The 72089-nt window shown below is 35.8% G+C and overlaps 3 protein-coding genes, 2 long non-coding RNA genes and 1 pseudogene across 8 annotated transcripts in view; 3 read left to right on the forward strand and 3 right to left on the reverse strand.

Moving 5' to 3' along the window:
• Positions 1-3988, forward strand: part of LOC143587874 (receptor-like cytosolic serine/threonine-protein kinase RBK2) — a 5623-nt gene extending 1635 nt beyond the window's left edge. For 2 of the 3 annotated variants that reach the window (XM_077069039.1, XM_077069040.1), the window contains exons 3-7: positions 594-845; positions 981-1135; positions 2834-2913; positions 3009-3144; positions 3401-3820. In XM_077069039.1, the coding sequence (XP_076925154.1) occupies positions 594-845; positions 981-1135; positions 2834-2913; positions 3009-3144; positions 3401-3577 (800 nt within the window). In that variant the 3' untranslated portion in view covers positions 3578-3820. Of the gene's footprint in view, positions 1-593; positions 846-980; positions 1136-2833; positions 2914-3008; positions 3145-3400 lie in introns of all 3 variants that reach the window. The other variant, XM_077069041.1, reaches the window with a different exon arrangement.
• Positions 3989-5263: 1275 nt separating this feature from the next.
• On the reverse strand, positions 5264-6570 carry LOC143587872 (uncharacterized). The gene is made up of 3 exons (XR_013144984.1): positions 6106-6570; positions 5642-5728; positions 5264-5528 (listed from the first exon to the last, which is right to left on the reverse strand). It is a non-coding gene; the product is annotated as an uncharacterized LOC143587872 (long non-coding RNA).
• Positions 6571-7105: 535 nt separating this feature from the next.
• LOC143587873 (uncharacterized) lies at positions 7106-7844 on the reverse strand. The gene is made up of 3 exons (XR_013144985.1): positions 7570-7844; positions 7274-7339; positions 7106-7146 (listed from the first exon to the last, which is right to left on the reverse strand). It is a non-coding gene; the product is annotated as an uncharacterized LOC143587873 (long non-coding RNA).
• Positions 7845-20949: 13105 nt separating this feature from the next.
• Positions 20950-29430, forward strand: LOC143587870 (disease resistance protein RUN1-like). The gene is made up of 8 exons (XM_077069037.1): positions 20950-22005; positions 22133-23219; positions 23297-23620; positions 24274-24626; positions 27752-28277; positions 28364-28928; positions 29015-29073; positions 29156-29430. The coding sequence occupies exons 1-8, from the start codon at positions 21446-21448 to the stop codon at positions 29207-29209; spliced, it is 3528 nt and encodes a 1175-aa protein (XP_076925152.1). The 5' UTR covers positions 20950-21445; the 3' UTR covers positions 29210-29430.
• A 6205-nt stretch (positions 29431-35635) lies between these two features.
• On the forward strand, positions 35636-41532 carry LOC143587876 (mitochondrial Rho GTPase 1-like; annotated as a pseudogene). Its single transcript, XR_013144986.1, has 14 exons — positions 35636-36002; positions 36785-36917; positions 37013-37162; positions 37577-37753; positions 37843-38094; positions 38196-38264; positions 38581-38636; positions 38844-38920; positions 39891-40102; positions 40191-40260; positions 40339-40451; positions 40550-40700; positions 40787-40973; positions 41123-41532. The product of XR_013144986.1 is annotated as a mitochondrial Rho GTPase 1-like (transcript).
• A 28805-nt stretch (positions 41533-70337) lies between these two features.
• Positions 70338-71438, reverse strand: LOC143587877 (protein FANTASTIC FOUR 2-like). Its single transcript, XM_077069042.1, has one exon. It carries the CDS (start codon positions 71168-71170, stop codon positions 70424-70426), a length of 747 nt encoding a protein of 248 aa, XP_076925157.1. The 5' UTR covers positions 71171-71438; the 3' UTR covers positions 70338-70423.
• Positions 71439-72089: the final 651 nt, after the last annotated feature.

Genomic DNA, 72089 nt, shown 5'->3' on the forward strand with positions numbered 1-72089 from the left:
TTTATGGATCAGGTTATTTAATTACACGGGTTAAATTCGTGAGCTCAGACATGGTCCGGTTACGTTTCATTTAATTAAAACCCGAATGCTCCATTTATTTACGGATAAGCGGATTAAAAGGTCAACTTAACAAGACCCATTTAATTAAACATGTTAAAAAGTCAACCTAAGTGCGACCTGTTTAATTAAACGTGTTACAAAATCAACCTGAACGCCACCTGTTTAACTAAACAAATTAAACAGGTCAACCCGGAGACAAACCGTTTAATTAAACGAGTTAAACCAATTAACCCGAACACGGCCCTTTTTGTTAAAGGAGTTTAACATGTCAACCCGAAGACTGCGCGTTTAATAAACTAGTTAAACAAACAAACCCTTACACGACCTATTGTGTATGTGTTTTAGGTTGTATAAGGAATTGCCACACCTAAGTTTATTTAATAGTTCTTGACATAACAAGAATTTGCCAAATACCATGTTTTATTATTACAACTTAAGGGTTGCACGGCAGGTTCGAAGGTTTATTATTACAACTGATTATCTGATTCTAACTACTAAATATCAATAATCACAAGACCAATTTATTTAAATAGAAAATATGATTGGAAAAGGAGGTTATGCTGAGGTGTACAAAGGAGTTTTAAAAAATGGCCAACTTGTTGCTGTGAAACAACTCACACAAGGCTCGATCGATGAACGAACCGCGAGCTTTCTATCCGAGCTAGGCATTATGGCTCATGTGAACCATCCGAACACAGCCAAATTAATCGGTTATGGTGTTGATGGGGGGTTACATCTTGTTCTTGAGTTGTCTCCCAATGGTAGTTTAGCTTCATGGCTTCATGGTTAGTAATAATTATAACTTCTAAATTATTATAATTGTGGGCCCAGACCGGGCCGTTAATTATTGTTTCTTGAAATTAAAGTGTAAGGGAGTAAAGGGTTAAAGCTTAAATTTGAATTATACAATTTTGTGACAGCTTTGAAGGAGAAGTTAGATTGGGACATTAGGTATAAAGTTGCTTTAGGGACAGGTGAAGGTTTGCTTTATTTACATGATGGATGCCAAAGGAGAATCATTCATAGAGATATTAAGGCTGCAAATATATTGCTTACAAAGGATTTTGAACCTCAAGTAAGCAAAGCCCTATGTTAATTTATTTTCTTTTATTGGTGTGTTTTTGACTTAGAACAGAAACACAAAAAATAAAAAATAAAAAAAAATTAAAACTATTAAAAGGACATAATCAGTAAATGACAGTTTTTGGAAAATTGTCTAAGGTCAAAATTGAGACTTTCGGTGAGGGAAGTTGGATCGAAAAGTCAGCATCCGACCCATTACAGTTGGACCCTTTTCTAGCCCATTTTTTTGCCCCTTAGTTCAAATACCAGTGTGGATTTGTATTTTGGTAACCAATCATTACAACTTAAATAATCAAATTATAAAAAATAAGAGAAATCTGCAATTTGTCTCCCTGGAAAATAACGTCGCGAGATGGAATAACCACTGAAAAAATATTTGCGAACTTTGACTCCCTGTGTTTTCCAGCGGGTTCTTCTGACTCCCACCGTCAGTTGACCTTCCTGTGACCTATTAAAAATTGCGAAATGACACTCATTTACCCTTATATCTTCATCTTCGTCATCTAACCTAGTGTGTGTTCTTGGTGTAAACAACCGACCAAATCCTTCACCATTCATGATCTATCAAATTAATCCCACCAATCTTCAATTCAACCCTCACAATGACAAAACCCCAAGCGACGAAGACAAAGACCCAAAAAAAACCGAAGACATGGTTTTCTCTCCGGCGACTCGTCGGCCGGCCAAAAACCCAACCCAACAAAACCGACATATGTCAACAAACCATAACAATAACAATAACCCACCACAAACAACCCATAAAGACTCCACAATGTTATGTAAAGACGCGAAACGAGATGGCTGAATGATTTTGGCGTTGCGGTGGTGCGGTCACCGGAAAAACGAGAATTCAGTGGCCGAAACAACCCATAACCCACCACAAAACCCAAAGAATTTCGGCGTCGCGGTGGTCGGAAAAACGAGATGGGCGGAATCCATGGCGACGGTGGCTGCCGTGGCGGTGGCGTGGTGCCGGAGGTTAGGGTTTTTGATCGAAATGATTTATAGGTGCGGTGGTTGAATTATTGAAGTGATTGGTAGTGGGATTTGAGAGATTTGAGGGTTTGAGTCTTGAAATCTAGGGTTTGAGGATTTGATTAATTGTTATGAAACTGATGATAAAGATGATGAGATTAAGAGTTGGTGGTGGGTTTGAGGATTTGAGGTTGATGATGATGAAGATGAAAGTTGATGATGATGAAGATGAGATCTGGTGATGATGATGAAGCTTATGATGTTGCTGCTATTATTATTATTATTATTATTTATTAAAAGAAGATTACTAAAATACCCTTAATATGTTGGTATTATTACTAAAATACCAACAGTCAACTGACGGTGGGAGTCAGAAGAACTCGCCGGAGAAACACAGGGAGTCAAAGTTCGCAAATTCTTTTTCAGTGGTTATTCCATCTCGCGACGTTATTTTCCAGGGAGACAAATTGCAGATTTCTCATAATAAATTGAGAAAATTTGTAAAAACAAAATAAACTATTATTTTAACTAATGGACGAGTTCAAGTCTCGGAAAGTATTAAATTTGCTGTTAGTTATTTTTATATGACAGACCGGCTATTGTTACATTCCTAAAATGAAATAAAAAAAACTTTATGTCTAAAGTAGAAAAATATAGAGTTTAAATGTGTTCTTTTTTAAGCATTGGACACAAATAGTAACTGTTTTCATTTCAGATTTGCGATTTCGGGCTAGCAAAATGGCTGCCAGAGCATTGGACACATCATACAGTTTCAAGATTCGAAGGCACATTCGGGTTAGTAGGTTTCATTGCCGGCTTTAAAGTTTGCCTGGTGGTATATTATAAGTATTGTGATTATTAGATACCATAATTTTACCATTTTTTTATAGATATCTAGCTCCAGAGTACTTGATGCACGGGATCGTTGATGAAAAGACCGATGTTTTTGCTTTTGGTGTACTTTTGTTGGAGCTTAGTAGCGGTCGTAGAGCTCTGGATTATTCCCAACAAAGTCTTGTTTTATGGGTATTGCTTGTTTATTCTTTTAAGACCGCATAAACCTGCAATATGAGGTAGGCCGGGTGGGTTGAATAATGGGTCAAAATATGTAAACGTTGGGGGACTTGAAACATTTGACCCATTTGGCATGACCGAAACCTAAAGTAGTTCAATTAGGCCCGTTTGGCATGTTCAAACAGTTTGACCCGTTTTCTGTTCAACTAAACTTTTGACATGGTTCAAAATATTTATTTTAAACGAACATTTGGTTTACTTAAAACAGGCAAAACCATTGCTGAGAAAGAATAATGTTAGAGAGCTCGTTAATCCTGCGATCGTTGACCATTGTAACACGCGACAATTGCATTTAACGGTTTTGGCTGCTTCTTTATGCATACAACAATCGTCCATTAGACGCCCAGATATGAACCAGGCATGTTTACATTCTTTAATATTTTGATAATCAATGAAGCTTGACTAATATACTTTTTAACGAACAATTTAAACATGGTTAACCGCGTCCTATATATATAGGCTTTACAGATCCTAAAAGGTGAATACGGTGGATGGGAATTTGCAATGCAAAATTGTAGACGTCGGTCGTCATTGAAGAAACATTATGAAGAGCTTTTTAGCATGGAAAATTACGGTGCAGTCACTTCACAAAAGCCAAATCATAATGGTTGACTAGGCTTGTGTTATATTAAAGTTGTAACTAGCTAGACAATTTATGAGTCATGTTTGTGAAATTTTGAAGTACAAATGTTGTATTATGTTCATATGTATAATTACTTTTAGTTCAATTGTAAAATATATGTATGTATTGTTGTTTTAAGAATGAAAACAAAGGTTGTTGGTGGATCCAACAGCATTTATATGATGAAGAGTATGCGTATTGCCATGTGACTTTTAATATCTTATGAAGAACCTAAACAAGATCATTTTTGAGAAAATTGGGATTATAGGAAAAAGAAAATCAGTGAATTAGAAATACCTTCCTTGAATGTTGAATAGTATATATTTATCAGGCTAACTATTCCAGGGGTAAAAAGATAATGTAAACTTAACTTAAAGTATACTCTAAAAATGTTATTAAGAATTAACTCGCAAGCTTACTTGCAAAGATAGAATGAGTACTTTTTATTTACAATGTTTTCTCAAGTTTAAGTTAAAAAACCACAAAAAAATAATAATAATCCAAACGCGTGAGTGTATTGCAAACATATCTTCACCATTGGCCTCTCGTCAGTTCAGACGTTTTAAACGCGTTTGCGGTGTGCGTATTAGTAAAATATATTTTGTAACATATTCTTGTACATTTATTATCGGGTCAACTGTTGTTATGCACTTCCCTCAATTAGTAGCTAGTTTTGCTCCTGTAATTATTTTATTACAGTAAAGTCTATAGGCCATCTGATCTAATTGTATCCGGTACAACGGATTCTTCCTGGACACCATAATGATCAATCACAACAAGTAAAATAAAGAACAAGATAAAACTATGAATGTGATAGTAACTTGATAAACAAACTTCTTGTTCCACAATAATCAGTATGTACAATCGTAATGTCACAAGCCCTAAACAGATAATGAAGTGTTGCGTTGGATGGGAGGTGACGGTTTTGTGATAACCGTCCCAAACGGTTATTTGTGACCAACTAACATCTCCTATAATCACGGAGATTATCTCAATCTACAAGTTGTTTGTTGGCCAAAGGCCCAAACAATCCCGCAATCCCAATTCGACCAAATCAAACCCAAAACGGGCCTAACATGTTTAATGTACTAGACAAACGAAATATACGAAACGCCATAAATAAATGTACGTCTTAACTAAAAATTCATATGTTAAACAGAACAAAAGAATTCGTTTACCAGTAGAAACCTCAATAGAAACTTCATCAGAAAGTTACCACTACTCTGTGTTGGTACTTAGTACTAATCATTTTTACCACTTAAACTAATTAGTTACTACTGCTTAATAGTAAATTGCCACTTTATCATATTCCTTTTTTTCAGAAATTGTTTTAAAAACCTACTAACTTGTTAGGCTTTCCCCTTGAATTGAAAGCATTAGATGGATCCCAACGTTCGAATACACATGCAATAGAATATTAACAAGAATAAGATGATAACATTTATTCGATACCAAATTTATGAGAAAATATTCAACTAACAGTGGGACTGATCTTTATTTGATTCAGATACATGATTAATGAATGATGATCACTTAATCGAGAATATTAATTAAATACAATCTTGTTTTATTTAGTAAGTCCACTCTTTCGGGAGAAATATTTCAGGTGAAGAACTTCGGTTTTGAGAGATGACACATGTTTGGCTCGACACATCCCTGTTCTTCTTAGGTCTAATCTGATCGCATTCTAATCCCTTCACATTATTGTTATGCTCTGAAATAACCAGAAAAAACATGCGACGTTAATGGTATGGTAATGAATGGAGATTATTTACAAAAGGTTAACATTAGATATATAAGATTCAAATAAAACCAATATATGTGTACCTTGAGGCTTGATTTGCAAGCCTAATTCGTGTACGTTGAGGTTTAAAGCTTTTACAACACGAGACGGAAGGAGAATGGGAGCAATTGCTGAAAATAACCATCAAAGATATGTTCAGTTTAAAACGCGTCATTTAATACATACAATACTGACTCTGGTTGGGGCAAAAAAAAATTGTTGTATATTATTGTTTTAACAGCCTGTTTAAATTATTTAAGTAATTAATTTGGATATAATGATTAAAAAATATAAATATACTAAAAGTTTATACTTAATGTATAAAAGGTATAGGATGTGTTCATTACAAAAGTCTTTAAATAAAACATAATCGAAATTGAGCTCCTTACAAGTAAACGAGACTACTTTGTGACATAAAAGTTATTAGTTTATAATTTCTAGCAAACTAAAAGCTTAGTTTGATATGGTGCTAAAGTAATAATTATGACATATCGAGACAAGAATTTACCTGGTTTTCTAGGTTTTTCAGCTTTGGTTCCTGCTGTACGAGGAAGAAAAACTCCTGTACCGCAAGATCTTTGGCCAGAAACTAGAAACATAGCTTGCATACCAGGTCCTCCAGCTGCCCAATTTGTAGAATATTTGGTCTTTTGATCCGGTTTTGAATAATTCTTCCAATGCTAGCAACAGAAAATAAAACAATTCAACATTTACATCAAAATTCGAGTTCATATGTAAACGGTCTAAATCAACTTTCTTTACACAACAAACAAACTGATACGCGATTCTTTTAAAATAACTAAGACCACCCCTAGTCCATTGCCAAAAACACCAGTCGGCTATTTGTGACAAGGACTACGCTTTGGCATGGGCGCTCACAAACGGAGATGTGGGCCCATTAACTCACAATTATAAATAAAATGTATGTATAATAGTATAGACATTGTACACACATATGACTACAAGTATACATTCAAAATTTGATGCCAACTTCTATGTAGTAACTGGTCAAGAAGATTCCGGAATCTGGAATCTTTCACATTGTATATGGTGCCATAACATAATTGGAGGGATTCAGAATCTTTCAACTTATATAAATAATTTTTTTATAGTGCTGATTATTATTTATATCAGATTCCTTACTTACTAAAACAATTTGCATAAACTAGAGTTAAAAATCATATGAATACGTTTTTTTTGTTATTAATTTCCTAACAAATTTGTAGGTTGGATGTATAAATCTCGTCAGTTAACAAGTTGACTATTTTATACAAGAGTTGACATCATGACTGCTATATTTGATCGAATTCTCACAATAAATGCTAGATTATTATCATCACTTATTCTAATCACCCAATTAGAATTTATATGAATCTCTAAATCAGCAGGATTCTAATTTTCTCTCTCCATGCTTTGTGCATGTGTGTTACAAATTAATATCGTGTACAAAAATAATTACCGGTGGTGGTGACGCCAGAAGAGGAGGTTGTGCCCGCGACTTCAGGCCCGGCGGAGGTTGATGTCTGTGCTTATAGTTATAATTCCTCTCCTGTTAATATTAATAGCATATAAGCGCCAATCGTACAAATATCCCACTACCAGTAAGGCGTCAGGCGTCTGGTTTGATGTCTGGTCTGGTTTTGAAAACATTAAAAAAAAACTGAAAGTGTGCTTACCGTATAATTAAAACGAAGATCGTCTTCTCCACATGCTTCCAATTCGCCATTGATAACGCTTCGTCGCTGTTATTGTTACAGTTATCATACATTAGCGCGATTTATTTAAATCGTACTAATATTCGATCGCCTAAAATCTATCTATACGAACTCAAATAATTCAATGTAATAACTGCTTTTCAGTTTTATATTTTTAACTAAGTATTATTATGCATATATGACAATAATTCAAATAATCATTCAGTTACATTAAAATCAAACATAATTCAAATCCGAAAGCGTGTGTAAACTAATACCTTTGAAAATAAGCGATACTCGTCTTGTCCGGAATCTCGACATGCTTCGATATCATTATTGAGAATGCAAGTAGGAAGCCATGGCAATCCCGAGTCACGAAACTCGACGAATTGATGCGCTTGTTCAGCCATGATCGATGTGTTTATGCGATCGGAGATGGCGAATTTGGGAGAAGAGAAGTTAGAGGGAATGTGGATTTCCAACTCTAGACCTGCAATGTAACTACTTATAGTTGCCACCCTTTATATATGAGTGTGAGAATTTGAGGAGAGAAGGTTGTTGTTTATACACAGACACACACTGTTCCTTTATTTTCTCCGGAAATTATTATTTTTTGTATTCAAGTTTTAAACAACTTTCCATAGTTGTCCTCATGTATTTTTTTTTCTTTTTGTTATCTACCACTTTAAACCAAAAGTTGGTAATCTAATGGTCCTTCACCAAGTAGAAGGGTCAATTAAATTTGACAGGGTTGAACTCCGATATGTCAAACCGAAAAATGTCTATTATGCCGGTTCGATTATAAGTTGATGGACAGACATAAATGAACTAGATGTGCGCCTTCTTTAGCACACAAAATCTTTGAACTATGCGGTTGGTTGAAGCTAAATAGCACCGTCAATCTCGGGCAAAGATTGTTTGATCAGTTAGATCAAAAAAGCATTTATTATGTCAGTTTGGTCACAATCTCATGAGTTGCACTTAAAAGAATCGGCCGATTTTTAAGGGATTACATAAAATAATCGTCATTGATTGAGTTATTTTCTTGTTAGCAAACAAGTTTTTTAGACCAGGTGAAACGAAATGTGTTTAAATGTTTATAACTTACTACGTTCTAACTTAATATTGTCCGAAAAACATTTTTTAATATTTACAATTTACTAAATTATTTATTTACTTAATGACAACTTATTAACAATACATTTCTTTTAGCATTTTATTTTACACATTAATCTTTACAATTTGTAGAAAGTTGATACAACTGAGACAATCATTTTCTCAATAGTTTCGACTGTTTATAAACATAAACAACTTGCTGCATCCTAAATTTATTCTCAATCAACTTATTCAACTATTCAATTTCTATAATAACAAGTTTGAGTATGGTTGTTTCTACCTTCATACTCATTATGTCTAATTTAATTTTGGAAGGTATAATATGCTAAACTGGTAAGGGTAGAATTGTAATTTTAGAGATAATGAAGTAAATAGAAAGGAGTGTGGGGGATATGGATAGGCTGGTTTTGGGTTGGGTGAACCTCTTCACGTTTTTTAAATAAAAACGTGAATTTCACAGTTAATTTCCTCACGTATGGTTGTTTCTATCCTTTCCATTATTATAGCTAACACATTAATTATGTTCCATCTGTTTTTTTTATTATTAAACCACCCTTTTAGTTGTAAAGCCAAAAGGTTTATGTCTTTTTTTATACAAATAGTTTAATACAAAAAAGTTAATTTGTTTAAAATGTTTTATCTAGTGAACGAACTCATAAGCAGTTTTAAATTATAGTTTCTGTCATTGAATCTGGAAATAAAAATGTAGGTTCGCTCGATACCTAACGGGTAATTACCCAATAGAAACCCGACGGGTATGTATTATAGTGTTATTATCATACCTTTAATTACAAAATAAATTTACACCAACAATGTATGTATAAGATTTTTAATTATAATTAATGGTAGGTGCGTAATAAAACTTTTAACAATACTAATTTGTTTCTAACAAAGAAAAATTTTCATATAATAAGATATTATTTTTTATAACCAACTTCAATTCGATTTCTCATTTCGTCACCAAAATTTGAAAGTCATTAAGTTGGTTATATGATCATTGTAAAACATTTCCTTTTAAGGGTAACCAACCAAGTATGTAATGTTTATTTAGGTAAACAAATTCAAGGAACATAGAACTTATGTATGCACTTGATAGTTGATACATGGTTGAGATCAAACTAACAGCCTACAAGTGTTCCTTCTCCTTCACAACCACCCACAAGTCCACAACTACACCCACCCAACAACACCTTCAAAAGGTTTGGTTTAGGAAAGTGGAGCCCACAAGATATATTTATATAACATGGATATAATAGGGTAGGCTTCCTATATTTTCAACTTCCCATTCATATGACCATTACTAAATATAAAGCTAACCCACCCACTAAAATATGCCATAAAATTTGTTGTTATTTTGTGCGGTTAGCCTCAACAATCACATATACAATAGTAGATGTGGTAGTTACTTTCATTTACTTAATTAAAGAAAAAACGAATCAAACAAGCTCCACATACTTGAGATAGTAATTCTCGTCAAGCTCGTTTTCACGTTGATAGGTAGGCAATATCTAACTCGAACATGACTTCTTTAGATTGTATAGCTCAACCATAACTACGTATATGCACACTTAACCCATGTAACTCAACCTCTATGAATCACATAACAATAATTGAGGGAAAAATCTATCGATTATCCCACGGTGAAGGTATGATTCCACGGGCAATCAAGTAGGGATGCAATGAAACCTGAGCATGATGGGAAAATCCGAAACACTTGGAACGGGTAATAACCGTCCCATTAGGTTATGGGACGGGTTTGAGATAACATTTAAAATTTTTCATGGGTTTGGGACAAATATGAGATTTATAGGTTTGTCCGATACCCAACAGAAGCTATACGGGTATGGGTTTAGGATTACGTAAACTTACTTGTTGCCATCCCTGGGGCCAAGAGGTTGTGTGTGGTGTGTGTGTGTGTGGGGGGGGGGGGGGTTAATAAATATATATTTGAGGGTTCAGTGGGGAATTTAAAAAAAGTGAGAGACTAGGAAACTATGCATTTTACAGGTAAAAAAATAATATAAAGCTCATTTTCACAAGTAAAAAATAGTTTTAGTATAAACTTTTTTGATTTTTTTTCTTATAAATACATGTAAAATACATTTTAATAAAAAAATTAATTTTGTAAAAAATATAATTTTTTAACCTTTTTTAGCTATTTTTTTAAAGAAAAATATATTTTTATGAAAACAACTCATATATGTGTTTATATGCAAAAACTCTCAAAAAAATTACATAAAAATGTGTTTTTTAGATGTAAAAAAGAGTTTTTTTTATTTTTTTTTACATGTAAAAAAAATGGTTCCCTAGTTTCTCACATTTTGATGGTTTTTTTAATATTTTATCTATTTAAAATACTAATTTTTAGATTTTAAGTTATATTTACTATTTTTACAACTATCATCCTCTTCTTGGCTCATTTAAAATTAAACCTATAGCTTTAGTCCAACTATCGAAGTACCTAATCTAATTATACTATTAAAGCAATAGGCTTTAAGTCCATATACCCCTTTCCTATTGGTTGATTCTCATAGTTTCCATTTATATCAAGGTCTTCTCTAATTTTTAAGTGAATAAAATAAATCAATAATAATATAAATTAAGATTCATTAATGCTCTTAAATTATTATCTTTCTTCTTTCCTTTTAATTTTAATTGATATTACATTTAGCTAAAAGTGTAAATTTATATTGATTAAATAAGAAGACAAAATATTCTATTTAATTGAATATTTTAAAATCGTATCTATGGTTTGAATTCGAAATATTAAAAAAAAAATTTGAAAATTTTATTATTTTTGTTTTATTTCATTCACCACCTTTGTTATATTTTTGGTTGATTTCATACACCACCCGTGTTATTTTTATATATAATATATAATAAATAATTTAATTAATTATTTACGTATTTAAATAGAGATTACGGAGAATATATATAATATATAGATATAACGATATAAAATATGTTAATTCTGTTAAAATATTATATTATTGGTGATTAAATTAGTCAAATTCAATAGGAAATTAAGGATATTAGGAAAGGATGACCAGTGTATTAAGGAAAGATTTAATTATGGATTTGTAAAATTTTAAATTTATGGATTTTAAATTTTAAAAAATCTAGACCATTTAAATTTGTGTATTATGGATTCTCATATAGGTTAATTAACCACATAAAGCAATTATTAATAATACGTTTCTGTATTACCTTATACTCTGATATCTTTCAACCAATTAGTTACATCATACACCATCTATAACTAATTTTTATATTACGGAATCATTTAATTAGGAATTATTTAATTACAGAATTTTTATATTTTAATTAAAGGTGGTATGTCATTTGATTAAGCATCCTTAATGTTTACTATAAATACCGATTTTGACCCAATGAATGATTCTAAATTCAGCAAATATTGATTTAAATATACGGTGTTGATTTTACTTTTAAATATTCTAATTGATAATATTCTAATTGATAATTACTGTTCAATTATATTTAAATTTTGTTAATGTTAATTAATAAAAACCAAATTAGTAACTTATTTGTCCACACATTATATTAAGTATTTAATTATGAAAATGCTTATTACAATTATATTATTTAAAGTAATTTTCTAACTTTCAATCATATGATTCATTATATAAAGACAGAATTACAAATTTTGTCCTTTAAAATAAGACGAATTACGGTTCGTGTCATTTTCTTAGTTTCCTTGCAGGCGGTGTACTTTAAACTTTTTTTTCCTACAAGTTTTGTCCTTTACGCTAACTGGGTTAGAAAAAGTCAGTTAAATCCCATCACGTGAGGCGCATGTGAGGGTAGTTTTGTCCTTTCATATATCTCTGCAACTAACCACATCTTCTTCAATCACCATCATCAATCTCACCAACCAATTACCCATCACAGAATCCACCCTAAACACCCCCGCCGGACTCACCACCACCACCACCGGAATCACAACCTCGCCATCATCAATCTCACCAACCAATCTACCGCCCACAGCCTCGCCGGAGCCGCCGTAGCTGCTGCCGTAATGGTGGTCGAAAAACCGACTGTGACGGCGATGGTGATTCTAGGGAAGTAGAAGCTGCCGTAATGGTGGCCGGAAACCCTCATATCGGCGACTGTGACGGCGATGGTGAGTCTAGGGATCGATGGTGATTCCGTCGATGGCGATGGTGGCCGGAAAACCGACTGCCGTAATGGTGGCCGTAGCTGCTGCCGTAATGGTGGCCGGAAACCCGTCCAGTCTGCGATTTCGATTTTTCAGATCTGCGAAGTGGTGGTGGAGAGATTGCAGTTAGAGTTTTGGGTTTGTGAGAGGTGAGTGGTGACGTGGGTGGCGATGGAACCGGTGGCGGAGAGGCAGGCAGTACGGACGACGGTCTCTGGGTCGTGGGTTAGATGGCGATTGTTTGTCGGTGGGCGATTTTTGTGTGTTGTTGCTGGGTTCCATTTATGAACCCTAGGCGGCATCGCAAGACAGTGGACAACTAATCACACATTCACTGCACAATTGATTTGGGGATAATAATCCAAAACATATGTTTGTGTGTGTATGATCTCCAATTGCATATCAGAAATTAAGTTGAAAAATGTTGGGATTGCAGCTGTGTAGAGTTGTTGTGGCCTATGGTTGTTAACAAGTGGCTCAATATTCCAGCTAATAGTTTGATTATAATGTTGATTTTGCTGATAGCTTCCATGATCCCAGTTGAGATTCACCGGTTAATTCAAGTGGGTGTTTGGTTGGTGGTGACATTGTGGTGGTTTATTGTGGTGGTGGTTTGTTTGTGGATTCCTGTAGCATTGCCGGCGGGGTAAGATGGAGTAAGAAGAAGACTGATAAAGGGTTAGTTGCAGAGATATATGAAAGGACAAAACTACCTTCACATGCGCCTCACGTGATGGGATTTAACTGACTTTTTCTAACCCAGTTAGCGTAAAGGACAAAACTTGTAGGAAAAAAAAGTTTAAAGTACACCGCCTGCAAGGAAACTAAGAAAAGGACACGAACCGTAATTTGTCTTATTTTAAAGGACAAAATTTGTAATTCTGTCTTATATAAATATATCATACTTTATTATAATTTTATAATTTAGATATACCATAAATTTATATTTTAGATATACCCTATTATATTTGATGATTAATTATATTTTTGTAAATACATAAAATAGTAATTTATATTTCTACATTATTAGTTTAATCAGTATTTAAATATAGTGTAGATTTAATTGATATGAATGTAATTGATATGAATATCATTATTTATACTTATAATCTAATTTAGGAACATTACATTTTAGTAATTCAAAATTTAAAAAGTAATTAATACTAATTCCCTATTTTTCGTCCTTATTTTAACTTGATTGAGATTCCCTAATTTTTGGTTTCTAATTAACTCCCTATATACATTCCTTTTATAATCCACTCATCCAAAATTCAATCTCTATAAATACTTGACATTCATATGGTAATTCTTACACTATCAAACCTTCTTTAACAAAAACGATTATCTTTGTTTGTAAGGTTTTTAATTTTTGTTGTGTTTATATACTCCCGTTTTGTTACGTATTTTTTGTCTTACTGATGGAATTATTTAATTACGGAATTTGTATATTTTAATTAAAGATGTGTTTCACAGCGTAAACACATCTCTCAAATTCCTACGAATTGAAGGTCACTTGCATGGACTCAAATTTGTTAGTTTTGATGAGATGTAGAATCCTCTGTTTGCAAGACGAAATGGTATTCTTACACATTCATTATTTTTCTATATCATTTATACAATTTTTTACTAATGTTAATATTAATGTTTCAGGGTAATAGAATTCAAGCATATCTACGGAAGTCTTGCACTCCCAAGCATGATGTTTTATATCAATTACAATTATTTTTGTCTTATATTTTTGTTTGTATTTATATTAATAATTATATGATTTTTTTCTTATAATCTCTTTAGGTTATATATCAAAATCAAAGATTCAATTGAGAGCTTCACCATTTCGTTTTTCCGGTAACGCGATTTAAATTTTCCGATTGTAAATTCTAACATCAATTTTACATTTTTTTCACATGATTCAAATCTTCCATAATTTGTAATTTATTAATTATGTGATATTAATATTTAATTTTATCATTTCAGGTTATTGTCTCCAACTTGATATAGCTAATTAATTTCATGGATTGAGGATTGTTTGATAAGATGGCTTTTATTTTTGTTTATATTAATGTATATTTTTGTTAGTTTTCATGTACTTATTTATTTTTCACAATTTATGTAATTCAATTGATTATTATATAATCCGGAAATGAAATTTAGTTGATTATTCTATAAGACATTAAATTATCTACAGTAAGATAATGAATTAAATTGTTGTTGGTCAAAGTCCAATTAATTTACCAATGTCAACGCAATTTAAAACGTTATTATACTTTCCAATATTATCTTACGTTACATTTTTAGATTTATACACATTTAATATGACATTTTAGAAACCGATTTTCCCCATTTAATATGACATTTTATAATATATATATATATATATATATATATATATATATATATCAAAATTCAATTCTCATCATTTATATGAAATTTACAAAAATATGTTATAGAATTTGAATTTCACCATTTAATATATTTTCATGATTCTTATTATTGGTCAAATTTTATTTAATATATTTTCATGATTTTATTTACATAAATACAATAATAAAGTTTCCTTGATTTTCATTTATTTCCACATTTCCATGATTTTTATTATTGGTCAAATTCTACATAAAAGTTTCTTGTATTAAGTGAAGTTCCTATGGTGTTTTAAAATTTTATATTATCTATATACTATTTATTATTAATATTAAATGTATTTTATTAATATAACCGTCTATTAAGCATAACAAATTTATACCATATTAAATACGCAATTTAAAAAATTTAAAAGATGTATATAGTTTTCAATCTTATCAAACTTTACCTTTATCTTTTATTTATTTTAACTATATATTAATTAGTTAGTCAACTTCAAAAAAATGAAAAGTTTTTTTCTTATTTTTGAATTCTAACAAAATATTTAATACAGTTAATTATGGAAATTAATTCAGATTCCTTAATAAGTTACAAAATTTGACCATCAATTTAGTCTTAAGTATAACAAATTTAGATCTTATTAAATACGAATATTGACAAATTTAAAATATTTTTTATAGTTTATAATCCCAACTATCAATATTAATGTCTTCAATCTCAACAAACTTTTAATCTTATATATTTGACAAATTATTAATTAGACTTAAATGTCAAAACTAATGTATAAAAGTGAAAAAAATAAATATATAATGAAATTGATTGTTAAAGAAGGTACTAATCATCATTATTTATTTTTAATATAAGCAAACATTATTTCACCAATCTCAACGAAAGTTAAAAGATAAATACTTTATAAATCAGTTGTTGTCATTTTTTATATTATTTGTTCGATATATTTTCAAAAACCGTTTATTATTAACACAATTAACATTATATTATGATCAGATCATCAAAAATTGAATTATTTAAATATTATTGATTTCCAAAATATTTATAAATCTAATGGTTTTGATTATTAACGCTCTCCAAAACATTCGGGTAATTATGGAAGTCAAATTAAATAATTTAAACTCTAATTTATTTTAATTCACACGTATAATATTGTTACAAAGATTTTTGTATTTAAAGAATGATATCAAATACTATAATAACTAACTACCATTTGACCAAAATGATATAATCATAATTAATGATACTATATTTTGCCAACTTCAAAACCATTTAACTTTCTATATATGTAAATCGTTTGATTTTAAGCTTTTACAATATATGTTGACCAATAATTAAGTATTAGTTATGAGTTATGCGGTTTCTTTAAAATCAATTTTGGAGGGCATTTATGACACAATTAGACATTTTACCTTTTCAATAATTTTTAAAACAGAGTTTTTTTTCCAGATTTTTCAAACGTTTACGTACCGCATATAATAATTTTTAACTTTTATTATATTTTTGCTCATTCGTAAAGAAAGTTTATGTCTCAAATTCCTATGGATCCGCTGTCAGTCGTGTGTTTATCTATGATTATTTGTTTGAAATTGAAGATTACAAAAACCGGTATCATAAAAAACTATGATACTCATTAATTATACACACACACACATGTTGTTTATATTTGTTGTCAAATTAGTTATGCAAAATGTGTATAAGACAATACATTTTTATGTTGATTTCATTAGAGTATTGTGTTTTAATTAGCATGTGTTATTTGTACTCATGGTATAACTTATAAACATGTTTTGAATTTTCATTTATCTCTGATTGTCTTTTTATGTTTTTGTATTTGAATTAAAATAACAATCCTGTGTCTTGTAATTAATGTAAAATGATGTTTTTTTTAATTTAACATCTACATTTGTTTAAAATTATAATATATACATATATATGATTTTATAGTTTCCAATATCATCAAACTTTACATTTTATTTATGTGTAAATGTAAATAATGTCTAAATTTCAAGATTTATGCCTTAAATAAAACCCACATAATTCCGATAACCAATTCTAAATATATATGTTTGAATTCACATTGCAAATTATTATCATTATTATTTTTAGTTTGAATTAGCAAGTAACTAATGTAACCACAAAACATATTTGTTTCTATTCGTTTGCTTTCTATGGTAATAATGAAGTTATTTGACGTCCGGTAACTATTTTCTGTTTAATATTACATTATGACCGGGTAATATTATCATTTATTTATAAATGCAACATTTTCATGGTAACTATTTGTTAGTCTTTGTATTTTTTTTTGTATTTGATTCAAATAAATTATGATTTCTTATAATTCATGTAAACTTATCATTTATTTATAAATACAACATTTGCATTTCATTAAATTTATATGATGTTATTTATATATTATATTTTTAAATATGTTCCATCCATGTATAACACATGTATTATCCTATTATTAAATATGTTATGATTTTAAATATATGGTGTATATTTAATTAGGATGCTATTTTTTTTATTTTCAGGTGGTGAAACAAAATTAGTTTCTTTTGATAGAATGTTGAAGAACTTGATGGTGGGTTAATATGAAAGAACAATGTTAGTCTTTGTGAATGTTTTTTTTGGTTCGGTGTACATTAAGTTATTTTAACTTTGAACTTTTAATATCTAAACAATCTAAATGTTTAACTTTTTAATAAAAAACTTGTGTATCATATTTGTGTTGCTTGAATATGTTATGTATATTTATTAGATTTGTTGATAGTTTTTCCACCCGTGTATATTAAACATCGAAGAAGTTGATGGTGGGCTAATATGATGATAACATGTTCATGTCTTCGTTTGTTTTTTAGTTTAGGTGTATAGTAAGTTTGTGTAAGTATTAAGTTTTTATGTACACAATCTAAATGTTTAATATTTTGTTTACAAACTTATGTTAAATATTTGTGTTGGTTTAATATGTTAGTTATGAAATTTTATGGTTGTCTATATTTATATGGTTGTTTCTATGTTTTCAACCCATGTGTAACATGGGCTACTATTATAGAAATATATTGGTGGATTAGATAGTTTTACATAAATGAATTTCTTATCATCTATGTCTATTCAAGTTAGCCGATAATCTTCATATCCAGTTGAGTAAGTTGTGTTATTGTTGTTTCCTATGTAATATCTCTAATTTTCATGTCTTTAATATCTCTGTAAACACCAAATATAAATAACCTACAATTGTCACTAAAGTTAATAATACTTGGTTTTCCGGTTTTCTAATTTTTCTGTTTTGTGTATTAAAATCCTTTATTAAGTCAGCAAAATTGAAACATCATGCTTTATAAAATTCTGTTTTTATATTTATGTTGTTCATCTTTTTCATATATTAACCATATTATATTCTATTATAGATGTCTTCAAATTAAAGAAAACGTAATTTTTGGTCAATTAGCGTCTTCCAATAATAGGGGCAATTCAAATAGTTAGTCATTTTAATAGTTTTTAGTTAACCTTTAAAATGTTTTTAAGAATGCCTTTTTTTTGTAAACGTGCAGCTTCAACGCTAAGAGAACTATTTACTAGCATTTTGAACGGTAACATTTTATTTTAAACGCTTTAATACACTATATTTTAATAAAATATAATTTGTTTATTAATTAAAATATAGTGAATAAAAATTAATATGTTATTAATTAAAGAATTAGGCACTTGTAACAGAAAATTATAAACGAATTTTAATCTATTTACCTTTTTAATAAACAAATTTTTAATAACATTGAATGTATGTTTGCACATTTCTTTTTTTCTATTTTCTTTTTTATAAATGATACAAAACATAATTTTCAGTTATCCAATACTATTTTATTTTCTTAAAACCAATTAAAATATATGTTTTAATTAAGAAGTGTATCCGAATCAATTTATGTTAATTAGAGGCACATATATGTTTCTCCATTATTTTTTACTTATATTTGGTTAACTCAATTTATAATGTTTCCAAACTTTGCATCAAAATTCACAAATTTAGTTTGGTCCATATAAAAAAATCAGTTTTATGGTTTTTTAAGTAAGATCATACCAATTATCTTTTTATATTTTAATTTGAACTTAAATTTTAATAAACACATTATGCTAAATAAAATCAAAAAGACCAAAATTATTTTGACTCATAGATTGGTTCTAAAAGTCAGTGTGCCAACAATGTTACTAAGGAATATGGATCAGAAGAACGGTTTGTGTGATGGAACTAGATTGCGAGTAATTAATTTGGGTAGGCGTTTTGTTGTAGTAAAAGTTATTTCAGGTACTAATACTGGTTATCTCACTTATATAATTCGTTGTGGTTTAACACCTTCATATAAGAAATTTTCGTTTAAATTGAAGAGAAGGTAGTTCTTTCCGGTTGTACTCTATTTAGCAATGGCCATTAACAAAAGTGAAGGTCAATCTCTAGTAAGAGTTGACATATATCTCAGAGAAAAGGTGTTTACACATAGACAACTCTATGTAGCTTTATCAAGAGCGAATAGTGGTGTTAAAATTCTTATATTAAAAAATGAAGACAAAGTTACAAATAAATAATAAATATGGCTTATAAGGAAGTCTTTTTAGTAGCTTATGAATTTTACATTTTTAATTTTTGATTATGTTTCAAATATTGTAATTTGAATGTTGTTTGGGTTTATCATTATATTTCACAATAATTGGTGTTCGTACCAATATTATTTACAACTTAAAGTATGCTGTCGTCCCGAATAATATATAACAACTTATGTTGTCCTTTCAAATGACATGTATTTGTTTGAAAAATTAAATATTTCCACCCGTGTCATACACGGGTTAATAACCTAGTGGCTAATACTTGATTAAACGCATCAGGCTTATCCATTGCTGAATACTCATTAAACAATTCAAACCATTAATAAAAGCCCAATGGCTCAAAATCATGTTTAAACCAGTTAACCCAATTAAAAATTATTTGTCCAAATACATAAAATAAAATTTAGGTACTCATGGGATGCTTTCACTATCCACAAAAGATTGAACACCGAAATCTTGTTTGGTATATAGGGGATTTTTATTTTTTATTTTTAAGAATGTTAAAAAATATATTAAGTGACGTGGTATAATCATGAGGGAATAATTCGTCAATTGTACTAGTTATCCCAACTTATTTATCTATGATCAGTCACCATTTTTAATCATATTAGAGTCAAATGTTGCATATACCATTGTTATGGTCCAGTATGGTTTTACATGGTCGTTTTTTGTATAAGCCGTAAACCAAAACGTTCGCTGCAACATGAAAATTTTGAAACCGATCAACCGAAAGTAAAAGAATTAAATCAATCGTGAAATCAAACCAATAACTAGTTTGGACGATTTAACGGTTTCGAACCGCACCATGAACACTCCTAGCAGCAAGCGTGGAGGCTGGCGCATACGGAAGTAGGGCGCATTTGAAATTGAAACAGGCTATGACTTCTTATCTTTTTTTTTTGTTTACAATTAAACCTTTAGGCTTTAGCCCTCAAATCAGGTTCTAATTAATTGATTACTTGAAACTGAAACAAATGCAGTTCTAATTATTTGAAACTGAAGCAAACTAGGTTCTGAAATTTTAAACAAACCAGGTTCTGATTTCGTGAAGGGCATATTACTAAGGTTTGTCAAATTGATTTAGAATAAAGTTTTCTACTTTATAATACTTTTAGCTTATTCTTTTCAGAAATTTTGTCTTCTAAAGACTAGAAATATTAATTTTTTGGGTGGGGTTGGGGGGGGGGGGGCATTTTTGTCAAGGGAAATATATATCATTATTAATCAATAGGCATCAAATATTGTTTCATCATTAGTTTCAATTTGAAAGACGCGTATAAACTTTAAACTCTTATAAACAAATTATAATTATAATTATAAAATTGTATTTTGTGGAAATCAAAACCTGAAACTGACAATTTCCACAATAATAAAAGTATTTGGCCGTCCAAAAATAAAAAAAATTGAAAGTAGCTCTCATGCTAAAAGTTGATGTTAACTTTAGACATTTTTCTTTGCTGGTCCCCACTCTTCTTAATACATCTATACTCGATTAAGCCCAGCCAAATGACTGAAAGCTGCGTGTAATTCGCGTTCGACCAATCGCTTCTTCATTCTTGATCTATATAATCTGGGCTTCAAAGTTCGAGTGATCGGCTTCTCACCTTTCCGTTGCATCAAATTTGTTCTTGAAATTATGCATAACAAAAGGTACATCTCTTAATTAATATACCTTTCCTATATGATTTTTAAGTTATAATAACAGTTTGATGATTCAACATAACTTTAGGCTTGACCATAAGCACCAATCAAATTGTTCAAAACGAAAATAACGAATTACCTAGGGCCCCTATTGTCACTTCGTTCAGGGCCTTCAAAATGGTTGAGCCGCCTCTTGCTCCACGCCTCATCTATCTTCTCTTCATCCAAATCACTCATCCCTCACATTAACTTTCATGATGGTTCATCACACTGAACTTGAAATTTTATCACGGACGTCCTTACCTTCATCAACTCATGGTCATAATCATAATCATGATGATATATATGACGTATTTATAAGTTTTAGAGGTGTCGACACACGCTATACTTTCACTGATCACCTCTACGATGCCTTGGTGTGTTCCGGCTTCAACACATTTCTAGATGATGAAGAGATTGAAACCGGGGAACCACTAAAACCAGAATTGGAGAGGGGCATCAAGTCATCTAGGCTCTCTATTATCGTCTTGTCCAAGAATTATGCTTCTTCCACCTGGTGCCTAGAGGAACTGACATTAATCCTTGAGCAGAAGAGAAACCGTAACCAAATTGTGATCCCCATCTTTTACGAAGTTGAGCCCACCGACGTCAGGAAGCAACAAAGCAGCTTTGGGAAAGGAATGAGAAAACATAGACAGAGGATGAAGGCAGAAACAAGTGTAGAGAAGAAAAGTGAGTGGGCCCAAAAGATAGAGTTGTGGAAGATGGCACTCACACAAGTTGCTAATTTAAAAGGGAAAGTTGCAAAGAACAGGTAATATAACTAAATCACTTATTTAAATGTAACACTTGGTTTGGATATTTGAATTGTCATATCTTTGGATCAGGTTGTCTGGTTTTCAGAATGTTGTTTCATATTTTCTCATTTACATTAATTTTAGAAAAGAGACGGAGTTCATTGAAGAAGTTGTTACAGACGTCCACCGTAGATTAGGGGTATGCTTAGGTAATGCCCACCCACTTCTTATCGGGATGGAAGATTACGTCAACTTCATTAGTTCATGGTTGAAAGATGGATCTTGTCGTACCACAGACATTCTCACAGTTGTAGGCATTGGTGGTACTGGGAAGACATCTTTGAGCAAATATGTTTTTCGGTTACACTCTGCTGAATTCCAACAAAGAATCTTTATTGAAGATATCGATACAAAATTTAATTCTCGCTCTAATGAATTGCTTGATTTACAAAAGCAGCTTCGCAAGGTCATTTTGAAAAAACAACTACAAGATAGTGATGTCTCTAGAAAGGTATTTATAGTGCTCGACGATATTGGTAGTCTCGACCAGTTGGATGCCTTACTTGGAAACAAAGCTTTACATCCAGGAAGCAAAATCATTATTACAACCAAGGATGCATCCCTAACAAAAAAGTGTGCATTGTTTGACCTGCCAGTTCAACCCAATCATAGAGAGGTCTCACTTAATGGCTTATATGAGCCGGCATCATTAGAGCTTTTATGTATTCATGCATTCAATAGCCATACGCCCAAAGAAGGTTATGAAGATGTCTCGAAAGAGCTTGTGAAATATTGTGATGGACATCCATTGGCTCTTCAAGTTTTAGGTTGGTCTCTAAAAAAGCAAGATGTAGCATATTGGAAAGATTGCATAAAAGTGCTCAAGAAAGAACCTCATTCCCATATAAACAAGGTACTGAAGATGAGCTACGATGCTTTGCTATTCGAAAATGATAAGGAGTTGTTTAAGCATATTGCCTGTTTTTTTGTGGGGGTAGATAGAGATATGACTGAAACAATATTGAATGCATGTGATATAAACGCAAGACTTGGGATTAGGAATCTTACTGATAGATGCCTTCTTAGTGTAAAACGGAACAAGTTGAAGATGCATCCATTGATTCAGGAGATGGGAAGAGACTTAGTGCGTCAAGAATATCTTCAGCAACCATGGAAGCGTAGTCGATTATGGTGTCACGAGGAGTCATTAAAAGTGTTGAAACAGAAAAAAGTAAGATCTTTTTATTCATTTTGTAGTTATGCATACATATGACCTTTATAATTTTTTTGTGTTCCCCTTCTTTGTAGGATAAGGGAAATCTTTTAGGCCTTGCCCTTGACACGAGAATGCTTGTTGGAAAGAAGTTAGGTGTATCACTTGAGCTAGAAGCAGACTCCTTAAGTAACATGGATAGTCTGATGCTACTACAACTCAATTATGTGCATATATATGAGTGTTTCCAAACTTTCCCAGAGGAGTTAAGATGGTTGTGCATGCATGGGTTCCCTTTAAGGTCTATACATTTAGGCTTACCAATGGAGAATCTGGTTGCTCTTGACATGTCCTATAGTAATATTGAATATTTTGACATGTCTTATAGTAACCCGCAACCTCCTGTTAAGTGGAAAAAGGTACGATTTTATAATTAAATTTGTGTCTGAGATTTGTAATAATAAATAATCCACTTAGATAAACACTGAATCGTTATAGTAATTTAAACTATCACAAAGTGGTATTTTAATCTAATGATTGCCTTGGTTTACATGAAATCTAAATCAGATATTCATATGATTCAACGTAACACTAAGGTCTTAGGCCTAAAATTAGACATTGAGAATTGTTTAGTTTTTCTTCTAATTCTCTAAGATCAAAAAGTCCATCTTGTGAATCGCAAATGAAGTTGTTCAGCAAATGAAGTTGTTCACATGGAATGAACCGTTTATTTTTGTGGTAAATTCGGTTGGTGGGAAAATCCTTTGGCAACTAACTACCATATATGCCGTTTAGGTTTAATTCCTTGAGTTGCCTCAATCCACGCATAGGGAGTGCGCTCCCCTTTACCCCGCTATTCGTCATGTACAAAATCAGATTATACGAGCTTACACACCACACCTCGTAAACCACATTAGAGCTTAGCCTAAATCCTATTGGTCTCGTGTAGAACTCAAATATTTAAGATATATGACTGATAACACTAACATCACCACGCAAAACAACTCTTATTATTCTTTCATCTTGAATAAATGCAATTCACTACTTATTTTAACTTATCTCTGCTATTTAGGGATTAAGTGGATCAAGCTCGAAAGACAGGCGTTTGCTGGGATCATTGAAAATTCTTGATCTGAGTTTCTGTAAACACCTTCATAGTGTTGGTGGTTTTTCTCAACTCCCTGCACTTGAGAAGTTGATAGTTAAAACATGCACAAGTTTGATTGAGGTGTGTGAATCAGTTGGTCAATGTACTGAACTTGTCCACATTGATATGAGTTACTGCTACAAGCTTAACAAGCTTCCAACATCCCTAGGCAACTTAAATAAGGTTCAAACACTACTGTTAAAAGGTTGCAATGCATGTGAATTCATCATAGAGGATATGAATTCATCACATGATAACATAAACTCACAAAAGTCTTCGTCCGTCATTATAGAGGCTATTGTTAGGATTAAACGCACACACGAAACCGAACACACACACGAAAGCAATAAACGAACACGAGGATTTAACGTGGTTCGGTCTAAACTGACCTACGTCCACGGGTGGCAACTAGGTATATCTTTATTGAGTGACCAAATATTACAAGTACATAATGTTGTTTATATAGAGACTGAACTAGGGTTAGTAAATTATTATGCAAGAAATCTAAACCGGGCCGGGCTTGGGCCCGACCGCCCACACCCGTCTCCTCTTTTGACTTCATATAATAAACCGGGCCAACAAGGCCTACGAACCCAACAATCTCCCACTCGGAGGCCTTGAGTACTCTCGTCTGCACTCCTGATTGTACTTCTGTAATCTGAACATTAAACTTCTTCTAGTTGCCACCGCCTTCTCATCAATTAACCTGAAGGCCCGTTGAAGCTCCCCGGAGCTCCAACACGTCAGTCATGGCTGAAACTGCCCTGACCCGTTCTCTGTCCCTACCGGCTCCCACTGTAACGAACTACCGGATCCTGAGATAACCTGAGAACAAACACTCTCCATATTCAGCAAGTAATTTATTGGAGAGACTTTTACAGCTGGAATACTGGTTTTCTTAATCCACTGTCGACCTGGAACTGTAACTGAAACACGACCTGTGCTCCCACTGTCACGATGTCCCCCAACTGATTTAACCTTCCTAGCTCGTTCATCCTGAATCTTCACTTTGGCTCTGGGTTTGTTACTTGCAAAACGAACCTTCTTCTGCCCACGAGATTCTGTGAACCGGATTTTGTCTTTCACCAAAACTGGATCCACTCCTTTCGGTGACATATCGACCATATACAACGAACCCATTTTCTTGCCACGAGCAACCACAAGATTCCCTTTGACTACTTTCCACTGCCCATTCCCGAACTTAACATCGTGCCCTTGGTCATCCAACTGCCCAACTGATATCAAACGTTTCTTCAAACTTGGAATAACCCTCACGTCTTTCAAAGTCCAAGAAGTACCGGCTGAAGTTATCAAATCAACGTCTCCCATACCCGTAACCTCTAAAATATCATCATTCGCTAGTCGAACCTTTCCAAAATCCCCAAATTTAAGATTCTTCATTGTTTCACTACAGTGAGTGGCATGAAACGATGCACCAGAATCCATCACCCAAGCATCAACGCTAATCTCAACACTACAAACCAAAGCCTCATCACTACTGACCCCGTCATCTGTGTTGTCTTCTGTAACGTTCACCTCTTTCTTACCATTCGGACACTGATTCCTGAAGTGTCCTTTCTCTTTACAACCCCAACATTCAATATCCTTACGAATCTTAGACTGAATCCTCTTCCTGCTCCCACTGCCTCACTGTTTTCCCCTACCTCTACCTTCTGTGACTAGCATATTGCCTGATGATTCACCTGAACTTCTGCGTCTTGAATCTTCTCCCAGAATCAGATCTCGAATCCCATCGAAAGTAATATTTGTAGACGAACTACAAACTGCAGTCACTGTTTGCGACCAACTGTCGGGCAAAGAGAATAATAACAAGAGGCCTTGAACTTCATCATCAAACTTAATGTCAACTGACACTAAGCGGGACAAGATCGAATTAAGATTATTGATATGAGTTGTAACTGACCCACCCTCTTTCATTCTTGTTGTCACTAGCTCTCGGATAAGATAGACTTTATTCGCTGCCGAAGGCTTCTCATACATGTTGGATAGTGCGTCCATCATACCACGGGCCGTGGTTTCTTTCATGACGTTAAACGCCACATCTTCCGACAACGACAAAGTAATACAAGCCCTAGCTTTCTTGTCTAACTTCTTCCAATCTGCTTCTGACAGCTTTTCTGGTTTTTCATCCTCAAGCACTACATCCAAGTCTTTCTGACAAAGTAGTGCCTCAATCTGCATCTTCCACCAACCGAACTTCTGTCCGTCAAACTTCTGTATCGAAACCTTTCCGTCTTCTGCCATAACAATGACTAAAACGAAAAACTGGATAAAAACAGAGACAGACACAACAATGGCACGAGCCTGAACTTAACGGCTGTTCAACTGAACTCTGTTAAACAATCAACCTATTTATACGCAGCGGAATATCGAACTGAAAATCAGAAACTGAAACTTTAAACTGAAACGATAAAACCTGTCAAGCGCGGTTGACACTGGTTCACTGCTTCTTTAATGCTTCTTCTGACTTAACAACTGTTCTTCAACAAAAATAGGATCTTGATTCGCTGTTATTGACTCGTACTTTTCTTAAACAAATCTCTTGGTCAAATAACAAAACAAAAAATAAAAAAGAGAATCTTTTGTTTTACTTTGGTGTCCTGCCCCACGAATAACAACAAAGAAGAAAAAGTTATCTTTCACTTTTCCATGAGTCACTAGCCCCAAGAAAATAATAACAATATACTTTTCCACTCTCTAGCCTTCAAGAACAACACCCAACAACGACCAAGAAAATAAATTGAATTCCTAGCCTTCCACTTCTGCTCTAATTCTGCTTAGTGGCGGCGAACGGCGATGATGCTCTGGTTAATGGCTTTCAAACAGAACCAGCAACATAGGTCGTTGGTGACTAAGAATGAACCCTAGCCGACGATCTCTTTTCCCTTCTGCGGTGGTCGGACTTAGCAGGTGATTATGGCTAGGTTAAGAAACCCTAATCGTTGACCTGCAGATGACGACGGGGCGAGCGGCAGCAACAGAAACAGGGTGGCGGCGGCTAGTTTGCCGGCGGAACCCTAATACCAACTCTGGTGCGGCGGCAACGGGATGGTTCTACGTGTTCTTCGTGTGATCCGAACCTAAGCTCTAGATACCACTTGTTAGGATTAAACGCACACACGAAACCGAACACACACACGAAAGCAATAAACGAACACGAGGATTTAACGTGGTTCGGTCTAAACTGACCTACGTCCACGGGTGGCAACTAGGTATATCTTTATTGAGTGACCAAATATTACAAGTACATAATGTTGTTTATATAGAGACTGAACTAGGTTAGTAAATTATTATGCAAGAAATCTAAATCGGGCCGGGCTTGGGCCCGACCGCCCACACCCGTCTCCTCTTTTGACTTCATATAATAAACCGGGCCAACAAGGCCTACGAGCCCAACAGCTATGCCAAGTGATTGCAAGTTCATTATGACTTCTTTACCTAGCTCATTGAAAATTTTGTCACTTGCAAATAATAACTTGTATAACGGATCGTTTCCGATGGACTTCAGTTGTCTTGCCATGTTAGAGGAACTATGTTTAAGTAAAAATCCAATTGTTTCAATGCCCAATTGTGTTGGAACCCTTCCTAAGCTTCATGTACTTAGTATGGATTGCTGTTATAACCTGATATCAATTGAGCATCCTCCACGTACGCTAAAAGTATTATCAATAGGGTATTCCCATATATATCCGCCGCCGAGAAAAATTAAATTTGATCTAGAAATGTCCCCACTTAGATTAAGAGGGATTCGGATACCATCATCATATTCATCACTTGAAATTGATGGCATGGTTAAAATTCAACCTATGGCAGATGTTGAGGAAAAGGTATTACATAGTTTGGGCTGGTCAAATTTAGAGTTCATAAAAAACAGGCGCTTGGAAACTCGTAACATTTCTAGAACCAAGGTATCCCCAAATTATTTGTCTATCATTGGAATATATGTATGTATGCGTGTCTTATGAATTTATGTGGTTAACGTTGTATTTGGCAGTTGCATTATGAATTTGGAATATTCAGTACATTTTATTTTGGGGAAGGAATGCCGAACTGGGTTAGTTGTAGAACCGAAGGCTCATCAATATCATTTATCATCCCATCATCTCCTAACAAGCTTCGAGGATTGAATTTATGTTATGTGGAGTGGACCTCATTTCTAGGTAACGAGTTATTTTTCTTGCCTACGATCAAAATTAGAAATATTACGAAAAACCAAACATGGGTTTATCATCACTGCATCAGATATGCTAAGGATGTATGGGTAGGTTGGTTAAGTTTTTTAAGCCATTGGATGTTTGGGCAGAATGAGATGAAAGCGGGTGACCACATTACTATTATTCTAGAATACAAATTTCCCGTTAATGATCAGGTTATTAAGGAGTGTGGGATTGGTCTGGTGTATGATGAAGATGGAAATATTGGGGTAGAAGAAGAGAATGTGTTGGGTTATTACAAGTCATGGAATCACATCATTGGTGGAGATCTCTCTGCGTTTCAATTAACGACCGGAGAATACATCCTAAATAACAACCAATTTACTCTGGATCTTGACAATGAAGGTAGAACTCATCGTTTCTATAAATTAATTTGGTCTGGTCATGTATTTCTAAGAACATAGCTAAGATAACTTGTTTGTTTTCACCAGTAGAGAAAGGGCTCTTTAAAGCTTTTTCCCTAAAGACGTCAAAAATACTCGGGTCTGAGGTAGATTAATTTGCTGTTATCTCATGACATGATTAGAAACGACAGTGGGATAAAGATTGATTTTTATATTTTATCTATGTAGGCACGATGTTCACAAAGGACTCCTGATGTATGTCAACAAATTTTTCTTGGTTAAGCTCAACCTACCTCCCAATTCTATCATTCTTTGAACACTTTTAATAAAGTCTGGAATTTATTTACAAGTTTTTTTTTTTTTCGAACGGCTTTTATAAGTTTTTGGTAACAGCTGGTTTTGGGTACCTGCAGCAACGGAGCCCAGGTGGAGGCCCAAAGACAAACAATTACATGCCAAAGGTTATACCACGTCAGCTGGGTCGGTTTACAGGTGGACTCTATGCTGGTTATCCAAGCTGGCAGAATGATCTGCAGGTTTGTTACTTTATTCCCTTGCTATATTTATTGAAGGTTAAAATTAATAACTAGGTTTTCGGGAATAACAGATTGTACCAAGTGGACGGATGTATCCTTACACGCCTAATGATGAAATCTTTGCACTCGTAAATGCTTCTTTAACAGAACAAAGGCCTGTAAGCCCTCTTCATCTTGAAAATGAAATAATCTTTATATATGCATTTTTGGATGTAAGTGTAACGTGTAGATGTTGTAGATGTTGGGTGAGAATCTGGACCCGCTAGTGGTACAGCTTGAAGCCGAATCAGAAGAAGATGAACCAGAAATACCATTAGAAATGACGCAGGAACATCCGACAATCTTTGAGCTTGACTTTTAAATTTAGTTTCCTATATACCTTTTAGGTTTGGTTAATTTTATGTTCATGCTATGTTTCTATTTATGTTATCTCTGTTATTCATTAGTCTAGAACAATTTAAGTATCATAGTTATTCAAAGATAAGATGATAATTCTGATAGTAATATTTTTGTAAGCATTTATAAAACAAAGTTTTAGCATAAGCACCAACATTAAGGTTCTACGGTTATCAAGTATGAATAAAACTTACATGCACCAGCCTTGAATATGAAAAGCTAAATAGCAAGCATAATCCATAAAACTAGAGCTGCACTAAACTGTTTCTAGGCTCAAACAAGTTCAGTTAGAAATCGGCATGGTTTTTGTCAAAGAAATTCAAAATTGGTTCTTGCCGTAAACAGGAAAAGGTGTGATAAAACGCATAAGATTAAGGGTTCGAATCATGTAGAGAAATAAATGTGTAGATTTAAAAGTAGAATTTGTGGGTGTGAGTTAGCCATTCTAAAGTTAAAAAAAAAAGGAGAAAAGAACCAGATCAGTTTAAACCGTTATTTCGGTTGGAACAAGGATTACTATGATTCAATTTGAACCTGGTCCAACTCTATTCGGTTTTATCCGGTTTCATACTAGTTTAAACGAAAGAGTATACAAACTGATTATAAATTGCAGCTTCGGTTCGGTCTCACTCAAACAAGTTCGGATGTGCACCATGTTGGACTTAAGTGGATCAAGCAACATGAACAACGCTGATATATTTGTGGTAACTCACCGCGACTCTTTCATAATATTAAGAACGAAAACCACAAATTACTACCCTTGACCCTCTATTTATACTAATTAAAACTTGATGAAATTATCCAAACCTAATCCTACTATGACTCAAACCCCTTGAATAATAAACCTATTCTAATTCAAACTCAAATAAACTAAGAATTAATTAAACTAAACTTGCACTTAACCACTTCGACTTTCTTCTAAACAGTTTCAAGATTAACTTTACCCCCCCCCCCCCCCCACTTTGAAACCAGCGCAATATTCTTCAATTTAAAACCGGATCCAAATCTTCACGAACCAAATTCGCCTCTTCCTATTATTCTTTTAAGTCGGGACACTCGTGTGCAAAATGCCCGATCCTCCCACCATTTTCCAACTCGATCCAATCCATTCGTTCGTAGAGCTATTTCATTTCATTTGAAAAAATTGAAACCCTTCTTATTGGATGATCGTGAGACTTGCCAAAAATCAAAATTCTTGATTAATGGAGGAACAATATCACCATTTTTGTTCAATAAGATACCAAAGTGGATGATTGACTCATTCCATACTAGAAAGAATAGCAGGAACCTCAAGTTTCTTTTGAAATCTCTCTCGAGCATATCCTCTTCCACGTCCCGTTCCTCTTCTTTGGTCACATACTTCACGACCCCTACCCTTGGGATTTTTTTGATCACCGCCTTCGTCAACTTGTTGACTTTCCTCATTAGTTTCTTCAATTCCTCATATATTACCTTCTTTATTTCTTAATTTTGGTCACACGGACCTCTTTCTCAGATCACGCAAATCTCTCTTCGACATTATTTCTTTCTCAATCACACAGAACACTTTCTCAAGTCACATAGATCCCATTAAGAGCATGTTTGGCACTGAGTTTGACAATAACTTATTGGCTAATTGGTTAGGCTCAGATTTATGGCTTAAGCTTATTCAAAATGTTCTCGGTGGATGTACCGAAATCACTAATGATTTCGGGTGGGCTTGGGCTTTCTCATGTGCTTTGCTCTACACCTTATATAAGCACGCTTTGTTCCACACCCTATATAAACACATGTATAGGATCAGTTATGAGCGTAGCTTCTAATTGTGATTTCTGCTTATGTACCTAGACTACCTCATTAACCATAAACACGTGACCAAACCCATTAATGCCCAAAAAAGTTGGTATCTTAAAGCATGTATCCGATAACATTATGAATACGTTACAATTTAGCTATCGATATGGTCATCAATGATATTTAGGTCAAAACAAGAACGCAAATAGGTTCTCCCCTTGATCTACACATGATGGCTAGCTAAATGCCAGATTATCATTATTAATGATGTTGTTATTTGTCACACCCCCCGTCTTAGGCCTAGGAGTATGACCCATAAGTTGGTATCGTAATTGTAAATAAATCAGAGTTGCGTTATATTGCGGAAGACTTAAAAATCTTTAAGGATCGAAAATGTAAATTTACATAGATATTCAAAAGACGGGATTATAACACCCGTTTAAGTAACAAAAGGTTTATGTGTTTAATATTTACAAACCACCATGTTTATATATTAAGTTACAAAAGAAATCCGAGCCATCGGATATACAACACTTCAATACTCCAAGTGCTAATCTTGTTCACATGCAAAATGTATTAAAATACGTCAGCAACGAATGCTAGTGAACACGCTGACGCAAAAATACTTTCTTTTACTTTATTACCCCTCGAGACTACGCCTGTCTCGGCCCAACGTGGTTTAGGAATAACAAAGTCAAATAACACATTATAAACTAGAGCCTCTACGCTAGGTCACCTCACAAACACCGCAGCGTTCGACTTCATTACGTACCCGTAAATATACACAATGGTCGTACTCTCTGCAGGAGAGCGTCCTACGACCAAGGGTGGTGCGATCATGCCCATACATCGCATAGTACCACCTATGTAAGGATCCAGACATATGTATACCACAGCCTGAGGGCTAGGTTTATACCCATAGTTATAACGGTTTTAGGAACACATAGTTCCTTGTAAACAATTTCATATAACAAGTTGACTCTTTTGAAAACAAGTTTAAAAGTTTGGGGGCGTATTCACCTTGTCTCTTTAGGATCGGCTTCACTCACCGTCCAAGGGTCTTTCCCTTTCTTTATCTCGCACCTATAGTACGAGTATAAATATTTGTTAGTCGGATACACGATCTGGCTTAAGACCTTTAGTCTTATATCTCAATCCTCGATTGAACCTTTTGTTCAATTCTTATTTACTTGAAAACCTCTTGTTTAAAAGTAAATTATAAACCTTTAGTTTATATAAAAACCCAACGTTTCTTCTTCTCCAAGAAACGTAATCTTTTCTTTTATTATTTAAGAATACTCTTTATTCATTAAATAATATAACAAAGAATATATAATCATATATACTTATACACATATATATGAATTCATACTTATTCAATAATTCAACTTTTCATTCATTTCTTTGTTATGTTTTCATTTCTTTTCTTTTATCGAGGTATCAAGTATATCCTCGACTTTAGGCCTAAGTCTTTGTATATAATATTAGATTATATTGAATTCGATATTACGCCTAACCTTAGTGGCGTACCGAAATCCTAGAGACTTGAGCAGCACTCTGACGCCGCTTTACTTCTCGATCGTCAAACGAATACGCCAAACTCCCGTTCTCGTTGACACGCTTATCGAGACTCATTGCCATTTCAACAACACCTTCTTGGTATATGGGTGGAGGGTGGCAAAATTTCAAGGAAACGTTGGTTACACAAACGAAAGATTCGAGGCACGTTTATCGAGGAAATCGTGGCACGTTTTACGAGGAAATTTTAGAGAGAGAGAGAGTGATATATATAGAGAGAGGGTAGAGCTGTGTTTGGGATGCTTGGAGTGAGATCCCATGGCCGCTATTTATAGACGAATTTTCGGATCCCATCGCGGTACGCGATGGGCTTCTGTGCACCCATCGCGTACCGCTATGTAGCCCAGGTGAGTCACCCATATAGGCATGCCACGTTTCGACACGTGGCAGTCATCGCTCCACATGGCGACACGTAGCGGCAGTGTTGCCACGTGGTGACACGTGGCAGCACATGGTGCCACCGTGTGCCACGTGGCACACGTGTCACAACTTGTCAGAAGCCCCATCGCGGTACGCGATGGAGTTCTCTTCTGACTCATCGCCTAACGCGATGGGTCAGGAAACCAGAATTTTCAATTTACACCCTCAAGTTCGGATTTTGGCAATTTTAGTCCTTAGACTTTGGAAAGTTGATACTTTGAACTCGAAATTTTCACGATGTTACATCCTCCCCACCTTGAAACAAATCTCGTCCTCGAGATTGCTTTACTCGAACAAGTGTGGGTATTTTCTTTTCATTTCCGATTCGAGTTCCCAAGTATATTCGGGCCCTCTACGCGAGTCCCATTTAACTTTCACAATTTTCAAAGTTATTCTTTTCATTTTCTTTGTTTTCGAATCTTCAATTTTAATTGGACGTTCTACGAATTTTAAATTTTCGTTTGTTTCTACGTCTTTCAATGGCATAGCCAAAGATTCATCAGTCAAACACTTACGCAGATTCGAAATATGGAACACATCATGTATTCCTTGCATTTCCTCAGGCAATCAGCATCGGTATGCAACATTGCCAACTCGTTCGAGTACCTCAAAAGGTCCAACGAATCGAAGACTTAATTTTCCTTTCTTACCGAAGCGAACTACGCCCTTCCAAGGCGAGGCTTTCAATAACACTTTGTCACCGACATTGAATTCCAACGGTTTACGACGGACATCGGCGTAACTCTTTTGGCGATCACGTGCCGTCTTAAGTCGTTCTCGGATTTGGAGAACTTTGTCGGTAGTTTCTTGAAATATTTTAGTCCCTAGACTTTGGAAAGTTGATACTTTAAACTCGAAATTTTCACGGTGTTACATTATTGTTAATTTACTTCTGTTGTTATTGCTAAACCAATTACTGTTACCGTTATTATAATTATTTCGACTATTCTAAAGGCATGACTAGCTATACGCTTTTATTAGCTGGGTAAGTTGTCCTCACTTTAGGACCTTTAATTATATCCCTTATTATTAGTACCGGTTAAATGCCTTATTATTAGTCGTTTGAGCTTCCCTCGTCTAAAGACATTTGGCTATTTGAAAGCATTATCGATTAAACGCTTTACTATTATCATTAGGTTGTGATAACTCTCTCATTATTCAATCATCATATACTAATTCTAGTATTGGCAAGCAAACATCTTGGATTTTAATAATCTCTATTAAATGATATTGGCCGATAATAATCTCTATTCATTTTTTAGCCACTGGCGGTCCCAAATTCAAAATAGTTGGGCCCCAATGGTCCCCCGTTAAATATGACTTAACAGCGTTATAGTTTTGTTCTGAATTTCATGCCAATGTTTTAGGGCTTTTGATCGTTAGGAGGATACGAGTCGATTGGTGTAAAAGTTAGCTCGAAACAATGATCCAAACGACTTAATTTTGGTTAATTGTAAGTTCAAACACCCGAATTGAAGCATTGTGTCGTCATTTTGAAGCATTATTTCAAACTAAGTTTTACACCAATCGACTCGTATCCTCCTAACGATCAAACGCCCTAAAACATTGGTTTAAAATTCACGAAAAACTATAAAGCCGTTAAGTCATTTTTAACGGGGACCATTGGGGGCCAGTGGCGATAAAATGAATATGGATTATTATCGAACAATATAATTTAATAGAGATTATTAAAATCCAATATTCCTTAATTATATCATAAATTAAAAAATATCTATAAAATTCGACTAAACCGATTTCCTGTAAGCGAATCGAACCGAACCACTTAAAAACCGATGTGCTGTAAACGATTAGAGCCGAACTTATTCGATTCGCAAACAAAGCACATATTTCAACAAATTTAAACACACATGTTATTTAGCTATTTGAATCACCAAAAAATATTAACACTTAACACCCCCTAGAAACATTTACTTTACAATTCCACCCCCTAAACAATAACCATTCACCCAAACCACCCCCTAGCACAGTCTCCATCAACAGATTTCATTCCATTTGCTGTACAAACAATAAATAATAATCATTAACACCGATCACCATCATGCAATCAATCTAAACCCGTATCATAATTCTAATTCACTATTATTATTAATCGATCAATTATTAATTTTTGCTTTTTGTAGCTGTTTATTAATGTCAGGTGGATCAGTAACCGGAGCACCGGTTTCCGGTCGCCGGAGTACCGTACGCGTGGCGGTGGTCGGTGATCGGGGCACCGGAAAATCAAGCTTAATTGCGGCGGCGGCGTCGGAGAGTTTTCCTGAAAGCGTGTCTCCGGTTCTTCCGCTGACTCGGCTTCCGGCGGATTATTATCCCGATGGCGTTCCGGTCACGATCATAGATACTGCATCGAGGTTGTCAATCGTGTCGGGTTGGCGGGTTGCGGGCTTTGGTTGACGGGTTGAAATGTGTAACACGGACCCGATACATTTTATTATTCATAGTTCAAGATTTCAACTTTTAGCCGCACACACACAAATTCGGGTCGACTTGGTTTATCTAAAAATGATTTTTTTTTTCTAAAACGACCTGTTTTATTGTTGGTTTTTATTTGATTAAATTATAGTGTTGTTTGTTTGTTAAATTCAGGTCGACCTGCTTAACCCATTTATTAAAAAAAATGATTTTTTGTTTGTTTTTTTCTCTAAAACGGCCCGTTTTGTTATGATTTATTTAATTGATTAAATTATGCTGTTGTTTGTTAGTTAAATTCAGGTCGACCCGCTTAACTCATTTATTACAAATAATATGATTTTTTTTTTTACTTTTTTTCTCTAAAACGGCCCGTTTTGTTATGATTTATTTAATTGATTAAATTATACTGTTGTTTGTTAGTTAAATTCAGGTCGACCCGCTTAACTCATTTATTACAAATAATATGATTTTTTTTTTTACTTTTTTCTCTAAAACGGCCCGGTTTGTTATGATTTATTTAATTGATTAAATTATATTGTTGTTTGTTAGTTAAATTCAGGTCGACCTGCAAACGACCCATTTAACCAATTTATCGAAAATGATTTTTTTTTAAAACGACGCGTTTTGTTATGATTTATTTTCTTGATTAAGTTATAGTGTTGTTTGTTAGTTAAAATTTTTGTGTTGGTTGTTAATTTTGTGTGAGGATTTTTTAATGTAGTTTGGAAGGTAAAGCTAAGTTGGAGGAGGAATTGAAGCGAGCTGATGCGGTAGTGATAACTTATGCTTGTGATAGACCTGAAACACTTAATCGCCTTCAGACTTTTTGGATTCCTGAAATCCGTCGGTTAAAGGTTTCTTATTCATTAGATGTTATATGCATTTAATTGTTTCAGATGGTGATTCTGACACTTGATTAATGTCTTTAGATTTATGTATATATGTATAGGTGAAGGCTCCGGTGGTTGTGGTTAGTTGCAAGCTAGATTTGCGTGATGAACAGTTTCCGGTGAGTCTAGAGCTGGTGATGGCTCCTATAATGCAACAGTTTAGGGAGATTGAAACTTGTATAGAGTGTTCTGCAGCTAATCTTGTCCAGGTATGTTACTGTGTTTGATTTCAATATCAATTATTATAGTTAGCAATTTTGTCAACACATAAAGTCCAATAATATTACTTACTGTAAAGAGATAATCAGATTATTTGATTTTCCGTGTTATTGCCAGTTTTTACTCAAGGTTAAACCTGTACTTTTACTACTTAAATGTTTTACTTAATGCAGTATTAATTAATTTCCTTTTCATAAATATTGAAGCTATTTTGTGTTTTGTGTTTTGTTTAATGGAATTTCTGGTCAAAATATATGGATCATACAGAAAGTCAAAACGTTAAAATGCGTCCGGAGAAGTTAAAATGCAGGAGTTTTGTTTGCTGCATAAAGTTTAACCTTTCCATCATAGCGCTAATTTGTTTCGTGATTACATTCACAAGCTTATTCTATCTTGTTTTGTAGATACCTGAGGTGTTTTATTATGCTCAAAAAGCAGTGCTTCATCCAACAGCCCCCTTGTTTGATCAAGAATCTCAAACGTTGAAACCACGATGCATAAGAGCACTAAAAAGAATATTTATTCTTTGTGATCATGATATGGACAGTGCATTAAATGATAGCGAGTTGAATGAGTTTCAGGTAATATTTCTTCTGTTATCTTCCATAAGTCCATAACAACAAAGTTTCATACTTTCTTCTTATAACGAGCTACTTTTTTCCGATAACAGGTTAAGTGTTTCAATGCTCCTCTACAACCTGCTGAAATAGTTGGGGTTAAAAGAGTTGTGCAGGAGCGGGTTCCGGAAGGGGTCAATGATCGTGGGCTTACCCTAACCGGATTCCTGTTTCTTCATGCCCTGTTTATTGAAAAAGGCCGCCTTGAGACCACGTGGACTGTCTTGCGTAAATTTGGTTACAATGATGACATTGAACTCCGTAAAGAGAATCTTCCTGATCTATCTAAAAAGGCTCCTGACCAGGTTATGCTCTTTTTAATTACAAGTAAATTTTTTGTTTTTTGCATTTCCTATATGATATTCAATATTGATAATAATAATGATTAACGGTTGTTTTCATGTAGAGTGTTGAGTTGACTAGTGAAGCTGTGGACTTCCTTATAGGGGTTTTCCGTTTGTTTGATTCTAATAATGTACGTATTTCTTTCACATAGTATTCTTAGTTTTTATTCAATGGTTGTTAACTACATTAAGGATCTTTACTCAGTAACTTTTTCAGTAGCTCTTTAGTAACTTTGCTCGTATATGTTGAAATTAGTAAACTCCCATTACCCTGCTGATAATGTTGTGATGTAACTAGTGCCATTGTAGTTACTAGTAAACTCCTGTTATTTTTAGTTTTTGAAGTTATTTGTCTCTATTATATGTCTTGGAAGTAAAGGTTACATACTGAAACTTTTAACTGATTTACATGCATATAATTCATATGTAAACATGTTCACCTGTTAGGATGGAGCTCTACAAGATTCTGAACTTGATGAGCTGTTTTCAACTGCACCAGAAAGGTCAGTTTTTTTTTCAAATTCACATGACAAGTCATACTTTTTTGTTTACCTTAATTGGTTCTTATTATAGTGCTCGGTTGAAGTATTTTCATATTAATACTTTGTTTATGAATTACGACTTATGACACTCAATTGTCGAATTATAAGGTTAGCATTTCTTCTGAGCTGATAGATATTGATTTCTAAAGCATTATGTTTTCTTTTTAGTCCTTGGGATGAAGCTCCAGAATAGCGTGGACAGAAACGAATTTGGGGATATAAGACTTTCTGGTTTTCTCGCTCAGGTACATGTGATAAGTTGAATACTTAAATGGTATTAATATATAATTACTAACTAGTTTTTATCCCCCGTATTACGGGGGTTGTGTTATATTATTTGTTATAATATTTATTTATTTTTTGAATTTATATTTTTTTAATATATGAAAGTTAATAATATATTTATGGTTTGGTGATAAATTGTTTCACAAATAAATGAGATGTTATAACCTGATTTAAAAGCTATATGGTTTTGATTAGACCCAAGGCCCGTTTATTTCTTTTACTATAAAATTGGTTTTTTAATTATAAAATAATATTTATAAAATTGTTTTATATTATTTGTTCTAATATTTATTTACTTTTTGTATTTATATTTTTTTATTGTATAAAAGTTAATAATATACTTATGGTTTGATGATAAATTGTTTGACAAATAAATGAGATGTTTTAACCCGGTTTAAAAACTATATGGTTTTGATGAGACCCAAGACCCGTTTATTTCTTTTATTATAAAATTGGTTTTTTAATTATAAATAATATTTATGAAAGTTAGTAATGATGAGACCTAAGACCCGTTTATTTTTTTTTACTATCAAATTGGTTTTTTAATTTAAATAATATATATATCTTTTTTAAAATAAATAAAAAATTTATTTTTCGTTTAACGTATTTTATAGGATTTTTACATCAATAATTTGGTGAGAATAATTTTTTATTTATGGAGATGTTATAACCCGTTTAAGAAATATATGGGTTTGGTAAGACCCATACCCCATGAATTCGGGTCAAATGCATGAGAAGCCTCCATTTAAAAATCAAGCAAATCTGGTGACTCCAAAAAAAGGGGGAGCGACCACATCGCGACACGTAGGATTTTTATGTTTTCGTTTATATATAATATAGATTATATTGACATTTGTTCGTTGAAATATATACACACATTTTCAAATTTAAAAGGTTTACTAAGTTTACAAATGAAATTCATGGTTGCAGTGGGACCTAATGACGCTACTGGACCCATCGAAAAGTTTAGCCTATCTGATATACCTCGGATACTCTAATGATCCTAAAACAGCACTCCGTGTTACCAGGAAAAGAACCTTAGATATCAAAAAACAACTATCAGACAGACATGTTTATCAGTGCTTTGTGTTTGGGCCCAAAAACGCGGGCAAGTCTACCCTGTTAAGTTCGTTTGTCGGAAGGTAGACTTTTAAAATCTTTTGTTCTTTAAACGTTTTTCTAAATGTTTTTAAACCGAATTTATATCTTATAAAACACATTTGCTTGCAGGCCTTTTCAAAATGCTCATGGTTTAGCTGACAATTATTCTTATACAGTCAATACTGTTGATCAACTTCGGGTAGTATTTATTATTAAAAATTGCGATTTTATACGTGTACTTGACAATGGTGTCTTAACAAGTTTCATTTTTTATCAGGGAACTAAGAAGACTCTTATATTGCATGAAATTCAAGAAGATGACGTCAAACAGTTTTTATCTAGTAAAGATTCATTGGCTGCGTGTGACGTGGCGGTTTTTGTTTATGACAGGTAAGCTTCATGCTAGTGTAAACAAATGTTATCTGTTCATACACTTGTTTAAAAAGCCTGAAAAAAACATTTAAAGAACTTCTAATTGGTTGTTACAGTTCAGATGAATATTCGTTAAAAAGAGCATCGGCACTTCTTATGGATGTAGCGAGGCGAGGTGAAGATACCGGTTATGGTGTACCATGTCTCTTCATTGCTTTTAAGGATGACTTGGATTCTTACTCAATGGCAATCAGAGATTCAGAAGCAGTAATTAAAGCTTTATTGTTTAAAACTTTAAATAATTTTTGAAGTCTTATGATGTTAATTTAACAATCACTTGAATTTTGCTCTAGATTTGCCAGGAGATGAAAATAGACGCACCCATCCGTATTAGCGTCAAGAAAAGAGAGATGAATAATATCTTTTGGAGAATTGTAAACGCAGCTGAACGGTGTCATTTGAGTGTCCCGGAAACCGAATATGGAAGAAACATGAAGCAATATCGTCGCCTTGTTAATCGCTCCCTCATGTTTGCTTCTGGTAAGAAAAAAAATCACTTCCCCTTAAACACGATAACAAACGAGTCGAGCCCAAGCCCAAGCTTGAACTCGACTCGTGAATAATTTTTGAATCTCGAGCTCAGCTAAGTATGTATTTTTTAATAATATAATTTTACTACAAATTTTCAGTCGGAGCCGATACAGCTGTTGTAGTAATGGCAGCATACAGAGCCTATGCTTCAAGGAAGAGTCATTCGGCCAGTTAGGTCAAAAGCATTAGCATCTTCCCGAGTCGCAGTACTATACAATTCAAAATAAACGGTTGGTTGATTGGTTTTTTCCAACCCTTTTTAAACTGTAGTGTACAAAAAAACAAATAGTTCAAATCTCTAGTATATTTATCTTTGCAATTTTCTCATCACCATTTGTTCATGTTATTTGAAACTCTGTCATCTTAAAGCTCTTAGTTATCTTGAAAGCAACCCATGATTATTATTATTATTATTATTATTATTATTATTATTATTATTATTATTATCATTTATTGTTACGTTGGATCGTATGCAAGGTTGTAAAACTCGCTAGGCGCTAGTCGAGGGGTGGGGTAGGGACTAGCGATTAATCTTGATTAGCTGGGATTAATCGGATTGAAATTTTATATGTAATTTTGATAAATTAGATATAAAAGTTCACATAAATACTTCAAGGTTCACATGAGTTAAAACTTAAACAATTACACGTAAAATAACAAATTAATGAGAAAAACCAATAAATGGGGTTAACGGCTTAAAACCAGGCCCGGTTGCCTTCCAAAAGTTTTAAAAAAAATTAATTGTTTCTTTAAAAAACGTCCGATCTGGGCGGATTTGGTCCAGTTTGACTCGATTTAGGCTGACTAGGTCCAATTACTAATTAATTGGGCCAATTAGCAAAAAAATTCATCGGCCTAGGGGCACATAACAATTAATCCCCGCCTAGGCTCGAGTTTTATAGCACTAATCGTATACATTCAATTAGGGTATGATACTAACCAAATGTAATCAACAAGAAGAAATTATATGATATGATATATCTTGTATGTTGTATTTTAACATTATACATGATCATGTATCTAACACAAAGGAGAAACAATCTCTAAGTTAAAAGATAAACCCCAAGGCAAGTGGGCTAATACTGGGCTTTAACATAAACTAATGATATAATCGAACACTCTCCCTCTAGTGCTAGGGAAGTAGGGGTGTTCTTCGAATCCAGTTCGGACAATTCGAATTTAAAAAATTTAAATTAAAATTGAATAAAATTTTCAAACATGATTCAAATAAGGTTATCAGAATTCTGTTTAAATAAACCGAATTAAAATAATTTTCAAAAACACAAAATTCTTAACGAGAAAAATTACATCTTTAAACTTAGACATAACCCAAAACCTATATATTATATATGCAAAAGCGGATTATTCGAATCAGATGGGTTATGCGGAATTCAAATTACAAGTTGGGTTATTCATAATATTCGAATTCGGTTTGGTTTGAATTTGAGGTTGTTTGAGTCATATTCGATTAGTGAACATAGATATTAATCATGCCTAGCTAATTATAAACGTGGGTACTGTTTCTTGATTGACTAGTTTGGAGAATAAAAAACGGATCCGACCAATTTTATGAGGGGTTTATATTTTTCAGCAATTAGACAGGAAAGTAAAGACACTGATGTCCAGATTTTTAGGGGCTTTTGATATTTGAATGATGGAGAGAAGTCAATTGGAATGGAAATGGTGGAGGTGATGGTGTCTATGTATCTATGTCTCATTGGTTGTTGACCCCAAAATGATTTCATTTCCATCAATTATTTCTTCAAAGATTCCACTCAGTCAGTGATTAAAGGCATTGGCAGAAAATGGATTCAACTTGGACGGATGATCAGATGATAATTCACCAACATTTCTTTTTCTTATTATTATTATTATATTATTATTATTATTTATTACTATTATAAATATAGATTGAGACATGTGATGATTAAAACTTTAAAATCTTTATCTTTACGGTCTTAGGTTCGAAACCTAACTTAATACGGTTTTCTAACAGTGATGGGATTCATCCTTAATTGTTTTCTTGGGTTAGTCAGGTTGATGGATAGTTGAAATTTGTCTCAAAAGGTTCACTCGGGTATTGATAGTAGTTTCGAATGATAATTAAAACCGAGTCTAAGGAAAACCTAAGGAGGATCATGACAAGAAAAGTTTATAAGATCTTGTGCAAGTAGACTCTGGTGTGTTATCCTCTCTATATCTTCTTAGGTATGTGGCCCAACATCCTCTGCGTCTCTTGCGAAATGGTGTAACAAAAGTACAAATATTTAAAGTGAAATAGATTTTCAAAGCAAAATATATCATTCTTGGTATTTTAAACCATCGACTACATGTATATTTAATCGAGAACTCCAAACATGATAGCAATCGGTAACCACATCTACCCTATCCGTTCTTGCATCAAAAGAATCTCACGTAATAGTAGTTCGTTACCAAAAAGATATAGAAAGACGATGTAACTAATGATACTGTAAATAAGTAAAACTTTAATAGTATTATATATGTATTGATGATTAAATTAACTATATGAAATAAAATTTTTGTAAATAGGTGAAACAATAAAGTTAAAATGCATGCGCTGATGTATTCTGTTATTAATTATACTTTAGTGTAATTATTGTTACATAGATTACATGAGTTAATTAATTATGATAGAGCGTGTAATGTGTTTATAGTATTCTGCATGCATTATAGTTTTTACATCACGTGTGTTAATATGCAAGGAGAATCACTATATATATAATATAATGTGTATGCATCCTTAATATTGTGTTTGCATTCTTAATATAATGTACGCATTATATTGATGATTACAGTATATGTGTTATTGATCATACTCTAGTTTGATCATTATTGCATATGTTACCGATAATACTTTAGTGTAAGTGCTAGCAATGTCACCATCTGTGCACTCTTAAAGTCTGAGTATAGTGTTTTGTGTGTGATTACACTACATTTATAACTTATAAGTGATTACTTCATTGCAATCATGGTTGCATTACTGCATGTGCAACTGAAATTAATTTAATGTATGAATTGATGATTACATTGCATGTGTTATCCATGGTTACTCATATATGTATTGGTGTATGCATTATGTTTACACTACTCTGTTGCTCAAATAATGGGTACACATGTGTTTCTTCAATGTTCTTATAAATATATTCGACATTTGTTAGTGCCATATTATTCAACTGTTTATTATTTCAATTTTTGTTCGGTTCGGGTCCATATTTTTCTAATTGATCTTCTGATATCTTACAAGGTATGTTTTCTATATGTATAATGTAATATTCTCGTTGCCTATAAATAATCTTTTATAACATTTGAATAATGTTGTCAATACTCTTTTATAACATTTACAATAATGATATGACATAAGCATGCGATTAAAAGATTTGGGTCACGCACCATGTAATTCACAGCCAGTTAAAATTATGCAGTATACGCATATAATAATATGTGTTCATGTTTGTGTATAAGCAATATTACAAAAACATGTATTAATAATTACACAACTTATTGTAGTTATTATGGAATCAATATTTAATCCTTCTTAATTTCTCATGTTATCAACTGTTTGTTTTTAAATCTTTTCGTATATACATATGTACGTGCATATATATTATGTATGAGTTATCTTTATTATTATATAAGCTCTAACACAAAATAATTATCCAAGTAAAGTATTGTTTTAAAACAGTACCTAACTCTAATTATCGTGAATAATAATAAAAAAAGGTTCAAACCATCAAACTGTGAACTGTCAAAACCAAACTGTCCAACTTACTCAACGAACCTGGTTAGTTAGATTTACTAACTGTTTTTTAGTATATATGTGGTTGAATTTTCACAAAAAGTAAGCAAATAAAGGATGAACAGGCACCTCTGCTGATAGATTTTTCTGGTGTGTGTATTAATTATGTGCCTTGGGCTGTATGTATCATCGTTGGTACTTAGTTGAATCTGATAAATAAAGAGAAGCTAGGAGACAGAAGCAGCAGGGGGGTTGGATTTGCAAAATCCAAAATCATGGTAATAAAAACCAATGGCCCCACTTTGATATTGTTTCATGGGGCATCATTAGATCCTCCACCCTTTTGGAAAATCTATCTTTTCCTAATAATTTTTGTCCATATATTGTGGTGTCATGCATACATGATACACACATGAGTGATGAGTATGTATGTATTATTGTATGTATTATTGTATGGGGTAAATTTAAAATACAAAAGACAACAAAAATGAGAAGGGTGAGAAGAAATCTAATCCATTGATCTTAGATTTGGATGGTGGAAATTAATTTAAGAATAAAAATTAAATAAAAATAGATGAGAAGGCCATGAAGTTAATAACTCACTTATGAATACTTTATCTCTCCACATGCAAAGCACATGTCAATTCCCTAATTATTTTAAAACGTCTATAACTTTTTCATACGACGTTTTTTTTAGAAATTTTTTTTTACCAAAATAACGAGCGTTTTTTATCTTTAATATGAATATCATATTGTTATATAAAAATAAAAAAAAAGTTGGTGGATTTTTTTGTATTGTGTTATTTGGTTGTCCACTGTGTTTTTTAATTGGGTTTTTCTATGCATTGTGTTATATATTTTGGTCATTGTGTTTTTCAACTGATACTCATATTTAAGATAAAAATTAAAATAAAGATTACGTTATTGTGTCTTTCGTTTGTCACTGTGTCTTTGTGCTCAACATTTGCTTTATGTTGATTGTGTATTACGTTCAAGCCATTGTGTAATATGTAGATTCCATTGTGTCTTAGGTTTAAGGTCATTGTGTTATATATATTTACCATTGTGTCTTACGTTTCAAGTCATTGTGTTATATCTATTTACCATTGTGTCTTACGTTTCAAGTCATTGTGTAATATGTATTTACCATTATGTCTTACGTTTAAGGTCATTGTGTAATATGTATTTACCATTGTGTCTTACGTTTAAGGTCATCGTGTTATATGTATTTACCATTGTGTCTTACGTTTAAGGTCATTGTGTAATATGTATTTACCATTGTGTCTTACGTTTAAGGTCATCGTGTTATATGTATTTACCATTGTGTCTTACGTTTAAGGTCATTGTGTTATATGTATTTTACCATTGTGTCTTACATTTAAGGTCATTGTGTTATATGTATTTACCATTGTGTCTTACGTTTAAGGTCATTGTGTTATATGTATTTACCATTGTGTCTTACGTTTAAGGTCATTGTGTTATATGTATTTTACCATTGTGTCTTACGTTTCAAGTCATTGTGTTATATGTATTTTACCATTGTGTCTTACGTTTCAGGTCATTGTGTTATATGTATCCATTATTGTGTTTTACGTTTCAGGTTAATGTGTAATATGTATTCATCATTGTGTTTAGTATTAGATAATTTGTTGGTATTTTTCATTACATTTACATATTATTATTACACAACGGGGTTATTAGTATTTAAAAAAACACAATGATAAGTTGAAAGACACAATGGCGAAAAAACACAATAATAAACAGAAAGACACAATGACGACAAATGACACAATGATAAGCAAAAATACACAATGACGTAAATTATTTTTTATTCTTATATAACAAAATTATACTCATATTAAAGGTAAAAAACGCTTGTTATTATGGTGAATTTTATTTAAAAAAAATATCATAGGAAAAAGTTATAAACGTTATAAAATGATGGGGGTATTAACATGTGTCTTGCATGTGGAGAGAGAAAATGTGTACAATTACCTTTATACCCTTTTTCTTTTGGTCCTTACTTGACACATGTCAATTAATTATGGCTTCTCATCCTTCTTATTTTTATTCCGCTTTGTAAAATAACTTGACCCTATCGTATATCATCTTCACAACAAGACAAATATATAATTAAAACAAATAATAAAGCTTTCTATAGATAATATGGATAGGAGACGTTCTAACAAGATATATATGACTATCTAGTCACCCATGCATTCATAAAATTTTGCATGCCCTTTAATTATATACTATATTTAACAATATGATATTAATTATTTATATTACGTACTTCCTAAGTACTATAGTCGTATGAAAAGCAACCATGCATGCCCTTCAAAAACTTTTGACCTGCTCTGCTCGATATATAAATATCTAAATATCGTTATTTGGATGGAACACACACGTATATTGGATTATTGGAATAGGTTTAAATATGAAAGTGGCGATCTTGCGAAGGATATGAAGGATTCTTAAGCATTGATTTAGTGAATCAAGGGTCGATAATATAATTACTCTAATGTTAGCAAAATTAATTACTATAAATCTTTATAAATTTCTCATGTTATAAACGTTTCTTAGGCTGTGGGTAATGGGGGGTGAAGGGAGGGGCGTGGTCCAGGTGGCGGGTGAGGTGGCGCGGACGGGCCCTGTGGAGGGGACCGCGGGGCTTGAACGAGGTTTAAGCAAGGTTTGAGTAAATTAACAATTATTTTTGGGGGTGGATCAATCAAGCCCCACTAAAGCCTATGGGGCTTGATCCAGGGACTTGATCACGAGCCACGTCAGCACCTACGTGTCGTAAATGTATTGGATCACTTGGGGCTTGATCAAGCCCCACTACCCTTAGCCTTAGACTTCTTAAACACACTAAACTTTCTAGTATAACCCTACCCCATATAATTACACATATACGGAGTAATATTTATACATAGAATATATATTCAAAACGTTAGCGATGCCTTATTTTAGAATTATTTTAGACCATGTAGATCTCGGAATGCATCATATATATTCATACATGAACGAGTCAATTACTCTCCACATCCCTAAGACTTAAAAACACCATACAACCATTAATCTGGTACATCAGATGTACGCTAATCCTTCAAAAACGCTTAATTTTTGGTCATCCATCCCTACAAGAATTCTTATATTTACACACTATCAACATGTTATGTACCACTCTACTACAACTCCCATGTCACAAAACGTGGATTCTAGTGTATCAAATTATATGCATTTTTAGTTAATTAAATTAGTTGTTAGTTTATTAAGTAGTGGGTCGGTTATGTGGGTAGTTTATTAAGTAGTGGGTTGGTTATGCATCTTGGCTATATAAGCCACTAGTTCGATAAGAATGAAAATGTTAAATTGATCTATGTTCTCTCTATTTTCTAATCTGGATTCTCTCTAATTTTCTTTGGTCAATCGATTATCGGTAGGAATCACATCACAACACTGTTTGCACTTACTTTTAATATTAATTATTTTCAATAGTAAATGTAATTATTTATAAATTGCTTAATTAACTTATTGTGAAAACGAAGGCATGGTTAGCAAAACTTTCTATGAACTAAGTATTGTATAAAAAGAATAGCATGAAAAATTAGAGTTAATTGCGCTTTATATCCTTTATGTTTGCAACAAATCACAAGTGTCTTCCGTTAACTAATATATTTACAGTGGATGGCCTTTATTCTTGAAAAGGTTTGCACGCTTCGTTCTTTCGGTTGGTGTTAGTTTTTGGATGAGAGGAAATTCGAAAGTATGTCCCTGGAATGGGATTATTCAGTTTCAAATGAAAAGAAAAATAAGCTTGAGTTTCATTGGACCATTTAAGATATTGGCGTACGTGGGCGGCGAGGTAGTTTACAAATTAGAGTTACCTGAAAAGTTGAGTGAGATTCACTCTACCTTTCACGTATCTAATTTGTGGAAGTGTCTTGCCAGAAATATGACCCACGTGCCGAGGTGGGTAACCGATTAAATTACATTGAAGAACCAATTATCGACTGAAATGAAAAACAATTACGCAACGCAACAATATTGTCATTGGTCAGGTCAAGGTTTTATGGAAACATATGAAGGGATCAAATGAACATGGGAATATGAAGAAGAAATGAAGAGGTTTTATCCATTTTCTTTAACATATATGTATAAGGTTTCGAGGATGAAACCTTTTAAGAAGGGTAAGCTTGTGACATCACAAGCTTTATTAAATAAACAGACTTTGTTCTTAAGTGTGTAATATTTGACATTATGGATGTTACATTGAGTGACTAATTTTTTTAGTGCTAGAAAGATGTTACATGTCCCCATAGTTATTTTGTTTATTATATATAGTATAGATATTAAATAATACGAACTAAATATTATTACTCGCGTATTGCAGCGGGCGCGTTATAAGCCATAAAGCGGGTTGAATTTGCATTCTATGTACGGATGAGCAAAAAGTTAAACATGTAACAAACACTTGAATGATGTTATGCTTCTTTTTAGTAAAGCGGTAACACTTTCATAATACTTGAAAGCAACATAAAATAACTGTCATCATTCTATATATCCAGAATTGTGTTCGTATACGTAGATAACTTAATGCCCTAAACAATAATGAAATCTTAAAATGATACCTACAGGGCTTTGAATTATAATAAATCATGTATATAATAGCAACTGAAAAGAATTTTTTTTTTGTTTTTGAGTTGAATGGCTAATATAAATGTGGCTACTATATACATAACTTAGAAGCTCCAAACTACATGAACTCCAACCCAAATAGTTGAGAGACGTAGAAATCAATCAATACCTCGGAAAAACAAAGAGTAAGCCCCAAACAATGCATAAAAATCATAGAAAGGAAGAAAATTAAAGGCGGTGGAAAGGGATAAACAGGGAATTAAACGCTTGGTAGGGAATTACAAAACTGGTGTTGTTTGTTGTCGCTGGGAACCGCTAGATGATGCGGCCCTGCTGGTTGATACAAAATGGTTGGTCGTTCGTCGTCTCCTAAAGAAGTAGAAAATAATAGAAGCTGGTAACTATCACTGCACGGTACAAACAAACAAAACACACATACAATGAAAATGATGTGTATGTACAAAAATAATTCTGAAGGAACTTATATGTACAAAATGAATTGAAGTTTTAACTACCAATGTGAAAAATAACTCTTATGCATACATGTATAAAAGTAAGTGGCTAGTGTTTATGTATACTAACTTTTTTGTGAGGTAACTAAGACCATGTGTAGTCATAACAGTCCACCCTTATGTATTATGCGTCATTTGACATCTCCGTCATCAATTGAGCGTTTTGCAAAAAGTGGCGTAGTGGGCAAACGCCATAACTCTCCAACAATAATTACATTTATTTCCCTCTCTCTCCTTTCCCCACACATAAATTTTTCAAAACGTGTGCCACCATAGCGTTTTGTAGAAAAAGCACTCCCATAACGCCAAGGGGGGCTATGTTCCGCGACGTTATGGAGGAAAACGCCTCTCCAACAATAATTACATTTATTCCCTCTCTTCCCTTTCCCCACACACAAATTTTTCAAAACGTGTGCTACCATAGCGTTTTGTAGAAAACGCACTCCCATAACGCCTAAGGGGGTTTTGTTCCCCGGCGTTATGGAGGAAAACGCCTGGGATACCGCCTCCACTACGGAAGGCCTAACACTTGGTTTTTAATATATATATATATATGTGGTTTAGATAAAATACAAATGAAATTAACGACTAATTGTGAGAATCAAGTAGAGTAATTATATATACAAGTAGAATAATTATGTAATTACATCATATATGTATATATGATGTAATTACTTAATTATTCTACTTGTATATATAATTATTCTACTTGATTCTCACAATTACATATTAATCTCATTTGCATAATTTGATCCAAACCTTATCTCATATATATATTTTTTTGTAAAACAATTATTTAATAACGTTAAATTTCATTAAATTTATGACAAATTATAAAAGAATTATCCATGATCTATTAAATATCATTAAATCTATCATTAATATCTGTTATATTTTCTTTCTAAAGCAAGTAAAAGTTTAAATAGAAAAAATAATTAAAACTCTATAAAGGGTGTAAAAAAAGTGGCATCGAATTATATCAAACTTAAAACAACTTAAACCACAAACATCAAGACCAACATTATGAACCACAATTCGAGATGTTGGAAACCACGGAGAATATATTACCAAAAAACACGAGGAACAAATAAAATCATGGTGGGTTTTCATCTAAGTATTCATCATGGGCCCTAGCTTCACTCATCATTCTTATCCATTTTATAATGTTTCTTAGTCATCTACCCATCAAAACATTTATTCATTTTCAATAAAATAGATTGGTTTAGATAGCGGCGAAGCTTGAAAGAAAACGTAGTGGGTGAGGCTCAAAATTTAGACGGAAACGAGAGACCATACTCAAATTTTCATATGAAAACATGTAAATTTACACCACCTTAAGAGAAAGAGAGAGGGGGGGAAGCTATTTTTAGCCCTTGGGTTCGCATATAATAAATGATTATGATTAGTCATGTTAACTACATATAAAAATACACACTTAAACTCATATATTTTCATTTGTATGTAACTATGTTCTTAGAAGAATATTTAGAAAATAAATATAACTCGTTAGTATTGGATGTTGATACCCATTACATAACACAAATCCCCATTGTCTAGCACATAGGGTTCATTCCATATATGTGGGTATTCTTCAATCCTCCACACACAAGGTGCGTGTAAAATGTGTGGCTTAGGTTCACATTAAGGGTTAGTTCTTATCTATGAACATTGCTTGCCTTGTTTAGTTGATGAAAAGTTTAAAATAACTATTTAAACGAAAGTCTGGACCATATAGGTTCGATATTGGTCTTCTTGTATAACAAGCTATAAAGAGAGTACCACGAAATCCATCCATGCAAATAAGCATTTATCTTTGAAGAGGTATGTACCCGCCTCAACACCGAGCAAGGCGGGTCAACCCACAAGATATAGACAAGAGGCTTGAAATCAAGACATTACGAAGTCACAAAGCCAAAACCTATGCGCATGGCGCATATCACATATGCTCATGCATCACATGCTCAGGCATCATATGCCCAGGCACCACACATGCTCAGGCATCATATGCCCAGGCACCACACATGCTCAGGCATCATATGCCCAGGCACACATATGCTCGCGCATCACATATGCTCACGCATATCACATATGCGCGTGGCGCATCAGCGCGCGGCGCATATCACATGCTCGTGCATATCACATCTGCGCATGAAACATCTGCGCGTGAGAATAAAGAGAAGACCTCGCGCATCCTCAGGATTGGCGCATATCACACATAATCAACCTCGCCCTTATCCAAATCAGGATTAGGGCAACCTTGATTGTGCACGTCAGACAACCTTCCAGAAGGTATCTTTTTAAGGAATAAGAATATGCTGATGTTGACAGCTGCCAAATGAAAGGTGGACAACTCAGCATAACCCATGTGCTACCACGTGATTATAACCAATGAGAAAGCACCAGGTGTCCCAGAGGACACGTGGCGCAGAGCAATTGGAGGAGGCCAACAAGGCTGAGCCCAATCAGTGGAAACCCTAGCACTATAAATACAGCATCAACTCCACAAGGAGAGGCATCATCATATTCACATTCAATCATATTCAATTACATTCAATCACAGACAGTTACATCCAGTAACACAATCACACAGAGTATTCAGCTATTAAGCAATACTCTCCAGATTTCCTTACTCTGATATTATTATCTTCTCCCACAAATACTTATTCTCACACCGGAGGGTTACCCCAAAGAGGACCCCTCTGTCCCTTTCTGAGGGGTAAGTTGACGGTGCTGTTCATTTTGTAGGTGGAAGAACCCAGATCCAAGAGAAACCATCGGTGAAATAGTATAATCACACCCGAGGAAAGTAGATCGTCTACCAGTGAGTCGATCCACGTTTCTTCATTGGCGTCATCCACTGTTACAACGGCAACAAGATCTTCATCAGATCTATAAAAAAAAAAAAAAATTCACCATGGTTTCTGGCGTTCATAACGTTGATCAAGCTCTGGAGGATATTGAACGTGAGGATGTTAATGAGAGACAACAGTTTCTGAGGGCGCAGCGTGATTCTACGCGCGCCACCAGTAACCGTCCTTTCATCACAACTCCTCATGGCCAGACTGAAACTCCTCCAGACGATCTTACGTTACAAAATCTTGCCGGCGCGAAACAAAAAGGACCAATGGGTCCAGAAGATGAAACAAATGATCCTAAAGAATGGCTCATAAACGAGCAGCGGCGTCTAATGGACAAGTACAATGAGATGGTCAAACAGAAAAAGCTAGCCGACTTAACACAAAGGCAAGCGTTTGATAAGCAAACTGTTCATGGAACAAAAAGGCCGCGCGCGCCGGAAGAAGGACATTCTGTTCACACTGCACACACTGAGTTCAGTGATGAAGAAGTGCACAGCATGAGGAAGACGCGAGATACTCATGCAGGAGGCTCACAGCTCCGCGCGCCTGTGAACATGGCGCCTGGAGCCATCCGATCTGGATCTGCAAATACCGTACAGCCCACCAGTTAGAGGGCAAGTGGACGTAACCACACCGTACAGACCAGCCATCTTGGTGAAACATTCAAAGTTCACTGAGCGCATCGCGAAGGCTCCCATCCAGCACAAAACCAAGATGCCAAGTGGTTTGGGCAAATATGACGGCACAACAGATCCAGACGATTTCTTGCAAGGTTTTTACAACACGGGAAACCTAGAGAGCTGGACGATGCCAACATGGTGTCACATGTTTGCTCGCTGCCTCACGGGCGCGGCGCGTGTCTGGTTCGAGAGCTTGCCGACTGGGCAAATTGATGGGTTTGAGGAACTATTGGAAAAGTTCCAAGCCCACTTCGTACAGCAGCGCAGACACACGCGCGACCCTGATGACATCATGCACTGCGTGCGCAGGAATGATGAAACGATTGAGGACTACATCACTCGTTTCAATCAGGAGTCTCTGGCAATCGGAGGTATCACTGAGCAACTATTGCGCGTGGCCTTTATACAAGGCGCGTGCAGTGATCAACTCCGCCGAGCTCTTGTGAGCAGAGATGGCATGCCCACCACGTGGGCCAAGTTAATGGAAGCATTGCGAGTTTTCGCGAGAAATGAAAAACAAATTGCCCAAGATAGGGCAAGAGAAAGAGCGCATCAAGCTGAGTCGCCGCGCAGCAAAGAAAAAAGGGGCAAACAGAACTCTGTATGGTCCAGGTTGCAACCAACCAGTTTTTCTCCCGCAGAAAAACAGGCGCAACCAAGCTCACCTCAGCCCCAAAAAGACATTCGTAATCGCGGGGAAGGTGATAAGAGGGAAGGCGGCAGAGATCCTAGCAGACCTCTGCCAAGAATATGGACTCCCCTCACTAAAACGCCTTCACAGGTGTTAAGCACTGAGAATGTCCAGTTCAAAAGCCCCAAGCCACTACACTACAAGGGACCATCAGACAGTGGCAAGTACTGTGAGTTTCACAAGTCCACAGGACACAATACTGACGCATGCCACCACTTGAAAGATGCAATTGAAAAGGATGTGAAATCAGGCAAGCTGGCTCACCTGGTGAAAGACTCAAGACCAGAAAACGAACAACCAGGAGCCTCAGCCAGCAAAAAGTACAAAAGAATTTGTGTAGCCAAGGGAGGAAGGCAAGGGCAACTATCAAGAAAGAGAAGCGCGCAAATCCAAGGAGATTGGCGCGAGCAACAAGTCATCTTCTCAAGAATCAGGGGAGGCCCTTCCATCAGCAGTCCTCTTGTCATCACTACACACATTGCTCATTACGAAGTGTCAAAAGTCCTGGTGGACACTGGCAGCGAGTCAGACATCATGTATGAGCAATGTTTCAGGAAACTGGATCCGGCATACCAAGCAAGGCTTGAGATTGTGAATGCACCAATCTCTGGTGTTTCAAATGAAATCATTCATCCCCTAGGTCAAATACAATTTGAGCTAACTATGGGGGATGACAAACACAAGCGAGCCGAAGTTGTCAACTTCTTGGTCTTGCCCACCACTTCATGCCACAATATGATCTTGGGTAGGGAAACGATTGCCCAATTCAACGCCATACCGTCGCCAGCGCACGACGCATTGGGGTTCCCAACACCAACAGGTGTAACTTTTGTATACCGAGATCATTTGTGCGCATGACAAGTACTCCGCGGGAGGGGAGAATGAAACTTCCAATGGCAGACAACGCGCCAGAGGAATGGATTCTCAACCCAAAATTCCCGGAGCAGAAAATCACAATTGGCGCTACGATATCAGACGAAACGAGGTTGAGAATGAAAAGGTTGCTCACAGCCTATATGTCGGTCTTCGCGTGGCAACACTCTGATATGACTGGGGTTCCGCGAGACCTGGCGCAACATTCTCTCAACACGTTCAAGTCTATAGAGCCAATTGCTCAAAAGAAGAGAGTCATGGGGGATGAGAAGGCGAGGGCCATGAATGAGCAGGTTGAGGATCTATTGCGCGCAAACATCATCCGCCCGATACGATACCAGACATGGGTAGCCAATCCTGTGATGGTAAAGAAAAGTAACGGGTCGTGGAGGATGTGCATTGACTTCAAGGACCTCAACAAAGCGTGCCCAAAGGATTGTTACCCCCTCCCAAACATCGACGCAAAGGTGGACTCCGTGGCGCCATTCAAACTTAAATGTTTCCTGGATGCCTACAAGGGCTATCACCAGATTCAAATGGCACCACAAGATGAGGACAAAACCGCCTTCAGAACCGACAAGGGTGTTTTTTGTTACACAAAAATGCCCTTTGGTTTGAAGAATGCGGGCGCAACCTACCAAAGACTTATGGATGCCGTTTTCAACGAGCAAATTGGAAGAAACCTAGAAGTCTATGTGGATGATTTGGTGATCAAAAGCAGGGAGGAAAAACAGATGCTCAAGGACATCGAGGAAACCCTTGGGCGCCTAAAGGAAGTTAACATGAAGCTCAATCCGAGCAAATGCACTTTCGGCGTGCAAGAGGGAAAATTTCTGGGTGTAATGGTCACCAAGGATGGTTTCAAGGTGAACCCTGAGAAGGTGGAGGCCATCCTTGACATGCCCTCGCCATCCACCATGAAAGAAGTCCAGAAGCTGAATGGTAGATTGGTTTCAATCAACAGGTTCCTAGCGAACCATGCAACCAAATCTACCCCATTTGTCAATACATTGAGAAACTGCTTAAAGAAAAGTCAGTTCAAATGGACTCCTGAGGCCGAGCAAGCTTTCAGTGAGATTAAAGAATGTTTGATAAATCTGCCCGCGCTCACAGCTCCACTTCCTGGTGAAACTTTGACATTGTATCTATCAGTAGGAGAGCGCGCCATCGGCGCAGTATTATTGGTGGATCGCAAGGGAATCCAAACGCCAATATACTATGTGAGTCGGGTGCTGACAGATCCTGAGACGCGCTACTCCATCATGGAAAAGTTAGTTTTGTCACTAACACACGCGTCGCGCAAGCTTCATAGATATTTCAATGGTCATCCCATTGAAGTTCTGACTGGTTACAACATCCAGCAAGTCTTGCGCCGTCCCGCGCTCTCAGGAAGGCTGACAAAGTGGGCGCTGGAATTAGGAGAGCACACGATCTCCTATAAGCCCCGTCCAGCAATAAAGGGACAAGTCTTGGCTGATTTCATTGCCGAGGTCCCCGAAGGAAAAATTGAAGAGGCTCAGCGCGAGGTAGACCCTCCGCGAGCCAATGACGAAGAAAATGTGTGGAGATTATTCACCGACGGAGCTTCAAACAACGAAGGATCCGGCGCAGGCCTCAAGTTGGTGGATCCAGAGAATCAGGAATATACCTACGCCATCAGGTTGGACTTCAAAAGCACCAACAATGAGGCTGAGTATGAAGCCCTGCTGGCTGGCCTGCGCATCGCGCAAAAATTCGGAGTTAAAAATCTAGAGGCCCATGTTGATTCATACTTGGTAGCAGCACAGGTCAATGGCCTTTATGATGCCAAGGAGAACACCATGCCTCTATATCTAGAGCAGGCGAAAAAGCTCATCGAGCAATTTGACTGCTTCAGAATCATTCATATTCCGCGCAGTGAAAACAAATCTGCAGACGCGCTGAGTAAGATGGCATCAACCAGTTTTGATCACTTTGGCAAAGATGTCAGGGTAGAAGTAATAAGCAACCCGTCGGTGGGAGCGAAGTCTGTCCTTGTAACTCATACAACCCCTTCATCATGGATAACTCCATTAATGGAATTCTTGAAGGAGGGAAAAGTACCGGACAGTCGCGCACAGGCGAGGAAGATAAGACACAAGTCGCAGAACTATGAACTGCTTGATGGTACATTATATCGACGCTCTTATCTGGGACCGCTCATGAAATGCCTAGATGCTGAGGAAGCAAGCTATGTGATCAGAGAGATACACGAAGGAATCTGTGGAATTCATGCTGGCCCGCGCATGGTGGTTGCCAAGGCAATGAGCGCAGGTTACTATTGGCCAGGCATGTACTTGGACGCTCTAAAGGAGATCAAAAAATGCAAAGCATGTCAGAGCTATGCGCCAAACACCATGCGGCCAAAGAACAACTTGATTCCAGTAACCTCAGCATGGCCTTTCCACAAATGGGCAATCGACATTGTGGGTCCCCTACCGCAAGCGCCTGGGCGAGTAAAGTTTTTGGTAGTGGCAGTAGATTATTTTACAAAATGGGTTGAAGCCAAGCCACTAGCAAAAATAACAGCCGAAGCGATGAAGAAGTTTATCGGGAGCCACATCATATGCCGTTTTGGCTTGCCCATGGAAATTGTGAGCGATAATGGCAAGCAATTCACTGACAAGAAGATATCCAGCTGGCTCAAGGAATTGCGCATCAACCAAATTTTCACTTCAGTTTATCACCCTCAGGGGAATGGACAAGTGGAACGCGCGAACCAAAGCTTGTTAAATGGGCTGAAGAAAAGGTTGGAGGGAGAATCCCATTCTTGGGTCGAAGAGCTACCTAATGTCCTGTGGGCACACAGGACATTAAGCAAAACCAGCAATGGCGAATCCCCGTTCAGCCTAACCTATGGAACAGAGGCAATGATTCCAGCAGAAATTAGATGCCCATCCCATAGAGTGCTCATGATGAGCAAGATTGATAACGAGCGCGAAAGACGGTTGGATCTCAACTTACTTGAAGGGCGCAGAGAGGCGGCTATCATCAGTGAAGCCAAGTACAAGAAAAAGCTGGAAAAATATTACAACCAGCGCGTGAAAGAATGCCACTTCAAGAAAAATGATTTTGTCCTTCGAAACAATGAAGCTAGCCGCGCGATACCCCCGGGAAAAATGTCCCCCAATTGGGAGGGACCTTATCAAGTCTCGGAAGAATTGGGAAAAGGCGCATACGCTTTAAAAGATTTGAATGGAAAGAAGATCCCGCGCGCATGGAACGCGGCACAGCTTAGAAAATGTTTCATGTAAAAATGTCAAGTTTGTAATCAAGGCTTTTTAAGCCATTATAAATAATGATACGCGCTATCTTCTCTTAATGTGGATTCTGTTACCTTTTGCATACATGTTTCACACTTCCCTTTATTAGTTTTGAGCAATATGACAACATTGTATTGACATCAAAATGAAATAAAACGAAGTAAAACATACATGCGCGAGCTTCAAGCTCAAACGCGTTAACGAGTCTTAACTCTAAAACGTCAGGGCCTTAGCCCAATTCTATTACCTTTTGCATACATGTTTCACACTTCCCTTTATTAATTTTGAGCAATATGACAACATTGTATTGACATCAAAATGAAATAAAACGAAGTAAAACATACATGCGCGAGCTTCAAGCACAAACGCGTTAACGAGTCTTAACTCTAAAACGTCAGGGCCTTAGCCCAATAATGTGAGCCTTAGCTCAAATCACTCACAACATCCATCCTACATACTGCGCACCCTGACCATAAAAATACCTAAACACAACTAAGGCAAAGCAAATGCCAAAACATAGTTGTTAAGGTCTCAGGTCGAGGTCGCGCATGAAAATGTAATGGATATCTGAGTAACACATATTGACACGTAAAGGCTAAAAAATTCATAATTCCATGCGCGAAAACGTCGCGCAAAAGAGGAATAACGAAAACGCCAAGGCGCGTGTCAACATAATCAAGATATGAAAATATCACTTACAATATGACAAGGATTAAGTATAATAAATTCCTTACAACCTTGTTCTTATTCCAACGTGCAAGCATATCTTATATTCAACAAGCAAACATGCGATATAAAGAGATGAATGGGAATGCGCGAGATGCGAAGAAGGGAAAAACAAAATTTCATTCCAAAGCATTGAAATTTACAAGTTTACAAGATGAGATACAAACTACAAATAAAAATAAAAAAAAATATGAAGGGCTTCTCAAGTCTCCACGTTGACATCAGCCTCTTCATAATCCTCATCATCGCCCTCAGCATCTGGCGCAGCCTGCTCCTCGTCATCTCCAAACTGACCATAGTCAAGTTGTTCATCTTGAATGGAGTCTTCTAGCACAACAGTGTCAGGAGCGGATCCTTTGGCCACGCCAGAGCCGCTAGCAACGCCAGCATTCCCCGCGCCATCATCGCCGCTACCAGTCCCTTCGCACTCGTCAAGTAATTTCTTTAGCGCGCCGAGGTCGGGCTGGTCAGCAAGCGCGGATATCTGCAAATCATAAGCAAAAATATGAGTACAAAAAGACTTAGAAAATAAGTCAAGGTAATCTCATTAAGGTTAAAATACCTGCGCAAGGATGGGAATGGGAGTATTCATATACTTCTCCCCCATCGCGGCCATTTCCGCGCAGGCAGCGTCGCTCTGATAAGGGTACTCGGATGGGTTCTTCTTCAACATGCCATATTCATAACCATCCGTGAACCCTTCAGCTCGGCCCACCAAGCGCGCGGCAGCGTTGCAATCCATCACCAGGGCCTGAAACTCGCCTGAGTATTTCATCGCGTAAGCGCAACGAGTCATGCCCTGTGAGATCAGCCATTGGCGATCCTGCGCGAGGCCAGCAACAGACGTCTCGAGGGCAGGAACCTGAGAGTTTAATAACTCAACAGATTCCTTAGTCTTTTTTAGCTCCTCTTTGTCGGACGCTGCTGCCGCCAAGACTTCTTCCTTTTCAGTCCGCGCAGAATCAAGTGCTTCCTGGCTAGACGCTGCCGTCGCCAAGGCCTCATCTTTATCGGCCTGCGCGGCCGCCAGCTCCTTCTTCAGGCGCGCAACTTCACTCTCCAGTGATGATTTTTCAGTAATAGACTGGACAAGAGCTTGGTCACGCGCCTCCGCCTCCAGCTCCAAGTCGCGCGCTCTGCGCGCAAACTTGGCCGCGTCCGCCTCCGCCGCCTGCAGCTTCTCCCGCGCAGCCTGAAGCTCTTGACCGCGCTTCACGAAGGCGCTGTTGGCACTTGCTCTGTTCTCACTGAGCTCTGCTTGGAGCTTCTCAGCTCTCTCGCGAGCATCAGAAAGATGCCAAGCAGACACCTTAGCCTCTTGCTTGGTTTCCGCAAGAGCATCACGTACTTTTACGTAATCAGAGCGAAGCTCTTGGGAGGCAGCAAAGAAGGCTGACCCAGCAAACATATGATCGTTGAGCAGGTCGTCGCGAGCGCGGTCCTCCTGGAACCTCCTTTCAGATGGAGGCACAGCATGAGCCCAGAATTCCGAACACACACCCATGGACTGAAATGTGCAGTCTTCAGTAATAGTCCATCTCGGGCGGTAAATGTGATCGGCTTCCTGCAAAAACAAAGTAATTATCTAAGTTATCAAAACACTAAGATGGAAGTCCGCGCAGCGGAACAAAAAATAACCTATACCTGCGGGGATGAAGCAGAAAAGTCATCGCCAGCCCTACGAGAAGGCTCCGCCGCGAAACCTCGTGGCACTGCAGGGTTGGCGCGGGCGCCAGCGGGGTCTTCAACATCAAACTCCTCATCCTCCTCTGAAATAGGCCTCTTCTCCTGCGACCTAGAATCAAAATCGGTCTCGCAAGGAGGGCTGTGCGCAGGAGGAGGTGAGGGAGGTCTCGACGCCGCCAGGTCGGCGCGCAAAACGGCCTCCTGCTCCTTAGTAATCCCGATGAGGGGAGATTCATCGCTTGCAGGAGCAGGAGCAGAGCCAACGGCGCTGGCACCGGCGCCAGGAGTGCCGCCAGCAGCTTGTGCGCCAGCTACGGCTTCTATGAAAAAATCAACAAAAAGAAATGGTTCATGACTTGATCTAAAAGAAAGTCAGAAAATAAGAGCGCAATACGTACCTTGGCGCAACTCCGTTCGCGAAGCAAACATCGCCATGAAGTCCATTCTGCCCTTCTTTGAGGGTAAAACAGGGGACTTCGAAGCGACCGCCGGCGCAGCCTCGGCATCTTGTTGCGCTGTCGCCTGCTCTACAAACATTTGAGAGAGCAAAGATTCATTAGTAAGTCTATCAGAATCGCGCTCATAGAACCATAAAGGATAAGCAAAGTATACCTGTCGAAGGCGCAACACCGCTTCCCTTTTCCGCAGCGCGAAGGGAGGAGGTAGTGGCACCATGCCTCAGGTGGACAGGAGGTCTGCCCACTTTTTGAGGCAGGGAAGACAAGGAAACCTTGGTGGTAAACTCCTGGGTTTTCCCAAATCCCCCCGCCTGGGTAGGAGGATCCTGAACAACAGGGGCAACATCTTTCTTCTGTTTCTTACTGGCCCCCGCGCCAGTTTTCCCCTTAGCTTTACGCTTTAGTTGGGGCGCCTCCTCCTCCTCCTCCTCTTCCGCGAGCTCCAGCTCGTAGTTTTCGAGCGCATTTACAATACACGCAACAGAAGTGTTAGCAAAATTTGGTATTATAAAGGAAAATGCATAAGTACAAAGACTTACCAGGCGCATCGCTGTCGAAGACAAATCCCAGATCAACAGGGATGAACATGTCATCGAAGCGATCGGGGAAACCAACCTCCCCAGCGCCGAGCGCGACGGAGCCACCCTCCATATGCTCATCATATGCGGCGTGGATATACTCCTTGGTGACTGCACAAAACAAGTCAAATGATATCAGCAAAAAAGAATTATATTCGCGCAGAAGTAAAGCAATGAGATAAACTTACACAAGCCGTCGACTTGGATCACGGGCTCAGTCGCGCTGTCAGCCCACCTACTGCTCATACCCACCCCCACCAGCGCCTCCTCACAAATTTTCTTGGCGGGGGATGGTTCAGCAGTCAACTTTTTAACCCAGGCGCCAGTTGGGTTCTTGACGACACCCACATCCGCAGGCGCAGAAGAGATCGCGCGCATGGTCATGCGGATGGGGATCACACCAGCCCTAATATAGAAAAACCTCTCAGACCAGTCATGAAGGCTCTTGAATGAAACAGTGGAGCACTTCACCTTCTGACTGCGAGGAATAAAAGAGAACCAAGAGTCTTGGATCTTGGGCTTGTAAAAAAACTGAAAGCACCGAGGGGTGGGCTCCTCGCGCTGGGATTTGCACATGAACTCAAAGTGAGTCATGCGCACAAGTCCAAACGGATGGACTTGGGATATATGAATCCCATAAAACTTAAGCAGCGCACCCACAAACCTTGTCATCGGCAGACGAAGGTTGCAGTGGGTGAAAAAGTGGCTATAAAGGGATATATAGCCGGTAGGCGGGTCCGCCGCCGTTTGCCCGGCTCCAGGCAACATGCAGCCAAACACAGGGAGGAAACCCTGAGAGGCGATGAGGCTGTCAAGATCGGCCTGCCTCAGTTTGCAGGGGATTTCATTCCACCTCTTCACCGCCTTGGTCCTCCCTACCTCCTCCGATGAGACCTCAGCAGCCTTCTTCCCCTTGCCGGTCTTCTTCAATGTAGACATTACTAACGATTTTCTACGGCAATGGATGGGGGAGATTGTGTGGTCTGAACTATCAGACATACAAGTGTAAAAACGAACGGAGGATGCTTCTGAAGAACAGAAACCTAGAAGCAGAAGACGGTAATCGGAATAGAATGAAAGAAAGAAAAGAGCTATGAATATTAAACAAGAAGATGAAGGATAAAAAAACTCTAAGGGCTGGCTTTTATAGGCCCAGGAGAGAGAAATTTTGGTGCTTAACGGACTTCACGCGCCCCCACTCGCAGGTTTAAGCCAATGCGAGCGCGACACGTGTCCCTGACACTGTGTGAGGGGACATGAAAGGAAACTATACGGCTGCTGCCAGAGTTCACGCGCCACCACTCGCAGGAACGGACCAACGCGAGCGCGACACGTGTCCCTGACAGCATGTGAGGGGACACGAAAGGCAACTGTAGCACCTCGAGCACACGAAAGGCCTGACACGTCTCCATCACTGGCCCACGTCAGCAACAACCAACCACGTACAGGGACGATTCGTTTGCAACCAAAAGGATAGAATTTCGCGCAACGATGAATAATAAGAAGAAAAAGACAAACCCCTACTAAAAGAACAAACTGTTAAGTCTAATATCTATCTTGCCTCGCTCGCGCGAGACAAGACACACATTAGACTGGGGGGGCTTGAAAAGGTATGTACCCGCCTCAACACCGAGCAAGGCGGGTCAACCCACAAGATATAGACAAGAGGCTTGAAATCAAGACATTACGAAGTCACAAAGCCAAAACCTATGCGCATGGCGCATATCACATATGCTCATACATCACATGCTCAGGCATCATATGCCCAGACACCACACATGCTCAGGCATCATATGCCCAGGCACACATATGCTCGCGCATCACATATGCTCACGCATATCACATATGCGCGTGGCGCATCAGCGCGCGGCGCATATCACATGCTCGTGCATATCACATCTGCGCATGAAACATCTGCGCGTGAGAATAAAGAGAAGACCTCGCGCATCCTCAGGATTGGCGCATATCACACATAATCAACCTCGCCCTTATCCAAATCAGGATTAGGGCAACCTTGATTGTGCACGTCAGACAACCTTCCAGAAGGTATCTTTTTAAGGAATAAGAATATGCTGATGTTGACAGCTGCCAAATGAAAGGTGGACAACTCAGCATAACCCATGTGCTACCACGTGATTATAACCAATGAGAAAGCACCAGGTGTCCCAGAGGACACGTGGCGCAGAGCAATTGGAGGAGGCCAACAAGGCTGAGCCCAATCAGTGGAAACCCTAGCACTATAAATACAGCATCAACTCCACAAGGAGAGGCATCATCATATTCACATTCAATCATATTCAATTACATTCAATCACAGACAGTTACATCCAGTAACACAATCACACAGAGTATTCAGCTATTAAGCAATACTCTCCAGATTTCCTTACTCTGATATTATTATCTTCTCCCACAAATACTTATTCTCACACCGGAGGGTTACCCCAAAGAGGACCCCTCTGTCCCTTTCTGAGGGGTAAGTTGACGGTGCTGTTCATTTTGTAGGTGGAAGAACCCAGATCCAAGAGAAACCATCGGTGAAATAGTATAATCACACCCGAGGAAAGTAGATCGTCTACCAGTGAGTCGATCCACGTTTCTTCAATCTTAAATGACTAGGAATACATTATACACCGATTTGCATTTGATTCTCGAAAATATTACTAGGAATATGTCAAATTTGTTGATTCTCCAACCAATACCGGATTGTCATAGATTTAATCATTTAAAAGTCTTGTTCGAATTGACGAGTGATGCAATTATCATTAATGTTTATTGCTTTGTAGTTTTGTAGGGAACAAGAAAACCAAGAAGCATAATATTGTCAATAATTAAGAAAAGTGACATCACTTAATTAAGCAAGGCCACATGATTGATATAAGGTGGAATCTATTCGTGTTGTAAAAAGGGGCTTGGGTTGTGGTTGATGACTTGGCTTGGTTTTAAGTCCATGGTGGCTATTGGTTAATGTTATGTGGGCATGGATTAGACCTTTTATCTTCTTTGGTGCCAATGAATTCAAAGTGAGAGTGGTAACCAACATAGCTTTGCCTCACCATCTTTATTGTTTTTATTTTTTTATTCAAAGTTATGCTACCTAATAATGTTTTTGGTAGGGCAGTTATGGTAATTACCTATGAAATACATTTTCCCAAATATGAGATAAGCAAGAATTGTATTGTAATCATGTTGTCATAGGGTTAAAGATATCGTGGGACAAGTTTGACATCCGAAATGTTTGTAATAAAGAAAACTTAATTACAAAATTAAATGTTACAAACGATTTTTTTTAGTACAAAAAACTTAACTACGAAATGCTAATTTTGATAGTTAAGTAACATTCGGTGTGAATTACTCAATAAAAGATAATCATATGTCATATATGAGTCTTTACACACTCAAATCATTAAGTATACTTGCTAATCAAATATCAAATCACTATGTGTACACATACTACAACATTATGTGTCATCAAGATATCAATTATGCCAATACATCAAGATGCGTTGAGGAATATTGTAATGGGAACAAAGTGTAATGTGGGAATTCAATGCAAAACAGATATATGCTCAATTAATCAACAACAAGAGGGGTTTCGAGTGAAGATTTAAAAGATGTCAACACAAACCCGACAGTGAACAATTAAACCAACAAATGAAAAGGATAATATGATACGGTAAAGAGAAAGCTTTAAAACATTTTCCTATTATTTTTTTTTTGAACGGTGACTTTCATAGTGGTTGAATAATCAGCCACAGCTCTCGGAGAGAGCTGCAACCGCCCCACTCGGGCCAAGACTATGTTGTTTTAACCGTGTCCACGCTTGACAGGAGTTGTCCGCTCACAAGAGCAAGCTCTCAGGGAATGGACACTCTAATAGAAAACTCGTGTCACCATCAAGATTCGAACTTGAGAGGCCAACCGGCATCAAGCTCTTACCCATCATTTGGATGGCCACTTGAGCTAGCCCAAGTGGTTAAAAACATTTTCTTAATTAATCTCAAGAATTATAAAAATATAATTTTCATAAAACAAAAGTCATTTCCCTAATTATTTTATAAACGTTGATAAAGCTCTTATAAAATGAAAATCTCTATATATAAGTATCAAAAGTACTTGTTTTAAACTTGAATTGTTATTCTAAAATAATCTCAAAGATTATAAAAATATAATTTTATAAAATAAAAGCCATTTTCTCAAAATGTTTAATAAAACTTGGCAAAGTTTATATAAAATTCAAATCTTTATATAATAATTCTAAAATCAAATTAGATTTCTAATATGAATTTAAATTTTGAAATCAAGTAGGTGAATATTTTATGTGTGGTAAAATCCCAACATCTATCATCATGGAAGACGAACTTGCTTAAAATAGATAAAAGGCAGTACAAAAGTGAAAGTCATCTTCCTTGCTTTACAAATTGCAGAAGTAAATTTTACCATTTTGTAAAGACTAAAGAGTGAGATGAATGTATTGTTGAGGTGATTACTACATTGCTTAGTGAGTTATTACTTATTAGGGTGATCACTACGTTGAATTACTAAGATGAAAAAGATGATACTTTCCTTTGAAAGTGAGAAATTTGTACGGGGTAATCCTACCTTAATTTAGTGAAAGGGAATGTTTAGAGTGGATTGTTAACATCCACTTAAACCTTATAAATCAATTATGTATCTATTTCCCTAAACTCTTTATATACATTTTTATATGTAACACCGCGCTCTCCATTTCATTTCATGCATGGCATGGTGAAAATGGTCTAGCCCACGTAGATCATTCTTGCTCTCTACAATTTAAAAATATGAAAAAGAAGATTGACGAATGATAGGTATAACATAGGTTGAATGAGTGAGGGTGAATGGTGGAGGAGATGGTGAGGTGACACTGACGTGAGGAGTGATGCAAAATGATAAATGGTATGTATCATAACCAGTGTTTTGAAACCCGGCCCGGCCGGTCGGACCGGTCCTTATACCAGATCGGGTTAGTGTATTTGGGCCGTTTTGAAAACCCGGCTGGTTTTGCGGGTGGGCGGTAGGCCCGAACCGGTTGACCCGGCGGGTGACCCGATAAAACCCCATTTTTCATTAAATTCAAAATATAATGTGAATGCCGAGATTCAAACTTGGGACATTTCAGAGATAGAAGCTTTAATATTTATTCATAAGCCAACCAACAAGCTTAATTAATGTCTGTATTGATAAAACATAAATCATATATATTTAAAAAGCAATGTATAAAACATAGATAAACATTAAAGTTTATTATTATTATTATTTTTTATATGTATATGAATTATATATATATATAAATTATTTATGGTGTCATCCGGGTCAAACACCGGTCCGTCCTTCCGGGTCGGTCCGACCTTTGATCCGGTAAGACGTCCGGGTCAACGTCCGGACCGGGTCTGAAAACATCACTCATATAAGCACGTGTAAAGTCAACATATTGAAAATAATAGTTCCGTTGAATTTGGTCAAAGTTGTATTATGATGGCTGGAAATTGGCTACCAACGTGAATGTTGATTTTATAGAGTTTCGTAAATTATGTGCTACTGTAACATGCCACCAACTATATTCTAAATTGTGCAAGGTGCATGCACGGTTTGACATCTATGCACATTCTAATGTATGGAATTGATAAATATTGTGGTGAACGTGTTTCTAAACGGACATTACACACTATGTGTGACTCTTGACAACTAACTAAAGCTTGGGAATATCAAAAATGAAATAACATGTTATTCATGTATAACAATATCAACAATCGAGAATACATGAGGTGGATCGGTTATAACATATTATAATTAGTGTTAGGTGTGTTGGTTTAGGATTAATTTTATTTCACATAGGATTGCTAAGAATATGCATGGTTTCTCAACTATTTTAAATCTAGCTCCAAACTCGAGCGTGCAATCTAAAGACTCGTTTAGGTATCAAGTGTGATGTAATATATAACATGTTTTTTTTAAATATAAGCAATAATATACAAGAGTTGTAATGTAGCATGTACTTGGCATGTTTAGATTGTAAAATCTTGAAAAGGGAATGTGTACTAAACCAATTCACATGCAGAGGATCATTTTTCATTGACTGTGATGCGGGTGCATGCTCCAATCATGGGTCCTACACCTGACAGTTACAACGTAGAAGTACCCGAGTCGTACCCGGCCCCACTTGCATGTTCCACTATTTTTATTTCTAACCAACTATTTAACTTTATTCTTTCTCTTAATTTTAGGACCTCTAGCGAAAATAAAGTTAGATTTGTATCATGCTTTTATTTTGGTGATTAATTGTTTCAAAGCCTTGATTAGGTGTTTAGGATTAACTATATTTTAACTGTTGCAGTTAAAGTACTCCGAGACACTTTTAATTGGTCGAAAATTTAAATGCGTCATTCGCTAGATGTAAAAATATTGCATTTTAAATTGGACCGGGTTTTCGTTTTATACAACCTAGTCATTACATCATCTACATAAACATTTGTTATCAACTGTTTTGTAATATAACAAATACACCTATGACCTATCTTTCAAATTCTCATGATCATTACATGCAATTTATTATTCATTGCAGAAAAGCATCCCTCAATATTTGTTGATGCGCCAAAGTAAAACTAATGTTAACTTCAATAAACTAATTTTATATCTTGCAATAAGTTTTAAGAAATTTGTTGTTTTCCGTCTTCCATGACTCATGAGCACTCAGGAATCACGATAATAGACTTTTTACTCCGCCTTCCATGGTAGCACTCGCAACACCAACCAAGGAGATCAATATTTTGGGATTGAATCGATATAACCTTTGATGGAAGCAATCACGACCAATGATTCTGGTTAAATTGCAGTTGATTTTTTGTATTTTAGATCTGTAACTAACTTTGGTTTCTTCTACAACCAATTTTATTTTAAGTTCTCTTGTTCACAACAAAGGATTTTTGGATTATAAGTTAGATTGGTTTATGTTAATCTACAATCAGTTTCGTTGGTTCACTCATTTTGAGCTTGTTCGTTGTTTGTAATTTTGGTTCATCGATAGGAGGTTCATGGAGATGGAGGTAATGAGATTTTGTGAAGAAAGTGGTATATTGGTAATGGTAATGTTTGAAAATGTCATGGAAAGTTTTAAATTCCATCACACATAGAAATATAGAAAGGGTTGTTGAATTCCATCAATAAACAGGGTTTGATGGAATTCATCACATACCAAAACCTTTCACTTTTTAACCAAACGTACACAATTTGGTTGAAATTAGTTTCAATTCCCGTTTTTCTTTCTAATGAAATCCATGAACCAAACGAGTTCTAAGAAAAGAGAAGATTATAACAAGATCAAACCCTGCAAGACCTCACGTTTGAGCATTCGTTCACCTAACCAGTTGTGTTGGCTTCTCTTTGAGCATTCAGATCCTCTCCACGATTTTCTAATCTAAAGTTTAACAAAAAAAATCAAACTTTTCAAAGTTTCTCTCTCATTTTAAAAAAACTTTCACATCCCATCCACCAATTTTATATTTATCCTACTCACAAATACTTATTTCATGAAATATAAATAGTAGTTTTTCATATGAAAAGCTACTATAGCAAGTTTTTATAATTTAATGTCAAATGAATGAAATTGTTGAAGGGCGTAGTGTGCTTTTAAAATATAAGAATTTTGTATATTTTAAAATAGAAGATGGTTTGACGATGACTCGTGAATGCTCTTAGTAGGAAAGCTATTTTAATATAAACTGAAATCCAATTCAAAGGATGTAGTGTATTTCCACATAAAGAACATATGTGTATTCACTATTTTGTAAATAAAGATTGTATGGATAAAACGATATGATAGTGACTAAAATCTTGAAAATGTCCCAAATGTTGTCGTATTGAATGGAACATGTTTATAGACAAGTGGCTGTTCTTTTTATTTTTGTTAATTTCATAGAATAGTTATTCATTTGGACCTGTGTTTTCTGATCGAAATCAGCCATGATTTGAAATAATGTTTGGTCCTTTTCACTTATCTACGTATGCTTTTTTAGCTAGAATTAGCTATAAGTAGACATTTGTACCATACATTTATAACACATGATCTTTATACCTACAATTAGGTAACTAAATATCTGAACTTGATATTTAAGGCAATAACATGTTCATATCATGAGTCAATCGTACATTCACCCAATATATCAACACCTTAATTATGATTTCATTAAGAGACCACATCTAAGTATATATTTTGTTCATTTAAAATACACATATTAATGGTAATGAAGTCTTTTAATGAGTAAGTTTTAAAAACATATTTACCGATTCAGAGTCATCCTTTTAAGCAGTCAAGCTATATGTTAATGAGTCAGCACAAAAGTGTCAAACAACCCCGAGTTTTAACTCGAGGAGCTTTAGTTACAGTGATTAAATATCATACTCATTTTTTTGTTGTTTAAAAAGATTACACATGCATTTATATACTAGTTAAACAAAAGGTTCACCCAAAGTCCAAATTAGATAAAAGAGTCATCCAATAACCATAATAACTACAAACTATATTAGAAATACCCTATAAATAGGATACCAAAAACATGAAATTAGAAGGGTAAAAACATTAGAAATCACATGTAGTAATCAAGCATATAGCTTTTTCTTAAACAACAATCAAATTTTTTATTTTCAAGAAATTGCCACCCGACAAGAACCCCAATTATTTGTAAACACCTTGTTCCCATTGCCACCCTCTTTGCACCTTGTTAGCACTTTCAACTCTCCTTTTTTAGAATGAGCTTCAAGAGAATGATTCGGAGTTCCAGTTAACTGCCACTGGTTTCCGTCCATATCCCACCGCCAACCGCCCTCATCCTCCTCCGCTGCCACCGCCACCACATCCTCCTCATCATCAGATTCCACCTCACCACCTTTTTCATAATTTTCCATTTCAACCCTTCCACTTTCATAATTTACAAACCGGCCCCTCAACAACGAAAGGCGAAGCCTTCCGTTTGTACGTTCCGTTTGAAAATGTGTACCACAGTTAAAAAAGCTCACAGCCTTTATAACCAACCTCCCACCTTCCCTATGCTGGTTGACCTTCACCGCGCCATCAGAGCCGCTGATGGAGGTCAACGGAGGCGGGAAGTCATTCCGGCGGACTTTCCGGTCAAAATTCCGGCACTTTGACCTTTGAATTGCCCTCAATCTCTCCCTTTCTTCCATTGAAATTGCATAAAACTTATCTCCACTTTCACTAACATCACTTCCAGTCTCACTTCCTAAACTCTCTGTACACATTTCCAAGCTCTTGGAACTCAATGCGGATGCGGACCGTTTGACCATCGGATGAACGTAAACTTCATCAAGAGTCTTGGAATCCAATGATGGGTTCTCAAGAACTTTCAAAAAGCTCCAACCAGCGGACGCCATTAGAGCTAAAAAGAGCGGAAAATCAAGAACTTTGTGTGTGAAACTTGGAATTAAACCCTTTTGTTGAAGGGATTAAATGGTCAAAAACAAGTAAGATATGGTGAGGAGTGTGGTTATGGCATGAAAGGAGAGTGAGAGGGTGAAGGGTGTATTTATAGGTAAAGAAATGTGGGAGAAAGGCAACTTTTTAATGCAAATGGAATTTTTAGTTTTATTAATATATTGTTTTTATTCCAGCCTTTTACTTGTCCACACATTTTATTATCAACTTGGATACATACAACGTATACACAGTTTGTGCTCAAATGTATCTAAAGTGTGTTCGGGATAAAACTTTTAACTTTTAAGATTGTGTTTAGTTGGTTAACACACAAAAACTTGTCACATATTTTCTAATAGGGATGAGATCGGTACTGATGTACTTGTAGCTAGAATACATGTACTATATATTAACAAAACTAATGGCATGTTTGGTAACCCTCCTAAGAGGCTACCTTTTAATTATTAAAAGATAATATTAAGTCTGAATGGTTAATACTACTAACTCTTAATCACTGTTAATAGGCTACCAAACAACCTTTAGAGCATCCACAATAATGAGACATACAACATCAAAAAACATTGTTTAGTTAGTTGTCATGTCATAAAAACACCATTATTTAAAAACACTCAAAACACACCCAACAGGAATCCTCATAGCACCGAAAGACATTCTCATCACCCACCCAAAAACACTACCCAACCCCCGGGCCCACTACCTGCAAAAAAGATCTCACCTCCATCTTGTTTTTTCTGATTTTTACCCAAGAACTTATCAGAAAAATGATCATAAAAATAATACCCAGAAGGCCATAATAGCTAAAAAGTGATGACGTGTAAAAATGGCAAAAAAAACTACCCACAAAAATGAGCTAGTATG

This window comes from Bidens hawaiensis, unplaced genomic scaffold (genome assembly GCF_021521415.1).
Source record: "Bidens hawaiensis isolate Kalapana, Puna unplaced genomic scaffold, B.hawaiensis_p1.1 tig00035911_1, whole genome shotgun sequence".
NCBI classification, from domain to species: Eukaryota; Viridiplantae; Streptophyta; class Magnoliopsida; order Asterales; family Asteraceae; genus Bidens; species Bidens hawaiensis.

Coding starts and splice junctions, on each gene's coding strand:
- LOC143587870 (XM_077069037.1), top strand. CDS start 21,446: ATGATGGTTCATCACACTGAACTTGAAATTTTATCACGGACGTCCTTA. Junction 23,621..24,273: donor CTCCTGTTAAGTGGAAAAAG/GTACGATTTTAT, acceptor TCTGCTATTTAG/GGATTAAGTGGATCAAGCTC. Junction 29,074..29,155: donor CAAAAATACTCGGGTCTGAG/GTAGATTAATTT, acceptor TTATCTATGTAG/GCACGATGTTCACAAAGGAC.
- LOC143587877 (XM_077069042.1), bottom strand. CDS start 71,170: ATGGCGTCCGCTGGTTGGAGCTTTTTGAAAGTTCTTGAGAACCCATCA.